Source organism: Strongylocentrotus purpuratus, unplaced genomic scaffold (assembly GCF_000002235.5).
Source record: "Strongylocentrotus purpuratus isolate Spur 01 unplaced genomic scaffold, Spur_5.0 spur5_scaffold_9, whole genome shotgun sequence".
NCBI lineage: Eukaryota > Metazoa > Echinodermata > Echinoidea > Camarodonta > Strongylocentrotidae > Strongylocentrotus > Strongylocentrotus purpuratus.
In genome coordinates, this window is record NW_022145615.1 from 15,519,128 (window position 1) to 15,576,965 (window position 57,838).

Below are 57,838 nucleotides of genomic sequence, written 5' to 3' on the forward strand. Positions count from 1 at the left end.
TAAGAGGTATCATTATGTTGCGCTTGAGCTTCTCTATCTGTTCTTGACATCGGTTTATCTCTCTCATCTTTATTTCTTGCGCAATCAAAAGAAAACGATTAAATCGCGTATATACTGTCATTTTGCGCTATAAAAGGGCCATTTTGAAGCATGTTTTACATTTGCAAATATCTTTCTTAAAAAGGAAGCCATGGACTTCTAAGAGGTATCATTATGTTGCGCTTGAGCTTCTCTATCTGTTCTTGACATCGGTTTATCTCTCTCATCTTTATTTCTTGCGCAATCAAAAGAAAACGATTAAATCGCGTATATACTGTCATTTTGCGCTATAAAAGGGCCATTTTGAAGCATGTTTTACATTTGCAAATATCTTTCTTAAAAAGGAAGCCATGGACTTCTAAGAGGTATCATTATGTTGCGCTTGAGCTTCTCTATCTGTTCTTGACATCGGTTTATCTCTCTCATCTTTATTTCTTGCGCAATCAAAAGAAAACGATTAAATCGCGTATATACTGTCATTTTGCGCTATAAAAGGGCCATTTTGAAGCATGTTTTACATTTGCAAATATCTTTCTTAAAAAGGAAGCCATGGACTTCTAAGAGGTATCATTATGTTGCGCTTGAGCTTCTCTATCTGTTCTTGACATCGGTTTATCTCTCTCATCTTTATTTCTTGCGCAATCAAAAGAAAACGATTAAATCGCGTATATACTGTCATTTTGCGCTATAAAAGGGCCATTTTGAAGCATGTTTTACATTTGCAAATATCTTTCTTAAAAAGGAAGCCATGGACTTCTAAGAGGTATCATTATGTTGCGCTTGAGCTTCTCTATCTGTTCTTGACATCGGTTTATCTCTCTCATCTTTATTTCTTGCGCAATCAAAAGAAAACGATTAAATCGCGTATATACTGTCATTTTGCGCTATAAAAGGGCCATTTTGAAGCATGTTTTACATTTGCAAATATCTTTCTTAAAAAGGAAGCCATGGACTTCTAAGAGGTATCATTATGTTGCGCTTGAGCTTCTCTATCTGTTCTTGACATCGGTTTATCTCTCTCATCTTTATTTCTTGCGCAATCAAAAGAAAACGATTAAATCGCGTATATACTGTCATTTTGCGCTATAAAAGGGCCATTTTGAAGCATGTTTTACATTTGCAAATATCTTTCTTAAAAAGGAAGCCATGGACTTCTAAGAGGTATCATTATGTTGCGCTTGAGCTTCTCTATCTGTTCTTGACATCGGTTTATCTCTTTCATCTTTATTTCTTGCGCAATCAAAAGAAAACGATTAAATCGCGTATATACTGTCATTTTGCGCTATAAAAGGGCCATTTTGAAGCATGTTTTACATTTGCAAATATCTTTCTTAAAAAGGAAGCCATGGACTTCTAAGAGGTATCATTATGTTGCGCTTGAGCTTCTCTATCTGTTCTTGACATCGGTTTATCTCTCTCATCTTTATTTCTTGCGCAATCAAAAGAAAACGATTAAATCGCGTATATACTGTCATTTTGCGCTATAAAAGGGCCATTTTGAAGCATGTTTTACATTTGCAAATATCTTTCTTAAAAAGGAAGCCATGGACTTCTAAGAGGTATCATTATGTTGCGCTTGAGCTTCTCTATCTGTTCTTGACATCGGTTTATCTCTCTCATCTTTATTTCTTGCGCAATCAAAAGAAAACGATTAAATCGCGTATATACTGTCATTTTGCGCTATAAAAGGGCCATTTTGAAGCATGTTTTACATTTGCAAATATCTTTCTTAAAAAGGAAGCCATGGACTTCTAAGAGGTATCATTATGTTGCGCTTGAGCTTCTCTATCTGTTCTTGACATCGGTTTATCTCTCTCATCTTTATTTCTTGCGCAATCAAAAGAAAACGATTAAATCGCGTATATACTGTCATTTTGCGCTATAAAAGGGCCATTTTGAAGCATGTTTTACATTTGCAAATATCTTTCTTAAAAAGGAAGCCATGGACTTCTAAGAGGTATCATTATGTTGCGCTTGAGCTTCTCTATCTGTTCTTGACATCGGTTTATCTCTCTCATCTTTATTTCTTGCGCAATCAAAAGAAAACGATTAAATCGCGTATATACTGTCATTTTGCGCTATAAAAGGGCCATTTTGAAGCATGTTTTACATTTGCAAATATCTTTCTTAAAAAGGAAGCCATGGACTTCTAAGAGGTATCATTATGTTGCGCTTGAGCTTCTCTATCTGTTCTTGACATCGGTTTATCTCTCTCATCTTTATTTCTTGCGCAATCAAAAGAAAACGATTAAATCGCGTATATACTGTCATTTTGCGCTATAAAAGGGCCATTTTGAAGCATGTTTTACATTTGCAAATATCTTTCTTAAAAAGGAAGCCATGGACTTCTAAGAGGTATCATTATGTTGCGCTTGAGCTTCTCTATCTGTTCTTGACATCGGTTTATCTCTCTCATCTTTATTTCTTGCGCAATCAAAAGAAAACGATTAAATCGCGTATATACTGTCATTTTGCGCTATAAAAGGGCCATTTTGAAGCATGTTTTACATTTGCAAATATCTTTCTTAAAAAGGAAGCCATGGACTTCTAAGAGGTATCATTATGTTGCGCTTGAGCTTCTCTATCTGTTCTTGACATCGGTTTATCTCTCTCATCTTTATTTCTTGCGCAATCAAAAGAAAACGATTAAATCGCGTATATACTGTCATTTTGCGCTATAAAAGGGCCATTTTGAAGCATGTTTTACATTTGCAAATATCTTTCTTAAAAAGGAAGCCATGGACTTCTAAGAGGTATCATTATGTTGCGCTTGAGCTTCTCTATCTGTTCTTGACATCGGTTTATCTCTCTCATCTTTATTTCTTGCGCAATCAAAAGAAAACGATTAAATCGCGTATATACTGTCATTTTGCGCTATAAAAGGGCCATTTTGAAGCATGTTTTACATTTGCAAATATCTTTCTTAAAAAGGAAGCCATGGACTTCTAAGAGGTATCATTATGTTGCGCTTGAGCTTCTCTATCTGTTCTTGACATCGGTTTATCTCTCTCATCTTTATTTCTTGCGCAATCAAAAGAAAACGATTAAATCGCGTATATACTGTCATTTTGCGCTATAAAAGGGCCATTTTGAAGCATGTTTTACATTTGCAAATATCTTTCTTAAAAAGGAAGCCATGGACTTCTAAGAGGTATCATTATGTTGCGCTTGAGCTTCTCTATCTGTTCTTGACATCGGTTTATCTCTCTCATCTTTATTTCTTGCGCAATCAAAAGAAAACGATTAAATCGCGTATATACTGTCATTTTGCGCTATAAAAGGGCCATTTTGAAGCATGTTTTACATTTGCAAATATCTTTCTTAAAAAGGAAGCCATGGACTTCTAAGAGGTATCATTATGTTGCGCTTGAGCTTCTCTATCTGTTCTTGACATCGGTTTATCTCTCTCATCTTTATTTCTTGCGCAATCAAAAGAAAACGATTAAATCGCGTATATACTGTCATTTTGCGCTATAAAAGGGCCATTTTGAAGCATGTTTTACATTTGCAAATATCTTTCTTAAAAAGGAAGCCATGGACTTCTAAGAGGTATCATTATGTTGCGCTTGAGCTTCTCTATCTGTTCTTGACATCGGTTTATCTCTCTCATCTTTATTTCTTGCGCAATCAAAAGAAAACGATTAAATCGCGTATATACTGTCATTTTGCGCTATAAAAGGGCCATTTTGAAGCATGTTTTACATTTGCAAATATCTTTCTTAAAAAGGAAGCCATGGACTTCTAAGAGGTATCATTATGTTGCGCTTGAGCTTCTCTATCTGTTCTTGACATCGGTTTATCTCTCTCATCTTTATTTCTTGCGCAATCAAAAGAAAACGATTAAATCGCGTATATACTGTCATTTTGCGCTATAAAAGGGCCATTTTGAAGCATGTTTTACATTTGCAAATATCTTTCTTAAAAAGGAAGCCATGGACTTCTAAGAGGTATCATTATGTTGCGCTTGAGCTTCTCTATCTGTTCTTGACATCGGTTTATCTCTCTCATCTTTATTTCTTGCGCAATCAAAAGAAAACGATTAAATCGCGTATATACTGTCATTTTGCGCTATAAAAGGGCCATTTTGAAGCATGTTTTACATTTGCAAATATCTTTCTTAAAAAGGAAGCCATGGACTTCTAAGAGGTATCATTATGTTGCGCTTGAGCTTCTCTATCTGTTCTTGACATCGGTTTATCTCTCTCATCTTTATTTCTTGCGCAATCAAAAGAAAACGATTAAATCGCGTATATACTGTCATTTTGCGCTATAAAAGGGCCATTTTGAAGCATGTTTTACATTTGCAAATATCTTTCTTAAAAAGGAAGCCATGGACTTCTAAGAGGTATCATTATGTTGCGCTTGAGCTTCTCTATCTGTTCTTGACATCGGTTTATCTCTCTCATCTTTATTTCTTGCGCAATCAAAAGAAAACGATTAAATCGCGTATATACTGTCATTTTGCGCTATAAAAGGGCCATTTTGAAGCATGTTTTACATTTGCAAATATCTTTCTTAAAAAGGAAGCCATGGACTTCTAAGAGGTATCATTATGTTGCGCTTGAGCTTCTCTATCTGTTCTTGACATCGGTTTATCTCTCTCATCTTTATTTCTTGCGCAATCAAAAGAAAACGATTAAATCGCGTATATACTGTCATTTTGCGCTATAAAAGGGCCATTTTGAAGCATGTTTTACATTTGCAAATATCTTTCTTAAAAAGGAAGCCATGGACTTCTAAGAGGTATCATTATGTTGCGCTTGAGCTTCTCTATCTGTTCTTGACATCGGTTTATCTCTCTCATCTTTATTTCTTGCGCAATCAAAAGAAAACGATTAAATCGCGTATATACTGTCATTTTGCGCTATAAAAGGGCCATTTTGAAGCATGTTTTACATTTGCAAATATCTTTCTTAAAAAGGAAGCCATGGACTTCTAAGAGGTATCATTATGTTGCGCTTGAGCTTCTCTATCTGTTCTTGACATCGGTTTATCTCTCTCATCTTTATTTCTTGCGCAATCAAAAGAAAACGATTAAATCGCGTATATACTGTCATTTTGCGCTATAAAAGGGCCATTTTGAAGCATGTTTTACATTTGCAAATATCTTTCTTAAAAAGGAAGCCATGGACTTCTAAGAGGTATCATTATGTTGCGCTTGAGCTTCTCTATCTGTTCTTGACATCGGTTTATCTCTCTCATCTTTATTTCTTGCGCAATCAAAAGAAAACGATTAAATCGCGTATATACTGTCATTTTGCGCTATAAAAGGGCCATTTTGAAGCATGTTTTACATTTGCAAATATCTTTCTTAAAAAGGAAGCCATGGACTTCTAAGAGGTATCATTATGTTGCGCTTGAGCTTCTCTATCTGTTCTTGACATCGGTTTATCTCTCTCATCTTTATTTCTTGCGCAATCAAAAGAAAACGATTAAATCGCGTATATACTGTCATTTTGCGCTATAAAAGGGCCATTTTGAAGCATGTTTTACATTTGCAAATATCTTTCTTAAAAAGGAAGCCATGGACTTCTAAGAGGTATCATTATGTTGCGCTTGAGCTTCTCTATCTGTTCTTGACATCGGTTTATCTCTCTCATCTTTATTTCTTGCGCAATCAAAAGAAAACGATTAAATCGCGTATATACTGTCATTTTGCGCTATAAAAGGGCCATTTTGAAGCATGTTTTACATTTGCAAATATCTTTCTTAAAAAGGAAGCCATGGACTTCTAAGAGGTATCATTATGTTGCGCTTGAGCTTCTCTATCTGTTCTTGACATCGGTTTATCTCTCTCATCTTTATTTCTTGCGCAATCAAAAGAAAACGATTAAATCGCGTATATACTGTCATTTTGCGCTATAAAAGGGCCATTTTGAAGCATGTTTTACATTTGCAAATATCTTTCTTAAAAAGGAAGCCATGGACTTCTAAGAGGTATCATTATGTTGCGCTTGAGCTTCTCTATCTGTTCTTGACATCGGTTTATCTCTCTCATCTTTATTTCTTGCGCAATCAAAAGAAAACGATTAAATCGCGTATATACTGTCATTTTGCGCTATAAAAGGGCCATTTTGAAGCATGTTTTACATTTGCAAATATCTTTCTTAAAAAGGAAGCCATGGACTTCTAAGAGGTATCATTATGTTGCGCTTGAGCTTCTCTATCTGTTCTTGACATCGGTTTATCTCTCTCATCTTTATTTCTTGCGCAATCAAAAGAAAACGATTAAATCGCGTATATACTGTCATTTTGCGCTATAAAAGGGCCATTTTGAAGCATGTTTTACATTTGCAAATATCTTTCTTAAAAAGGAAGCCATGGACTTCTAAGAGGTATCATTATGTTGCGCTTGAGCTTCTCTATCTGTTCTTGACATCGGTTTATCTCTCTCATCTTTATTTCTTGCGCAATCAAAAGAAAACGATTAAATCGCGTATATACTGTCATTTTGCGCTATAAAAGGGCCATTTTGAAGCATGTTTTACATTTGCAAATATCTTTCTTAAAAAGGAAGCCATGGACTTCTAAGAGGTATCATTATGTTGCGCTTGAGCTTCTCTATCTGTTCTTGACATCGGTTTATCTCTCTCATCTTTATTTCTTGCGCAATCAAAAGAAAACGATTAAATCGCGTATATACTGTCATTTTGCGCTATAAAAGGGCCATTTTGAAGCATGTTTTACATTTGCAAATATCTTTCTTAAAAAGGAAGCCATGGACTTCTAAGAGGTATCATTATGTTGCGCTTGAGCTTCTCTATCTGTTCTTGACATCGGTTTATCTCTCTCATCTTTATTTCTTGCGCAATCAAAAGAAAACGATTAAATCGCGTATATACTGTCATTTTGCGCTATAAAAGGGCCATTTTGAAGCATGTTTTACATTTGCAAATATCTTTCTTAAAAAGGAAGCCATGGACTTCTAAGAGGTATCATTATGTTGCGCTTGAGCTTCTCTATCTGTTCTTGACATCGGTTTATCTCTCTCATCTTTATTTCTTGCGCAATCAAAAGAAAACGATTAAATCGCGTATATACTGTCATTTTGCGCTATAAAAGGGCCATTTTGAAGCATGTTTTACATTTGCAAATATCTTTCTTAAAAAGGAAGCCATGGACTTCTAAGAGGTATCATTATGTTGCGCTTGAGCTTCTCTATCTGTTCTTGACATCGGTTTATCTCTCTCATCTTTATTTCTTGCGCAATCAAAAGAAAACGATTAAATCGCGTATATACTGTCATTTTGCGCTATAAAAGGGCCATTTTGAAGCATGTTTTACATTTGCAAATATCTTTCTTAAAAAGGAAGCCATGGACTTCTAAGAGGTATCATTATGTTGCGCTTGAGCTTCTCTATCTGTTCTTGACATCGGTTTATCTCTCTCATCTTTATTTCTTGCGCAATCAAAAGAAAACGATTAAATCGCGTATATACTGTCATTTTGCGCTATAAAAGGGCCATTTTGAAGCATGTTTTACATTTGCAAATATCTTTCTTAAAAAGGAAGCCATGGACTTCTAAGAGGTATCATTATGTTGCGCTTGAGCTTCTCTATCTGTTCTTGACATCGGTTTATCTCTCTCATCTTTATTTCTTGCGCAATCAAAAGAAAACGATTAAATCGCGTATATACTGTCATTTTGCGCTATAAAAGGGCCATTTTGAAGCATGTTTTACATTTGCAAATATCTTTCTTAAAAAGGAAGCCATGGACTTCTAAGAGGTATCATTATGTTGCGCTTGAGCTTCTCTATCTGTTCTTGACATCGGTTTATCTCTCTCATCTTTATTTCTTGCGCAATCAAAAGAAAACGATTAAATCGCGTATATACTGTCATTTTGCGCTATAAAAGGGCCATTTTGAAGCATGTTTTACATTTGCAAATATCTTTCTTAAAAAGGAAGCCATGGACTTCTAAGAGGTATCATTATGTTGCGCTTGAGCTTCTCTATCTGTTCTTGACATCGGTTTATCTCTCTCATCTTTATTTCTTGCGCAATCAAAAGAAAACGATTAAATCGCGTATATACTGTCATTTTGCGCTATAAAAGGGCCATTTTGAAGCATGTTTTACATTTGCAAATATCTTTCTTAAAAAGGAAGCCATGGACTTCTAAGAGGTATCATTATGTTGCGCTTGAGCTTCTCTATCTGTTCTTGACATCGGTTTATCTCTCTCATCTTTATTTCTTGCGCAATCAAAAGAAAACGATTAAATCGCGTATATACTGTCATTTTGCGCTATAAAAGGGCCATTTTGAAGCATGTTTTACATTTGCAAATATCTTTCTTAAAAAGGAAGCCATGGACTTCTAAGAGGTATCATTATGTTGCGCTTGAGCTTCTCTATCTGTTCTTGACATCGGTTTATCTCTCTCATCTTTATTTCTTGCGCAATCAAAAGAAAACGATTAAATCGCGTATATACTGTCATTTTGCGCTATAAAAGGGCCATTTTGAAGCATGTTTTACATTTGCAAATATCTTTCTTAAAAAGGAAGCCATGGACTTCTAAGAGGTATCATTATGTTGCGCTTGAGCTTCTCTATCTGTTCTTGACATCGGTTTATCTCTCTCATCTTTATTTCTTGCGCAATCAAAAGAAAACGATTAAATCGCGTATATACTGTCATTTTGCGCTATAAAAGGGCCATTTTGAAGCATGTTTTACATTTGCAAATATCTTTCTTAAAAAGGAAGCCATGGACTTCTAAGAGGTATCATTATGTTGCGCTTGAGCTTCTCTATCTGTTCTTGACATCGGTTTATCTCTCTCATCTTTATTTCTTGCGCAATCAAAAGAAAACGATTAAATCGCGTATATACTGTCATTTTGCGCTATAAAAGGGCCATTTTGAAGCATGTTTTACATTTGCAAATATCTTTCTTAAAAAGGAAGCCATGGACTTCTAAGAGGTATCATTATGTTGCGCTTGAGCTTCTCTATCTGTTCTTGACATCGGTTTATCTCTCTCATCTTTATTTCTTGCGCAATCAAAAGAAAACGATTAAATCGCGTATATACTGTCATTTTGCGCTATAAAAGGGCCATTTTGAAGCATGTTTTACATTTGCAAATATCTTTCTTAAAAAGGAAGCCATGGACTTCTAAGAGGTATCATTATGTTGCGCTTGAGCTTCTCTATCTGTTCTTGACATCGGTTTATCTCTCTCATCTTTATTTCTTGCGCAATCAAAAGAAAACGATTAAATCGCGTATATACTGTCATTTTGCGCTATAAAAGGGCCATTTTGAAGCATGTTTTACATTTGCAAATATCTTTCTTAAAAAGGAAGCCATGGACTTCTAAGAGGTATCATTATGTTGCGCTTGAGCTTCTCTATCTGTTCTTGACATCGGTTTATCTCTCTCATCTTTATTTCTTGCGCAATCAAAAGAAAACGATTAAATCGCGTATATACTGTCATTTTGCGCTATAAAAGGGCCATTTTGAAGCATGTTTTACATTTGCAAATATCTTTCTTAAAAAGGAAGCCATGGACTTCTAAGAGGTATCATTATGTTGCGCTTGAGCTTCTCTATCTGTTCTTGACATCGGTTTATCTCTCTCATCTTTATTTCTTGCGCAATCAAAAGAAAACGATTAAATCGCGTATATACTGTCATTTTGCGCTATAAAAGGGCCATTTTGAAGCATGTTTTACATTTGCAAATATCTTTCTTAAAAAGGAAGCCATGGACTTCTAAGAGGTATCATTATGTTGCGCTTGAGCTTCTCTATCTGTTCTTGACATCGGTTTATCTCTCTCATCTTTATTTCTTGCGCAATCAAAAGAAAACGATTAAATCGCGTATATACTGTCATTTTGCGCTATAAAAGGGCCATTTTGAAGCATGTTTTACATTTGCAAATATCTTTCTTAAAAAGGAAGCCATGGACTTCTAAGAGGTATCATTATGTTGCGCTTGAGCTTCTCTATCTGTTCTTGACATCGGTTTATCTCTCTCATCTTTATTTCTTGCGCAATCAAAAGAAAACGATTAAATCGCGTATATACTGTCATTTTGCGCTATAAAAGGGCCATTTTGAAGCATGTTTTACATTTGCAAATATCTTTCTTAAAAAGGAAGCCATGGACTTCTAAGAGGTATCATTATGTTGCGCTTGAGCTTCTCTATCTGTTCTTGACATCGGTTTATCTCTCTCATCTTTATTTCTTGCGCAATCAAAAGAAAACGATTAAATCGCGTATATACTGTCATTTTGCGCTATAAAAGGGCCATTTTGAAGCATGTTTTACATTTGCAAATATCTTTCTTAAAAAGGAAGCCATGGACTTCTAAGAGGTATCATTATGTTGCGCTTGAGCTTCTCTATCTGTTCTTGACATCGGTTTATCTCTCTCATCTTTATTTCTTGCGCAATCAAAAGAAAACGATTAAATCGCGTATATACTGTCATTTTGCGCTATAAAAGGGCCATTTTGAAGCATGTTTTACATTTGCAAATATCTTTCTTAAAAAGGAAGCCATGGACTTCTAAGAGGTATCATTATGTTGCGCTTGAGCTTCTCTATCTGTTCTTGACATCGGTTTATCTCTCTCATCTTTATTTCTTGCGCAATCAAAAGAAAACGATTAAATCGCGTATATACTGTCATTTTGCGCTATAAAAGGGCCATTTTGAAGCATGTTTTACATTTGCAAATATCTTTCTTAAAAAGGAAGCCATGGACTTCTAAGAGGTATCATTATGTTGCGCTTGAGCTTCTCTATCTGTTCTTGACATCGGTTTATCTCTCTCATCTTTATTTCTTGCGCAATCAAAAGAAAACGATTAAATCGCGTATATACTGTCATTTTGCGCTATAAAAGGGCCATTTTGAAGCATGTTTTACATTTGCAAATATCTTTCTTAAAAAGGAAGCCATGGACTTCTAAGAGGTATCATTATGTTGCGCTTGAGCTTCTCTATCTGTTCTTGACATCGGTTTATCTCTCTCATCTTTATTTCTTGCGCAATCAAAAGAAAACGATTAAATCGCGTATATACTGTCATTTTGCGCTATAAAAGGGCCATTTTGAAGCATGTTTTACATTTGCAAATATCTTTCTTAAAAAGGAAGCCATGGACTTCTAAGAGGTATCATTATGTTGCGCTTGAGCTTCTCTATCTGTTCTTGACATCGGTTTATCTCTCTCATCTTTATTTCTTGCGCAATCAAAAGAAAACGATTAAATCGCGTATATACTGTCATTTTGCGCTATAAAAGGGCCATTTTGAAGCATGTTTTACATTTGCAAATATCTTTCTTAAAAAGGAAGCCATGGACTTCTAAGAGGTATCATTATGTTGCGCTTGAGCTTCTCTATCTGTTCTTGACATCGGTTTATCTCTCTCATCTTTATTTCTTGCGCAATCAAAAGAAAACGATTAAATCGCGTATATACTGTCATTTTGCGCTATAAAAGGGCCATTTTGAAGCATGTTTTACATTTGCAAATATCTTTCTTAAAAAGGAAGCCATGGACTTCTAAGAGGTATCATTATGTTGCGCTTGAGCTTCTCTATCTGTTCTTGACATCGGTTTATCTCTCTCATCTTTATTTCTTGCGCAATCAAAAGAAAACGATTAAATCGCGTATATACTGTCATTTTGCGCTATAAAAGGGCCATTTTGAAGCATGTTTTACATTTGCAAATATCTTTCTTAAAAAGGAAGCCATGGACTTCTAAGAGGTATCATTATGTTGCGCTTGAGCTTCTCTATCTGTTCTTGACATCGGTTTATCTCTCTCATCTTTATTTCTTGCGCAATCAAAAGAAAACGATTAAATCGCGTATATACTGTCATTTTGCGCTATAAAAGGGCCATTTTGAAGCATGTTTTACATTTGCAAATATCTTTCTTAAAAAGGAAGCCATGGACTTCTAAGAGGTATCATTATGTTGCGCTTGAGCTTCTCTATCTGTTCTTGACATCGGTTTATCTCTCTCATCTTTATTTCTTGCGCAATCAAAAGAAAACGATTAAATCGCGTATATACTGTCATTTTGCGCTATAAAAGGGCCATTTTGAAGCATGTTTTACATTTGCAAATATCTTTCTTAAAAAGGAAGCCATGGACTTCTAAGAGGTATCATTATGTTGCGCTTGAGCTTCTCTATCTGTTCTTGACATCGGTTTATCTCTCTCATCTTTATTTCTTGCGCAATCAAAAGAAAACGATTAAATCGCGTATATACTGTCATTTTGCGCTATAAAAGGGCCATTTTGAAGCATGTTTTACATTTGCAAATATCTTTCTTAAAAAGGAAGCCATGGACTTCTAAGAGGTATCATTATGTTGCGCTTGAGCTTCTCTATCTGTTCTTGACATCGGTTTATCTCTCTCATCTTTATTTCTTGCGCAATCAAAAGAAAACGATTAAATCGCGTATATACTGTCATTTTGCGCTATAAAAGGGCCATTTTGAAGCATGTTTTACATTTGCAAATATCTTTCTTAAAAAGGAAGCCATGGACTTCTAAGAGGTATCATTATGTTGCGCTTGAGCTTCTCTATCTGTTCTTGACATCGGTTTATCTCTCTCATCTTTATTTCTTGCGCAATCAAAAGAAAACGATTAAATCGCGTATATACTGTCATTTTGCGCTATAAAAGGGCCATTTTGAAGCATGTTTTACATTTGCAAATATCTTTCTTAAAAAGGAAGCCATGGACTTCTAAGAGGTATCATTATGTTGCGCTTGAGCTTCTCTATCTGTTCTTGACATCGGTTTATCTCTCTCATCTTTATTTCTTGCGCAATCAAAAGAAAACGATTAAATCGCGTATATACTGTCATTTTGCGCTATAAAAGGGCCATTTTGAAGCATGTTTTACATTTGCAAATATCTTTCTTAAAAAGGAAGCCATGGACTTCTAAGAGGTATCATTATGTTGCGCTTGAGCTTCTCTATCTGTTCTTGACATCGGTTTATCTCTCTCATCTTTATTTCTTGCGCAATCAAAAGAAAACGATTAAATCGCGTATATACTGTCATTTTGCGCTATAAAAGGGCCATTTTGAAGCATGTTTTACATTTGCAAATATCTTTCTTAAAAAGGAAGCCATGGACTTCTAAGAGGTATCATTATGTTGCGCTTGAGCTTCTCTATCTGTTCTTGACATCGGTTTATCTCTCTCATCTTTATTTCTTGCGCAATCAAAAGAAAACGATTAAATCGCGTATATACTGTCATTTTGCGCTATAAAAGGGCCATTTTGAAGCATGTTTTACATTTGCAAATATCTTTCTTAAAAAGGAAGCCATGGACTTCTAAGAGGTATCATTATGTTGCGCTTGAGCTTCTCTATCTGTTCTTGACATCGGTTTATCTCTCTCATCTTTATTTCTTGCGCAATCAAAAGAAAACGATTAAATCGCGTATATACTGTCATTTTGCGCTATAAAAGGGCCATTTTGAAGCATGTTTTACATTTGCAAATATCTTTCTTAAAAAGGAAGCCATGGACTTCTAAGAGGTATCATTATGTTGCGCTTGAGCTTCTCTATCTGTTCTTGACATCGGTTTATCTCTCTCATCTTTATTTCTTGCGCAATCAAAAGAAAACGATTAAATCGCGTATATACTGTCATTTTGCGCTATAAAAGGGCCATTTTGAAGCATGTTTTACATTTGCAAATATCTTTCTTAAAAAGGAAGCCATGGACTTCTAAGAGGTATCATTATGTTGCGCTTGAGCTTCTCTATCTGTTCTTGACATCGGTTTATCTCTCTCATCTTTATTTCTTGCGCAATCAAAAGAAAACGATTAAATCGCGTATATACTGTCATTTTGCGCTATAAAAGGGCCATTTTGAAGCATGTTTTACATTTGCAAATATCTTTCTTAAAAAGGAAGCCATGGACTTCTAAGAGGTATCATTATGTTGCGCTTGAGCTTCTCTATCTGTTCTTGACATCGGTTTATCTCTCTCATCTTTATTTCTTGCGCAATCAAAAGAAAACGATTAAATCGCGTATATACTGTCATTTTGCGCTATAAAAGGGCCATTTTGAAGCATGTTTTACATTTGCAAATATCTTTCTTAAAAAGGAAGCCATGGACTTCTAAGAGGTATCATTATGTTGCGCTTGAGCTTCTCTATCTGTTCTTGACATCGGTTTATCTCTCTCATCTTTATTTCTTGCGCAATCAAAAGAAAACGATTAAATCGCGTATATACTGTCATTTTGCGCTATAAAAGGGCCATTTTGAAGCATGTTTTACATTTGCAAATATCTTTCTTAAAAAGGAAGCCATGGACTTCTAAGAGGTATCATTATGTTGCGCTTGAGCTTCTCTATCTGTTCTTGACATCGGTTTATCTCTCTCATCTTTATTTCTTGCGCAATCAAAAGAAAACGATTAAATCGCGTATATACTGTCATTTTGCGCTATAAAAGGGCCATTTTGAAGCATGTTTTACATTTGCAAATATCTTTCTTAAAAAGGAAGCCATGGACTTCTAAGAGGTATCATTATGTTGCGCTTGAGCTTCTCTATCTGTTCTTGACATCGGTTTATCTCTCTCATCTTTATTTCTTGCGCAATCAAAAGAAAACGATTAAATCGCGTATATACTGTCATTTTGCGCTATAAAAGGGCCATTTTGAAGCATGTTTTACATTTGCAAATATCTTTCTTAAAAAGGAAGCCATGGACTTCTAAGAGGTATCATTATGTTGCGCTTGAGCTTCTCTATCTGTTCTTGACATCGGTTTATCTCTCTCATCTTTATTTCTTGCGCAATCAAAAGAAAACGATTAAATCGCGTATATACTGTCATTTTGCGCTATAAAAGGGCCATTTTGAAGCATGTTTTACATTTGCAAATATCTTTCTTAAAAAGGAAGCCATGGACTTCTAAGAGGTATCATTATGTTGCGCTTGAGCTTCTCTATCTGTTCTTGACATCGGTTTATCTCTCTCATCTTTATTTCTTGCGCAATCAAAAGAAAACGATTAAATCGCGTATATACTGTCATTTTGCGCTATAAAAGGGCCATTTTGAAGCATGTTTTACATTTGCAAATATCTTTCTTAAAAAGGAAGCCATGGACTTCTAAGAGGTATCATTATGTTGCGCTTGAGCTTCTCTATCTGTTCTTGACATCGGTTTATCTCTCTCATCTTTATTTCTTGCGCAATCAAAAGAAAACGATTAAATCGCGTATATACTGTCATTTTGCGCTATAAAAGGGCCATTTTGAAGCATGTTTTACATTTGCAAATATCTTTCTTAAAAAGGAAGCCATGGACTTCTAAGAGGTATCATTATGTTGCGCTTGAGCTTCTCTATCTGTTCTTGACATCGGTTTATCTCTCTCATCTTTATTTCTTGCGCAATCAAAAGAAAACGATTAAATCGCGTATATACTGTCATTTTGCGCTATAAAAGGGCCATTTTGAAGCATGTTTTACATTTGCAAATATCTTTCTTAAAAAGGAAGCCATGGACTTCTAAGAGGTATCATTATGTTGCGCTTGAGCTTCTCTATCTGTTCTTGACATCGGTTTATCTCTCTCATCTTTATTTCTTGCGCAATCAAAAGAAAACGATTAAATCGCGTATATACTGTCATTTTGCGCTATAAAAGGGCCATTTTGAAGCATGTTTTACATTTGCAAATATCTTTCTTAAAAAGGAAGCCATGGACTTCTAAGAGGTATCATTATGTTGCGCTTGAGCTTCTCTATCTGTTCTTGACATCGGTTTATCTCTCTCATCTTTATTTCTTGCGCAATCAAAAGAAAACGATTAAATCGCGTATATACTGTCATTTTGCGCTATAAAAGGGCCATTTTGAAGCATGTTTTACATTTGCAAATATCTTTCTTAAAAAGGAAGCCATGGACTTCTAAGAGGTATCATTATGTTGCGCTTGAGCTTCTCTATCTGTTCTTGACATCGGTTTATCTCTCTCATCTTTATTTCTTGCGCAATCAAAAGAAAACGATTAAATCGCGTATATACTGTCATTTTGCGCTATAAAAGGGCCATTTTGAAGCATGTTTTACATTTGCAAATATCTTTCTTAAAAAGGAAGCCATGGACTTCTAAGAGGTATCATTATGTTGCGCTTGAGCTTCTCTATCTGTTCTTGACATCGGTTTATCTCTCTCATCTTTATTTCTTGCGCAATCAAAAGAAAACGATTAAATCGCGTATATACTGTCATTTTGCGCTATAAAAGGGCCATTTTGAAGCATGTTTTACATTTGCAAATATCTTTCTTAAAAAGGAAGCCATGGACTTCTAAGAGGTATCATTATGTTGCGCTTGAGCTTCTCTATCTGTTCTTGACATCGGTTTATCTCTCTCATCTTTATTTCTTGCGCAATCAAAAGAAAACGATTAAATCGCGTATATACTGTCATTTTGCGCTATAAAAGGGCCATTTTGAAGCATGTTTTACATTTGCAAATATCTTTCTTAAAAAGGAAGCCATGGACTTCTAAGAGGTATCATTATGTTGCGCTTGAGCTTCTCTATCTGTTCTTGACATCGGTTTATCTCTCTCATCTTTATTTCTTGCGCAATCAAAAGAAAACGATTAAATCGCGTATATACTGTCATTTTGCGCTATAAAAGGGCCATTTTGAAGCATGTTTTACATTTGCAAATATCTTTCTTAAAAAGGAAGCCATGGACTTCTAAGAGGTATCATTATGTTGCGCTTGAGCTTCTCTATCTGTTCTTGACATCGGTTTATCTCTCTCATCTTTATTTCTTGCGCAATCAAAAGAAAACGATTAAATCGCGTATATACTGTCATTTTGCGCTATAAAAGGGCCATTTTGAAGCATGTTTTACATTTGCAAATATCTTTCTTAAAAAGGAAGCCATGGACTTCTAAGAGGTATCATTATGTTGCGCTTGAGCTTCTCTATCTGTTCTTGACATCGGTTTATCTCTCTCATCTTTATTTCTTGCGCAATCAAAAGAAAACGATTAAATCGCGTATATACTGTCATTTTGCGCTATAAAAGGGCCATTTTGAAGCATGTTTTACATTTGCAAATATCTTTCTTAAAAAGGAAGCCATGGACTTCTAAGAGGTATCATTATGTTGCGCTTGAGCTTCTCTATCTGTTCTTGACATCGGTTTATCTCTCTCATCTTTATTTCTTGCGCAATCAAAAGAAAACGATTAAATCGCGTATATACTGTCATTTTGCGCTATAAAAGGGCCATTTTGAAGCATGTTTTACATTTGCAAATATCTTTCTTAAAAAGGAAGCCATGGACTTCTAAGAGGTATCATTATGTTGCGCTTGAGCTTCTCTATCTGTTCTTGACATCGGTTTATCTCTCTCATCTTTATTTCTTGCGCAATCAAAAGAAAACGATTAAATCGCGTATATACTGTCATTTTGCGCTATAAAAGGGCCATTTTGAAGCATGTTTTACATTTGCAAATATCTTTCTTAAAAAGGAAGCCATGGACTTCTAAGAGGTATCATTATGTTGCGCTTGAGCTTCTCTATCTGTTCTTGACATCGGTTTATCTCTCTCATCTTTATTTCTTGCGCAATCAAAAGAAAACGATTAAATCGCGTATATACTGTCATTTTGCGCTATAAAAGGGCCATTTTGAAGCATGTTTTACATTTGCAAATATCTTTCTTAAAAAGGAAGCCATGGACTTCTAAGAGGTATCATTATGTTGCGCTTGAGCTTCTCTATCTGTTCTTGACATCGGTTTATCTCTCTCATCTTTATTTCTTGCGCAATCAAAAGAAAACGATTAAATCGCGTATATACTGTCATTTTGCGCTATAAAAGGGCCATTTTGAAGCATGTTTTACATTTGCAAATATCTTTCTTAAAAAGGAAGCCATGGACTTCTAAGAGGTATCATTATGTTGCGCTTGAGCTTCTCTATCTGTTCTTGACATCGGTTTATCTCTCTCATCTTTATTTCTTGCGCAATCAAAAGAAAACGATTAAATCGCGTATATACTGTCATTTTGCGCTATAAAAGGGCCATTTTGAAGCATGTTTTACATTTGCAAATATCTTTCTTAAAAAGGAAGCCATGGACTTCTAAGAGGTATCATTATGTTGCGCTTGAGCTTCTCTATCTGTTCTTGACATCGGTTTATCTCTCTCATCTTTATTTCTTGCGCAATCAAAAGAAAACGATTAAATCGCGTATATACTGTCATTTTGCGCTATAAAAGGGCCATTTTGAAGCATGTTTTACATTTGCAAATATCTTTCTTAAAAAGGAAGCCATGGACTTCTAAGAGGTATCATTATGTTGCGCTTGAGCTTCTCTATCTGTTCTTGACATCGGTTTATCTCTCTCATCTTTATTTCTTGCGCAATCAAAAGAAAACGATTAAATCGCGTATATACTGTCATTTTGCGCTATAAAAGGGCCATTTTGAAGCATGTTTTACATTTGCAAATATCTTTCTTAAAAAGGAAGCCATGGACTTCTAAGAGGTATCATTATGTTGCGCTTGAGCTTCTCTATCTGTTCTTGACATCGGTTTATCTCTCTCATCTTTATTTCTTGCGCAATCAAAAGAAAACGATTAAATCGCGTATATACTGTCATTTTGCGCTATAAAAGGGCCATTTTGAAGCATGTTTTACATTTGCAAATATCTTTCTTAAAAAGGAAGCCATGGACTTCTAAGAGGTATCATTATGTTGCGCTTGAGCTTCTCTATCTGTTCTTGACATCGGTTTATCTCTCTCATCTTTATTTCTTGCGCAATCAAAAGAAAACGATTAAATCGCGTATATACTGTCATTTTGCGCTATAAAAGGGCCATTTTGAAGCATGTTTTACATTTGCAAATATCTTTCTTAAAAAGGAAGCCATGGACTTCTAAGAGGTATCATTATGTTGCGCTTGAGCTTCTCTATCTGTTCTTGACATCGGTTTATCTCTCTCATCTTTATTTCTTGCGCAATCAAAAGAAAACGATTAAATCGCGTATATACTGTCATTTTGCGCTATAAAAGGGCCATTTTGAAGCATGTTTTACATTTGCAAATATCTTTCTTAAAAAGGAAGCCATGGACTTCTAAGAGGTATCATTATGTTGCGCTTGAGCTTCTCTATCTGTTCTTGACATCGGTTTATCTCTCTCATCTTTATTTCTTGCGCAATCAAAAGAAAACGATTAAATCGCGTATATACTGTCATTTTGCGCTATAAAAGGGCCATTTTGAAGCATGTTTTACATTTGCAAATATCTTTCTTAAAAAGGAAGCCATGGACTTCTAAGAGGTATCATTATGTTGCGCTTGAGCTTCTCTATCTGTTCTTGACATCGGTTTATCTCTCTCATCTTTATTTCTTGCGCAATCAAAAGAAAACGATTAAATCGCGTATATACTGTCATTTTGCGCTATAAAAGGGCCATTTTGAAGCATGTTTTACATTTGCAAATATCTTTCTTAAAAAGGAAGCCATGGACTTCTAAGAGGTATCATTATGTTGCGCTTGAGCTTCTCTATCTGTTCTTGACATCGGTTTATCTCTCTCATCTTTATTTCTTGCGCAATCAAAAGAAAACGATTAAATCGCGTATATACTGTCATTTTGCGCTATAAAAGGGCCATTTTGAAGCATGTTTTACATTTGCAAATATCTTTCTTAAAAAGGAAGCCATGGACTTCTAAGAGGTATCATTATGTTGCGCTTGAGCTTCTCTATCTGTTCTTGACATCGGTTTATCTCTCTCATCTTTATTTCTTGCGCAATCAAAAGAAAACGATTAAATCGCGTATATACTGTCATTTTGCGCTATAAAAGGGCCATTTTGAAGCATGTTTTACATTTGCAAATATCTTTCTTAAAAAGGAAGCCATGGACTTCTAAGAGGTATCATTATGTTGCGCTTGAGCTTCTCTATCTGTTCTTGACATCGGTTTATCTCTCTCATCTTTATTTCTTGCGCAATCAAAAGAAAACGATTAAATCGCGTATATACTGTCATTTTGCGCTATAAAAGGGCCATTTTGAAGCATGTTTTACATTTGCAAATATCTTTCTTAAAAAGGAAGCCATGGACTTCTAAGAGGTATCATTATGTTGCGCTTGAGCTTCTCTATCTGTTCTTGACATCGGTTTATCTCTCTCATCTTTATTTCTTGCGCAATCAAAAGAAAACGATTAAATCGCGTATATACTGTCATTTTGCGCTATAAAAGGGCCATTTTGAAGCATGTTTTACATTTGCAAATATCTTTCTTAAAAAGGAAGCCATGGACTTCTAAGAGGTATCATTATGTTGCGCTTGAGCTTCTCTATCTGTTCTTGACATCGGTTTATCTCTCTCATCTTTATTTCTTGCGCAATCAAAAGAAAACGATTAAATCGCGTATATACTGTCATTTTGCGCTATAAAAGGGCCATTTTGAAGCATGTTTTACATTTGCAAATATCTTTCTTAAAAAGGAAGCCATGGACTTCTAAGAGGTATCATTATGTTGCGCTTGAGCTTCTCTATCTGTTCTTGACATCGGTTTATCTCTCTCATCTTTATTTCTTGCGCAATCAAAAGAAAACGATTAAATCGCGTATATACTGTCATTTTGCGCTATAAAAGGGCCATTTTGAAGCATGTTTTACATTTGCAAATATCTTTCTTAAAAAGGAAGCCATGGACTTCTAAGAGGTATCATTATGTTGCGCTTGAGCTTCTCTATCTGTTCTTGACATCGGTTTATCTCTCTCATCTTTATTTCTTGCGCAATCAAAAGAAAACGATTAAATCGCGTATATACTGTCATTTTGCGCTATAAAAGGGCCATTTTGAAGCATGTTTTACATTTGCAAATATCTTTCTTAAAAAGGAAGCCATGGACTTCTAAGAGGTATCATTATGTTGCGCTTGAGCTTCTCTATCTGTTCTTGACATCGGTTTATCTCTCTCATCTTTATTTCTTGCGCAATCAAAAGAAAACGATTAAATCGCGTATATACTGTCATTTTGCGCTATAAAAGGGCCATTTTGAAGCATGTTTTACATTTGCAAATATCTTTCTTAAAAAGGAAGCCATGGACTTCTAAGAGGTATCATTATGTTGCGCTTGAGCTTCTCTATCTGTTCTTGACATCGGTTTATCTCTCTCATCTTTATTTCTTGCGCAATCAAAAGAAAACGATTAAATCGCGTATATACTGTCATTTTGCGCTATAAAAGGGCCATTTTGAAGCATGTTTTACATTTGCAAATATCTTTCTTAAAAAGGAAGCCATGGACTTCTAAGAGGTATCATTATGTTGCGCTTGAGCTTCTCTATCTGTTCTTGACATCGGTTTATCTCTCTCATCTTTATTTCTTGCGCAATCAAAAGAAAACGATTAAATCGCGTATATACTGTCATTTTGCGCTATAAAAGGGCCATTTTGAAGCATGTTTTACATTTGCAAATATCTTTCTTAAAAAGGAAGCCATGGACTTCTAAGAGGTATCATTATGTTGCGCTTGAGCTTCTCTATCTGTTCTTGACATCGGTTTATCTCTCTCATCTTTATTTCTTGCGCAATCAAAAGAAAACGATTAAATCGCGTATATACTGTCATTTTGCGCTATAAAAGGGCCATTTTGAAGCATGTTTTACATTTGCAAATATCTTTCTTAAAAAGGAAGCCATGGACTTCTAAGAGGTATCATTATGTTGCGCTTGAGCTTCTCTATCTGTTCTTGACATCGGTTTATCTCTCTCATCTTTATTTCTTGCGCAATCAAAAGAAAACGATTAAATCGCGTATATACTGTCATTTTGCGCTATAAAAGGGCCATTTTGAAGCATGTTTTACATTTGCAAATATCTTTCTTAAAAAGGAAGCCATGGACTTCTAAGAGGTATCATTATGTTGCGCTTGAGCTTCTCTATCTGTTCTTGACATCGGTTTATCTCTCTCATCTTTATTTCTTGCGCAATCAAAAGAAAACGATTAAATCGCGTATATACTGTCATTTTGCGCTATAAAAGGGCCATTTTGAAGCATGTTTTACATTTGCAAATATCTTTCTTAAAAAGGAAGCCATGGACTTCTAAGAGGTATCATTATGTTGCGCTTGAGCTTCTCTATCTGTTCTTGACATCGGTTTATCTCTCTCATCTTTATTTCTTGCGCAATCAAAAGAAAACGATTAAATCGCGTATATACTGTCATTTTGCGCTATAAAAGGGCCATTTTGAAGCATGTTTTACATTTGCAAATATCTTTCTTAAAAAGGAAGCCATGGACTTCTAAGAGGTATCATTATGTTGCGCTTGAGCTTCTCTATCTGTTCTTGACATCGGTTTATCTCTCTCATCTTTATTTCTTGCGCAATCAAAAGAAAACGATTAAATCGCGTATATACTGTCATTTTGCGCTATAAAAGGGCCATTTTGAAGCATGTTTTACATTTGCAAATATCTTTCTTAAAAAGGAAGCCATGGACTTCTAAGAGGTATCATTATGTTGCGCTTGAGCTTCTCTATCTGTTCTTGACATCGGTTTATCTCTCTCATCTTTATTTCTTGCGCAATCAAAAGAAAACGATTAAATCGCGTATATACTGTCATTTTGCGCTATAAAAGGGCCATTTTGAAGCATGTTTTACATTTGCAAATATCTTTCTTAAAAAGGAAGCCATGGACTTCTAAGAGGTATCATTATGTTGCGCTTGAGCTTCTCTATCTGTTCTTGACATCGGTTTATCTCTCTCATCTTTATTTCTTGCGCAATCAAAAGAAAACGATTAAATCGCGTATATACTGTCATTTTGCGCTATAAAAGGGCCATTTTGAAGCATGTTTTACATTTGCAAATATCTTTCTTAAAAAGGAAGCCATGGACTTCTAAGAGGTATCATTATGTTGCGCTTGAGCTTCTCTATCTGTTCTTGACATCGGTTTATCTCTCTCATCTTTATTTCTTGCGCAATCAAAAGAAAACGATTAAATCGCGTATATACTGTCATTTTGCGCTATAAAAGGGCCATTTTGAAGCATGTTTTACATTTGCAAATATCTTTCTTAAAAAGGAAGCCATGGACTTCTAAGAGGTATCATTATGTTGCGCTTGAGCTTCTCTATCTGTTCTTGACATCGGTTTATCTCTCTCATCTTTATTTCTTGCGCAATCAAAAGAAAACGATTAAATCGCGTATATACTGTCATTTTGCGCTATAAAAGGGCCATTTTGAAGCATGTTTTACATTTGCAAATATCTTTCTTAAAAAGGAAGCCATGGACTTCTAAGAGGTATCATTATGTTGCGCTTGAGCTTCTCTATCTGTTCTTGACATCGGTTTATCTCTCTCATCTTTATTTCTTGCGCAATCAAAAGAAAACGATTAAATCGCGTATATACTGTCATTTTGCGCTATAAAAGGGCCATTTTGAAGCATGTTTTACATTTGCAAATATCTTTCTTAAAAAGGAAGCCATGGACTTCTAAGAGGTATCATTATGTTGCGCTTGAGCTTCTCTATCTGTTCTTGACATCGGTTTATCTCTCTCATCTTTATTTCTTGCGCAATCAAAAGAAAACGATTAAATCGCGTATATACTGTCATTTTGCGCTATAAAAGGGCCATTTTGAAGCATGTTTTACATTTGCAAATATCTTTCTTAAAAAGGAAGCCATGGACTTCTAAGAGGTATCATTATGTTGCGCTTGAGCTTCTCTATCTGTTCTTGACATCGGTTTATCTCTCTCATCTTTATTTCTTGCGCAATCAAAAGAAAACGATTAAATCGCGTATATACTGTCATTTTGCGCTATAAAAGGGCCATTTTGAAGCATGTTTTACATTTGCAAATATCTTTCTTAAAAAGGAAGCCATGGACTTCTAAGAGGTATCATTATGTTGCGCTTGAGCTTCTCTATCTGTTCTTGACATCGGTTTATCTCTCTCATCTTTATTTCTTGCGCAATCAAAAGAAAACGATTAAATCGCGTATATACTGTCATTTTGCGCTATAAAAGGGCCATTTTGAAGCATGTTTTACATTTGCAAATATCTTTCTTAAAAAGGAAGCCATGGACTTCTAAGAGGTATCATTATGTTGCGCTTGAGCTTCTCTATCTGTTCTTGACATCGGTTTATCTCTCTCATCTTTATTTCTTGCGCAATCAAAAGAAAACGATTAAATCGCGTATATACTGTCATTTTGCGCTATAAAAGGGCCATTTTGAAGCATGTTTTACATTTGCAAATATCTTTCTTAAAAAGGAAGCCATGGACTTCTAAGAGGTATCATTATGTTGCGCTTGAGCTTCTCTATCTGTTCTTGACATCGGTTTATCTCTCTCATCTTTATTTCTTGCGCAATCAAAAGAAAACGATTAAATCGCGTATATACTGTCATTTTGCGCTATAAAAGGGCCATTTTGAAGCATGTTTTACATTTGCAAATATCTTTCTTAAAAAGGAAGCCATGGACTTCTAAGAGGTATCATTATGTTGCGCTTGAGCTTCTCTATCTGTTCTTGACATCGGTTTATCTCTCTCATCTTTATTTCTTGCGCAATCAAAAGAAAACGATTAAATCGCGTATATACTGTCATTTTGCGCTATAAAAGGGCCATTTTGAAGCATGTTTTACATTTGCAAATATCTTTCTTAAAAAGGAAGCCATGGACTTCTAAGAGGTATCATTATGTTGCGCTTGAGCTTCTCTATCTGTTCTTGACATCGGTTTATCTCTCTCATCTTTATTTCTTGCGCAATCAAAAGAAAACGATTAAATCGCGTATATACTGTCATTTTGCGCTATAAAAGGGCCATTTTGAAGCATGTTTTACATTTGCAAATATCTTTCTTAAAAAGGAAGCCATGGACTTCTAAGAGGTATCATTATGTTGCGCTTGAGCTTCTCTATCTGTTCTTGACATCGGTTTATCTCTCTCATCTTTATTTCTTGCGCAATCAAAAGAAAACGATTAAATCGCGTATATACTGTCATTTTGCGCTATAAAAGGGCCATTTTGAAGCATGTTTTACATTTGCAAATATCTTTCTTAAAAAGGAAGCCATGGACTTCTAAGAGGTATCATTATGTTGCGCTTGAGCTTCTCTATCTGTTCTTGACATCGGTTTATCTCTCTCATCTTTATTTCTTGCGCAATCAAAAGAAAACGATTAAATCGCGTATATACTGTCATTTTGCGCTATAAAAGGGCCATTTTGAAGCATGTTTTACATTTGCAAATATCTTTCTTAAAAAGGAAGCCATGGACTTCTAAGAGGTATCATTATGTTGCGCTTGAGCTTCTCTATCTGTTCTTGACATCGGTTTATCTCTCTCATCTTTATTTCTTGCGCAATCAAAAGAAAACGATTAAATCGCGTATATACTGTCATTTTGCGCTATAAAAGGGCCATTTTGAAGCATGTTTTACATTTGCAAATATCTTTCTTAAAAAGGAAGCCATGGACTTCTAAGAGGTATCATTATGTTGCGCTTGAGCTTCTCTATCTGTTCTTGACATCGGTTTATCTCTCTCATCTTTATTTCTTGCGCAATCAAAAGAAAACGATTAAATCGCGTATATACTGTCATTTTGCGCTATAAAAGGGCCATTTTGAAGCATGTTTTACATTTGCAAATATCTTTCTTAAAAAGGAAGCCATGGACTTCTAAGAGGTATCATTATGTTGCGCTTGAGCTTCTCTATCTGTTCTTGACATCGGTTTATCTCTCTCATCTTTATTTCTTGCGCAATCAAAAGAAAACGATTAAATCGCGTATATACTGTCATTTTGCGCTATAAAAGGGCCATTTTGAAGCATGTTTTACATTTGCAAATATCTTTCTTAAAAAGGAAGCCATGGACTTCTAAGAGGTATCATTATGTTGCGCTTGAGCTTCTCTATCTGTTCTTGACATCGGTTTATCTCTCTCATCTTTATTTCTTGCGCAATCAAAAGAAAACGATTAAATCGCGTATATACTGTCATTTTGCGCTATAAAAGGGCCATTTTGAAGCATGTTTTACATTTGCAAATATCTTTCTTAAAAAGGAAGCCATGGACTTCTAAGAGGTATCATTATGTTGCGCTTGAGCTTCTCTATCTGTTCTTGACATCGGTTTATCTCTCTCATCTTTATTTCTTGCGCAATCAAAAGAAAACGATTAAATCGCGTATATACTGTCATTTTGCGCTATAAAAGGGCCATTTTGAAGCATGTTTTACATTTGCAAATATCTTTCTTAAAAAGGAAGCCATGGACTTCTAAGAGGTATCATTATGTTGCGCTTGAGCTTCTCTATCTGTTCTTGACATCGGTTTATCTCTCTCATCTTTATTTCTTGCGCAATCAAAAGAAAACGATTAAATCGCGTATATACTGTCATTTTGCGCTATAAAAGGGCCATTTTGAAGCATGTTTTACATTTGCAAATATCTTTCTTAAAAAGGAAGCCATGGACTTCTAAGAGGTATCATTATGTTGCGCTTGAGCTTCTCTATCTGTTCTTGACATCGGTTTATCTCTTTCATCTTTATTTCTTGCGCAATCAAAAGAAAACGATTAAATCGCGTATATACTGTCATTTTGCGCTATAAAAGGGCCATTTTGAAGCATGTTTTACATTTGCAAATATCTTTCTTAAAAAGGAAGCCATGGACTTCTAAGAGGTATCATTATGTTGCGCTTGAGCTTCTCTATCTGTTCTTGACATCGGTTTATCTCTCTCATCTTTATTTCTTGCGCAATCAAAAGAAAACGATTAAATCGCGTATATACTGTCATTTTGCGCTATAAAAGGGCCATTTTGAAGCATGTTTTACATTTGCAAATATCTTTCTTAAAAAGGAAGCCATGGACTTCTAAGAGGTATCATTATGTTGCGCTTGAGCTTCTCTATCTGTTCTTGACATCGGTTTATCTCTCTCATCTTTATTTCTTGCGCAATCAAAAGAAAACGATTAAATCGCGTATATACTGTCATTTTGCGCTATAAAAGGGCCATTTTGAAGCATGTTTTACATTTGCAAATATCTTTCTTAAAAAGGAAGCCATGGACTTCTAAGAGGTATCATTATGTTGCGCTTGAGCTTCTCTATCTGTTCTTGACATCGGTTTATCTCTCTCATCTTTATTTCTTGCGCAATCAAAAGAAAACGATTAAATCGCGTATATACTGTCATTTTGCGCTATAAAAGGGCCATTTTGAAGCATGTTTTACATTTGCAAATATCTTTCTTAAAAAGGAAGCCATGGACTTCTAAGAGGTATCATTATGTTGCGCTTGAGCTTCTCTATCTGTTCTTGACATCGGTTTATCTCTCTCATCTTTATTTCTTGCGCAATCAAAAGAAAACGATTAAATCGCGTATATACTGTCATTTTGCGCTATAAAAGGGCCATTTTGAAGCATGTTTTACATTTGCAAATATCTTTCTTAAAAAGGAAGCCATGGACTTCTAAGAGGTATCATTATGTTGCGCTTGAGCTTCTCTATCTGTTCTTGACATCGGTTTATCTCTTTCATCTTTATTTCTTGCGCAATCAAAAGAAAACGATTAAATCGCGTATATACTGTCATTTTGCGCTATAAAAGGGCCATTTTGAAGCATGTTTTACATTTGCAAATATCTTTCTTAAAAAGGAAGCCATGGTCAGCGATCACAAGCTATTTTTGCATACATAATGAACCGCATGACCTTTGACCTTGACCTCATGACCCCAAAATCTAATCAGCTCATCGGCTCTGCAAGTAACATACATGACCAAAGTTTGGCAGGAATCCATCAATCGGTTCTTCGGATAACGCGATCACGAGCTGTTTTTGCATACATAATGTGACCTTTGACCTTTGACCTTTGACCTTTGACCTCGTGACCCCAAAATCTAATCAGTTCATCGGCTCTGCAAGATACATACATGACCAAAGTTTGGCAGGAATCCATCAATCGGTTCTTCAGATAACGCGATCACGAGAACTGGACGTACAGACGGACGGACGGACAACCCGAAAACATAATGCCTCCGGCTACTTCGTAACGGAGGCATAAAAACATATTTATGAAGAAAAAACGTAATACCGTAATTTGGAGGAAAAAACAGTAATTCCGGCAAAAACGGAATGGTTGGCAGCTCTGGCATATGGCATGTTGGTCCGGATCAAAAACTTGAAGCAATGCAGAACAAACGTATAAATCTTCAATACATCTTTACATCTCAATTTACCTTTAATTCCTGGATGGTATTGTGGAGTTTTCTCCTAATCGTTTCATCTTCTCTGATCCTGCCTTCTTTCTCCTCCACAGTAGCCTTGAGCGCCGCCACCTCTGCTTCCAGATCGGAGATCCTGCTACCTTTCTGTCTGCAAGAATCCACAGACTGCTCTAGCTGGTGCTAAATGTATAACAAGAGCAAGCAAACACAAAGAATACTTGTCAAAATGTACACAATGAGATCCATGTAACACTGTAAATTGTCTCAAATAACTACCAAGGAAGACTGAACTGAAGCTTTGCTGTGGGGTAAAAGTACAGCTTTTTGCATCAATGACCCCTGCACTTGCTGATCTGTATGTCTAGGCTTGAAGTGTCATTGATTTTCTAAATGGCTCTGGGTTTGTTGACATATACTATAATGTACATGTGTCCCCAAGACAGTGAAAAATGAAATTATGTTTATAAAATTCAAACATGTAATTTTAGTATCAGGACCATTTATATTTTTCAGAAATGCCAATTTTTGGACCTTAATCCTATATTCATATTTAGTAATCAGATAGGAATACTATGATGAGTTTTTACAATTTTACTGTAAACTACCGTATTTGCCGGCGTAAAGGCCGCAGTATTTTCGGAAGAGAAAATTCAAAAAGTCTGGGTGCGGCCTTTGCGCAACAGCTAAAAATTCAGCGGTCAAAACAGCACGTCCATTCCTACATATGGGACTAAAATGACTATACAATGGTACAGGACATTTCTAGAATAACTCCACACATCTAACCGACAATTCTTTGTTGCATTGTTGACATAAAGACGAAAATAAACTTCATTTCTTATTTTTCTGACAAAATCTACCGGTAGATCTAGATTTAAGTATGTGCCATTGCATGGTTAAAAAGTAAAAGGGACCGTAACGGAGCTAGCTGCCGTGCAACGCAACTGCGCATCCTGGTATTCTATGTAGGATACCAAATCTGCCTGTGATGCAGTACTAATTTAAAAATCGATGAAGATTTGCTAGATTACAATCATTTTTGAGGTAAACTTCCTGTAAATTTATAAGAATATTGATAAATTTGGGTATCAGTTTGTAGAAAAAATAGTGTTCTAACAAGAAAATTAAGATTATTTTGTTTGGTCCGTTTGGTTTTTGTTTTTTTTGTCCTCTACGAAATGTCATAGTTGGGGGTGCGGCCTACAGTGTATGCAGCGCTGCGGCAAATACGGTATAGCAAATCAAATAACTGTGATATCAAACTCATTTGCTACAACTAGTCTTTCAGAATGTGTTTCAGAAATATTATTCATGCAAATTTTTGAGTTTCTTTTTTGAAGGCAATCACCGGATAGCATCTCACTTACCTGTGACCAAATTTAGTCAAAATACAATTAACAATTTCACAGTAATTAGAAATAAAGACATTTTTGAAGTTACAATCATTCAAACACAAATTGGCCACTCTATGACCTACATGAATCTTGCAAGATTCCCTTCCATTTGCTCTGTACTAAAACAGAATCAGAAATTTCTATTTACCATAAATTAGATATTCATTGAATTTAAAAACTAATTTTATGTTCATTATTGCAAAGTTGAAACGTTGATTCGACAAGGTTATCAAAATGTAATGCTTGGAAGCATTTGAAGTAAAGATTATTATAAATTAAAAAACGCTTAAATACAGCCCCGGCATAGCACATGGAGAGCTCTCCGAACGCTGCTGAGATGTGTGAGATCACAGTATGGACATGATTTGCACAAGCAGACGATGTCCCATGACATCTCACACATTTTCAGTGCCTGTGTTTTCATCTTTTCTTGAGTTCTTTCTCTTACTTCACTACCGTCAGGCTAAATGTATAATCTATTGCCTCACTCTAAACCCCGCGCATGGTTGTGTTTTGATGACAATTAAATGCAGCGATACAAAACTAAAGGAGTCTGTCGCTTGTAAACAGAATAAGACGCCATTGTATATTCAGCTGCACACACCGCGGTATGTTCTGCGTTCCAAGAGGGAACAAATGCCGTCCTTACTATCATTCGGGGGTTTTTCAATTTGAAAGTCTGGTTTCTTCGACTGTTAATTAACCCCTATCCTGTGTATTTACAAGCAAAAGATTTTAGTTATCAGAATCGGGTCATATCCCCTTTTGAATGGTTTGACATGCCATTACATTTATATACACTAAACTAATAATTAGACAAATAATAGCTTTGCAATTATGTTTATTCTTTATGGGATGTCGTCTGCCTTGGCAGTATTGGTCCATATAGTGACGTCATTAAAACATCGTTATTTTTCCGGCGAATCTCTCGTATATCCCAGCTGCTATCGAGTCGCTATGGAGGTAGTTGTATTTGTAGTTTTATAAATCACCCGATATGTAGTTGACCTAAAACTTGTAAGATGGCCATCTGTTAGCTTACCAGTTTCTAGTGATACATGAGTTGACATATTTGTGATTTTCTTTGAATTTCACCTTTAAAGAAAATGTTCAATCATACATGTATCCTAAATAAAATTATTTCAAATATGTTCCTATACAACCCCTGTATCAAACAAAACTTTTCAATTATCACTAAGAGAATGAAAGTTTATGAAATTTCTGTACAGAGCAAACTGGAGAGGAACTTGCTCGATATGTCAAAGTGTTGCCAATTTGTGTTTCACCGATGACAACTTTAAATATTCATGACTTTCCTGCTTTTAATCTGATATTGCTCAAATTTTTCATCAATTTGTTTCTTTTATTTTTCTGCTTTTATTTATACCAACTGATTATTAGGGTGGACTTCCTCTTTAATTGTAGGAGGTACATGTAGATAATAGACCAATATTTACCTTAGTGGCATCCAACTGCGCTATATGACCAGCTTGTGCTGCTGTCATGGAAGCTATAGAGCTTTTTAGACCCGAACACTCCTAACGTGATGCTGTAAGATCGCCCTCTACAGTCTCAATTTGTTGTTTCAGACTTCTCATCGTCATCTCCAAGTCTTCTTTCTGTTGATTAAGACGTCGCTCCACTATGGAATGCTCGTCCTCCGCATTCCTACAATCAGAAAACAAAGTTTGAAGAAGAAAATGATGGGGTAATCCCGGGTTTCGTTATCATTGACATTCTGGGCCACAAGACAGTCCACATCGTCATCATTCATACATTACAGAGATGAATCTATATTTTGAAAATAGTTGATACAAAGCAGTAAGCTTAACTCAGATCAAATACAGCTGCAAATAAAATTCACTAGGTTCTACTCTTAAACTATGATCCGTGTTGGGGGTACAATAATCATGAGGAATGATATCATATCCAGAATAAATTTGTATCAAACTTTCATCTCTGCATTGGCCACTATGCGGACATGGTAATGCAAGAAAGTAAAATACAAACAATTTGGAATTACTCACATGCTCTACAACCAATTAATCAAATACTCGTACACACAAACATACCCACTGACTACATGCCATATCCTGCCTTAATGCAGGCCTGCAGCTGTGTCAGATCTATGTTTAGATTTTTTAGATCTTGATGCATAGCTATTGACACTATGAAGTCAGAAGGTTCTCTATGAGATACACCATTGATATCTGGGCCCCGTTCATAGAAGCCAACGTTACTAGTTACTATCTCGTAAAATAGGCGAGTAAAAAGAACCAAGCCATAGCCTTAGTCGCAATACCACCGGAATATTTAAAAAAGTAATATTAGGAAAAATGCAATTATTTAAATGAATTAGTAACAAAAAGATTGAAAATGATACCAGGAAATAAGAGATGAAATATACTTCTAAATTTTTTGTGTAGATTATACAATATAATTGTGAGTATTTCATTACATGACCAGGGCATCGGTTATGTTCTTGAGTTGGGTACCCCCCAGATATTTTCATTTAACAGTATAGTATTAATGACTGCTTTGAGAGACGCCTCGGGCAATAGCACAATTCTAACCTTCCCTTGAGCGTATAAAAACAACTATTTCTCGAATATCAAAGCAGTCATTCATACTTTTATATGCCGAAAACAAAAGAGTCAACTAATGACACCACCTTGGCCTTTCTCTAGTTTATCTGCACGGTTGTTTTTCATGAGTGTATCTTTGAGAGTAGACTAGGTCGCGCAATGCACGTAGACTGCATAGAGAGTAGCTCAAAATACACGGGGGCGGTGGGCGATTCGCCCCCGTGAGCTACATAATCGTCCCCGTCAGGTTGCTCACGGGGGCGATTGCAAAATTAAAAATCGCCCCGGTGGAATTATAATAAAGATTATCTTTTCTGTTATAACTTTATTACAATATTGAGTTTCAATTTTCAAACCTTAAACCAATGAAATGGAACTAAGATTAGCGTGCAAGATTTCTCGTTTTACGAGTAGGCCTATTATTACCGATTCAGCTTGCAGTGCAGTGCCGCCGTCAGCAGTGGTTATAGGCCTATCGCGCAAGGGCAGAAACATGGTCGGAGAAGTTTTTCGTTGTCAGCAAATAATGAACCTCGACCAGTAAATCAATATTAGGGACTTTTAGAATTGCACGTTGAGAACGTGGACTGCAACGTGTGACCTCCTTTTAAGGCACTGCCAGTGCTTAAAAGGACGCCACATGTGACTGTCAGTGCCTTAAAAGGAAGTAACACGTCCACGCAAATCTAAAAGTCACTATTGAGAACATGAACATGGTAACATGGGCAGATCTACGGGGGGGGGGGGGGGGTTAGGGGTTTAACCCTCTCCTCCCACCCCCACCCCGGACCCCTTCGGCTGCCAAGTGAAAATGTGATATTAAAGCGGGGGGAGGGGGATGCTGGAGAGGAGGACTACTAATCTATTTTATTTTTTTCAGGGGGCGAGGGGAAGTGAAGCGCCGTTTTAGCATGACTTTCTTTTTAACTCTTACTTTCACCTATCTCAGATAACCCTAAGTTTTTGGTTGCTGCTTTATATGTAGTTGATAATGCATGATTAAAGTAAAGAGAGAGAACCACCATCATTTTGCAATGGTTCAGGGTTCGTGTAATGTACATTTGAAACCATTTCTTAGCGTCTCAACCCTAAAAAAATAGCAAAACTATTTTTGAGGAAAAGCATTATACTGAATTATCTAAAGAATAATAGCTTTATATTGGATCATACTAATACTGATACGGGATAAAGACAATGTGGTATTTGTATAGAGGTATTCCAAAATGACATTCTGATAATCAACATTAATTTGTTCTGGTATCATCAATGTATATACGCATAATACAACTGATCAACGGTGTCGATTTGTATTCGTGGTTGGGGGGGGGGGGGGATAATAGGTGCCAAAATATTTTCGGCAATGGATCAAAGCAACCAAGAGGTAGGAGCGTGTGGCAGGTTGCACCCCTCCCTTACAAGTTATTAACCTTTTCAAGTCACCCTCAATAAAGATAACATTTCAGAGAATATGGGGCCTGTTAGGGTCCCACATGGGCTTGCAACTTGGGTTATTATCCTCTCAAGCGCGTAGCAAGAATTTCATTTTAGGGGGGCGGAAGTGAGCACGCGAAGCGTGCAAATCACTTACAGAGCGCGCAAAGTGCGCTCCCTAGGGGGTAGGTGCAGGGATTCGCGCGGAAGCTTTGATGTTTCATTAAATTATTAGAGAAAGAAGACGATTTGTTTTACCGTTCTCGACTCTTAATCCTTGTTTGAATAAAGTTCCCCTTCCTCCGCGCATAGCGCGGAAGCTCTGACATTTCATTAAATTATTAAAGAAAGGAGACGATTCGTTGTACCGGCATTCTTGACTCTTAATCCTTGTCTAAATTCAGTCCACCCCTCCCTCCCTCGCGAAGCGCGGAAGCTTTGACGTTTCATTAAATTATTAGGGAAAGAAGACGATGCGTTGAACCGTTCTCGACTCTTAATCTTTGTTCTTCCTACGTCCCCTTCCTTTCTTCTTTCTCTCTCTCTCTCTCTTTTTGGCCGGCGTTTTTTTTTTTTTTTTTTTTTTTTTTTTGGGGGGGGGGGGGCGACAGCCCCTACCTCCTCCCACCTGGCTATGCGCCTATATCCTCTCTTTCTCTCATGATCTCTCTCTCTCCCACTCTCTACTTCTTTTTTGCACTTTTGCGCTTCGCGCTTAACATTTGGCGCACTGCATTTCTATGATGCTGTTGATTGAATAAATTGAATAAATTCATCAATTCCTGATAAAGCCGTATGACCGAGAATTGAATTTATTCTTGTCTCATATACGGTTGTCTCATTTATTTATGTATTATGCAAATTAGATAGTAAAATGTGTATATTTATTGATGGTCATCTTGCGAGTAATAACCATTAACTACTCTCATCGGGCTCTCATTAATTTTTCTCTTAATTTTTTTTTTTGATGATGAATTATTGGGGGGGGGGGGGAATGATTGTACAGGCCATCCTCCCCACCTGAAATATTGGGGGGATATATCCCACCCATCCCCCCCGGGCTAAATAGGGTTAATAATACATGTACTTAAAAAAGAATAATGAAAAGAATAAAACTAGAAATTTAATTCGCCATGGGGACGAATTAGGTGGTCTGTCTTCAAGTCTTATGATAGATTATAATATTTACTATATTGAGAAAGGGAGAAGTTATATAGACATGTAAACAATGATGATCATCATGATGATCATGATGATCATGATCTTGATAGTAATGGGGATTACAATGATGATGATGATGATGATCATGATGATGTTGATGATTATCATCAACAGACCACGATGACATCAGACTGAAAAAAATGAGAAAACATTTAGATAGTATATAGTCTCAGCTACAACATACTCAAAAATCAACAAAAATCAAGCCGAAATAACGGCGATATTGCTCGCAAAAGACAAGAATGTAGAATCCAGATCTGAGAAAAAGTCATCTCCCTTAAGGATTACACGCCAAAAGTAATGGATCAAGTGATAATAGGGTAATATTAAAGTAAATATGGTTGTTTATTACATTATTTGCGATTGTACGTGTTTTAATATTCAAAGGAGATGGTACAGTGAAAGGTCAAAAAGAAAAAAAAGTGAAGAAAAAAAATTGTTGGAAACGCCCGGACTCGAACCAGGGACCTCGAGGTCGGAAGTCAAGTGCGTTACCGATATACCAAAACATTTCCAATAGAGATTACACGTAAACTGAAAATTGAATTCTCAAATCCCACTTTGTAAGTGAAATATGAGCATGATCCCGGCATCTGATCGAAAAATAAAGGGCACACTTGTGATAGCTTATTGTCTCAGCTACAACATACTCAAAGCTCAGCGTTAACGAAGATAAAAACGACGGAGATATTGCTCGTGAAAGACGGGAATGTAGAATCCAGTTTTCAGAAAAAGTCATGTCCCATAGAGAATACACGCAAAATGTGAAAAATTGACATGCCTCCATTAATTGCAAAAATATGCCATGATACCTTTGTCAAAATGATATATCGTGGTAACTACATTTGTAGAGAATATTCTCAGGTAGAACATATCAAAATTTGAAAGAAAATTGATCAATATTTACAGAGATACAATCAATTTTGCAAAAATCTGCTGACGTCATAATATGCAAATTGAAATTTTGAGTTCGGAGGCCATTATGATGACGTCATGAGTTAATTGAGGGTCAAATGAGACATGAAATCATATCTCCAACTCATGCTTTTTCCAATCATGATATAAAAGTTGGGGGTCAATTGACTATCTGAAGAGCTATTTCGATTTTTAAAATGGCATGTTTTTGATCAAATTTGCATTATATTGCCCATAGCAGCACGCGCAGATTCTAAACTTTGACGCGCGCTCAAGGCCTTATGAAAGGTCAAGAGTGACTGAAATTAATGCAAATTGTCATTTACGGTAAGAGGAATCTAAATCATGTACACAAAATTTGAATTTGACCTTTAACGCGCGTTGTGAGCGCGCGCAACGCGCGCGGGGACACGTACGGACGGAAAATTTCGAAATGCTTAAAATGACCTGATTCGTACTCTCCTTTAATATTTAAGTGATTTTGAGCATTTTTAAATTTTGACGCGCACGTACGCGCGCATCATGACCTTTATGTGACCTTTGATGACATGACCTATTGACCCTTGACCTGAAATATATGTAATATGAATATGAATGACCTTTGCTTATGCATCATGAAGATATGATGGGTAACGTGATTTCACAAAATGGCGCCTGGATGACGTCACGATGACCCGATGACCTTGAAAATATTCCTGTCACGTTTCATGACAATGACCTATGACTGTGTCAAAATTGACAGAAATTAACACAACCGATCTTGAGTTAACCGATAAACAAAAAACGGGAATAAATAAATAAGAACTAGATTTGTAATACTTGTTTGGAACAAGTATAGGTGGGCTCAGTGGCGGATCCAGGGGGGGGGGGGGGGGCCGGGGGGCCCGGGCCCCCCCCCCTTGAGAAAAAAATCATGTAAAATCACGTGATTTTTACCTTTTTTGGGGGTTGGGGCCCCCCCCCCCCCCCCTGGCGCTCAAGGGGGGGGGGGGTGCAAATTAATTTTTTTTTGAGGATCAAAAAAAAAAAAAAAAAAATTAAGAAATTAAGACAAGCGATCTTGAGTTAACCGATAAACAAAAAACGGGAAGAAATAAAAATAAATAATAATAATAATAAATAAATAAAGAAAGAAAATTCTGACGAAAACAATTGGTGATCTGTTTTCAACAGACCACCTAATAAATAAATAAATAAAGGCAATTCTTACGAAATTATAAGGTGGTCTGTACGATATACAGCCCACCTGAAAATAAACTAGATTTGTAATACTTGTTTAGAACAAGTATAGGTGGGCTGATCCAACCAAAAATTGAGACAAAATGAAGGATACATTTGAGAGAGCTTTTTGTATTCAAATTTGGAAGAAAAACGATTTATATCTACAGAGAATATGCTGACATCATAACATGCAAATTGAAATTTTGAGTTCGGAGGTCATTATGATGATGTCATGAGTTAATAGAGGGTCAAATGAGACATCAACAAATATTTCCGAATCATACTCTATTAAAATATGAAAACAAATTTGGGGTCACCGTGCATCCTAAAGAGCTACAATGGATTTTGTATAGGCATGTTTTTGCCACTATATGCTATGTATTACAAGATCTCGCGCGCACGGAATTTTTTGTTAAACGGTCGATCATTCCGTTATTAATAGTCATAAAGAGACAAACATGGTATCAATTTGTTTGTAAAAATATGTGGAATATTATGAGAGGAAAAAAAAATGGCGATTCTATGTTGTGTTATAGTTTTACGGGCGAAAACGCGCGCGCATTCGCGTGTGCGCGATTTTTTTTATAAATGCTTAAAATGGCCTAAAATGGTGGTCACTATATTTGTAGAAAATTGTCTCAGCTAGAACATATTCAAATTTGGAAGCAAAATGTTAAAAATTGACATGCCTCCTTTAATCGCAAAAATACGCCATGATGCCTTTGTCAAAATGAAAAATTGTGGAGACTGGATTTGTAGAAAATTGGCTCAGCTAGAACATATCAAAATTTTGAAGAAAATCGATGAATTTTTATAAAGATACAATCAATTTTCCAAAAATATCGTCATATTATGCAAATTGAAATTTTGAGTTCGGAGGCCATTATGATGACGTCATGAGTTAGTTGAGGTTTAAATGAGACATGAAATCAAATCTCCGATTCATACGCTATCAAAATATGATAAAAAAATTGGGGTCAGCTTACATCCTAAAGAGCTACAATGGATTTTGTATAGGCATGTTTTTGCCCATATATGCTATGTAATACAAGAGCTCGCACGCACGGACATGTATCTTAAACGGACGCTCACTCCGTTATTAATGGTCAGAAAAAGGTGAACAAGGTATCAAAATGCTTGGAAAAATGTGCCAAATATGATGAAAAAGAAAATTTGGCTAATTTATGTTGCAAAAATTCAGTACGCGCGAAAACGCGCGCGCATGCGCGTGTGCGAGATTTTTTATAAATTTTTTATAAAATGCTTAGAATGGCCTAAAACGTATGCAAAATGATTTTGAGACGTTTTTAAGCAATTTAAAATTTTGCGCGCGTACTGACGCGCGGACGTACGCGCATTCGCGCGTTATTTTACCTGCAATTGACCGGACGGATATTGACCTTAATCGTGATAAATATGAATGAGAAATAACTTTTGGTTATGAAGATATGATCATGTGTTGATTTTCGTAAAATTTTACAAAATGGCGCCTAGATGACGTCATCAGTGAATGTTAATTTTAAAAACGTTATTGTGCTTTGTACATATGCCTATACATATGTGTGCCAAATTTGAAGGCATTTGATTGAGCCATTTTCAAGTAATCGTGCTTACAAAAAAGTGGTTCGAAATAAGAAAAATAAAGAATAACTAGATTTGTAATACTTGTTTGGAACAAGTATAGGTGGGCTGATCCAACAAAAAATTGAGACAAAATGAAGGGTACATTTGAGATAGCTTTTTGTCTCAGCTACAACATATCAAAATTTGGAAGAAAATCGATTAATATTTACAGAGCTACAATCAATTTTCCATAAATATGCTGACGTCATAATATGCAAATTGGAATTTTGGGTTCGGAGGCCATTATGATGATGTCATGAGTTAATTGAGGGTCAAATGAAACATGAAATCATATCTCCAATTTAATCTCTATCAAAATATGAAAACAAAATTGGGGTCACCTTGCATCCTAAAGAGCTACAATGGATTTTGTATAGGCATGTTTTTGCCCATATATGCTATGTATTACAAGAGCTCGCGCGCACTGGAATTTATGTTAAACGGTCGATCATTCCGTTATTAAGAGTCATAAAGAGACAAACACGGTATTAATTTGTTTGTAAAAATATGTGGAATATTATAAAAGAAAAAAAATGGCGATTCTGTATTGTGTAATAGTTTTACGCGCGAAAACGCGCGCGCATTCGCGTGTGCGCGATTTTTTATAAATGCTTAAAATGGCCTAAAACGTATGCAAAATGATTTTGAGACGATTTTGAGCATTTAAAAATTTTGCGCGCGCATTGACGCGCGGACGTACGCGCACGCGCGCGTTGTTTCATCTGAAATTGACCGGACGGATATTGACCTTGATCATGATAAATATGAATGAGAAATAATCTTTGGGTATGAAGATATGATCATGTGTTGATTTTCGTAAAATTTTACAAAATGGCGCCTAGATGACGTCATCAGTGAAGGTCAATGTTGAAAACATTATTGTGCTTTGTACATATGCCTATACATATATGTGCCAAATTTAAAGGCATTTGATTGAGCCATTTTCAAGTAATCGTGCTTACAAAAAAGTGGTTCGAAATAAGAAAAATAAAGAAAAATAAATAAATAAAGGCAATTCTTACGAAATTATAAGGTGGTCTGTACGATATACAGCCCACCTGATAAATAAAGGCAATTCTAACGAAATTATAAGGTGGTCTGTACGTTATACAGCCCACCTGATAATAAAGGCAATTCTAACGAAATTATAAGGTGGTCTGTACGTTATACAGCCCACCTGATAAAGAATAAATAATAAAGAAAATTCTGACGAAAACAATAGGTGATCTGTCGAAACGACAGACCACCTAATAAATAAAGAAAGAAAATTCTGACGAAAACAAAAGGTGATCTGTCGAAAACGACAGACCACCTAAAAATTGTAATAACATAGTACAACTACTACTACTAATGATAATATATTAGTAACATCTATATACATGTAGCACTTAAAGCTACTTGCGCCCTCCATACAGCCAAAATGCCTAAACGGTACCCATTGGTCCCCCCCCCCCCCCCCCCCCCCATGGTCCCCTTTTTCTTATGTTAATTGAGAGCTGGGGTTGTAAAGGAACATATTTGCAATAATTTTATTAAGGAACATTTTCTTTAGGGTAAATACTAAATAGAAATTTCTGATTCTGTTTTTAGTACAGAGCAAATGGGAGGGAACCGTGCAAGATTCCACTACCAGCTATACAAACAATAACAAAACTAGAATTTAATTCGTCACGAGGACGAATAAGGTGGTCTGTCTTCAAGTCTTATAATAGATTAAAATATATTTACTATATTGAAAAAGGGAGAAGTTATATAGACATGTAAACAATGATGATCATGATGATGATCATGATCTTGATAGTAATGGGGATATCGATGTTGATGATGATGATGATGATGATCATGATGATGTTGATGATAATCATCAACAGACCATGATGACATCTGATTGAAAAAAATGAGGGGACCTTTATATACATGTAGCATAGTCTCAGCTACAACATACTCCAAAATCAACAAAAACCAAGCGGAAATAACGGCGATATTGCTCGCAAAAGACAGGAATGTAGAATCCAGATTTGAGAAAAAGTCATCTCCCATAGGGACTACACGCAAAAAGTAATGGATCAAGTGATAATAGGGGAATAAAAAGGTAAATATGGTTGTTTATTACATTATTTGCGATTGTACGTGTTTTAATATTCAAAGGAGATGGTACAGTGAAAGGTTAAAAAGAAAAAAATTGTTGGAGACGCCCGGACTCGAACCAGGGACCTCGAGGTCGGAAGTCAAGTGCGTCACCAATATACCAAAACATTTCCCATAGAGATTACACGTAAACGAAAAATTGAATTCTCAAATCCCACTTTGTAAGTAAGAATCTGATCGAAAAATAGAGGGCACACTTACGATAGCATATTGTCTCAGCTACAACATACTCAAAGCTCAGCGTAAACGAAGATAAAACGACGGAGATATTGCTCGCGAAAGACAAGAATGTAGAATCCAGTTTTGAGAAAAAGTCATGTCCCGTAGAGAATACACGCAAAATGTGAAAAATTGACATGCCTCCTTTAATCGCAAAAATACGCCATAATGCCATTGTCAAAATGAAATATCGTGATTACTGCATTTGTAGAGAATATTCTCAGCTAAAACATATCAAAATTTGAAAGAAAATTGCTTAATATTAAGAGAGATACAATCAATTTTCCATAAATATACTGACGTCATAATATGCAAATTGAAATTTTGAGTTTGGAGGCCATTATGATGACGTCATGAGTTAATTGAGGGTCAAATGAGACATGAAATCATATTTCCAACTCATAATCTATCCAAATATGAAAAATTATTGGGAGTTCCTATCTATTCGGAAGAGTTACAATGAATTTTGTATAGGCATGTTTTTGCCCATGTATTGTGGATAAAGATAATGCAGATCCGCACGTGCTGTCAACTTTGACGGACGCTCATTGCGTTATCACTGGTCAGAAAAAGGTGAACAAGGTATCAAAATGCTTGGAAAAATGTGGTTGATATGATAGAGAAAATTTGGCGTTTCTATGTTGTAAAATGTCAGTACGCGTGATTACGCGCGGAAACGTGTAAAAAATAAGTGCTCTCGCGCAAAATTTTGAAAATGCTAACAATGGCCTGAAACGTGTGCAAAAAAATTTAAGAACGAATTTGAGCATTTTAAAATTTTGATGCGCGCGTACGTGCGCGTCGAGTTGCGCGCGCGGAATTTGTTGACATTTTAAGCTAACCTTTGACCTCAAGTTGATTTATCCTAAATATGGTTTATTTTTGATGACTCATTATTGAGATATGATAATGACCTGATTTTTACAAAATGGCGCCTGGATGACGTCACGATGACCTAATGACCTTGAAAAAGTAAATTAAACTTGAAACCATAGGGCTTGATGACTGACAGAAATTCAAAGGAAATTGAATATGTCAATTTCGAGTAAACGTGTGCACAAAAGAGTGTATGGAAGAAATAAAAATAAACTAGAATTTAAATCGTCACGAGGACGATTAAGGTGGTCTGTCTTCAAGTCTTATGATAGATTATAATATTTACTTTATTGAGAAAGGGAGAAATTATATAGACATGTAAACAATGATGATCATCATGATGATGATGATGATGATCTTGATAGTAATGGTGATGACGATGATGATGATCATGATCATGATGATGTTGATGATTATCATCAACAGACCATGATGACATCAGACTGACAAAAATGAGAGAACATTTAGATAGTATATAGTCACAGCTACAACATACTCAAAAATCAACAAAAATCAAGCCGAAATAACGGCGATATTGCTCGCAAAAGACAAGATTTTGTAGAATCCAGATTTGAGAAAAAGTCATCTCCCATAAGGATTGCACGCAAAAAGTAATGGATCAAGTGATAATAGGGTGATAATAGGGTAATAATAAAGTAAATATGGTTGTTTATTACATTATTTACGATTGTACGTGTTTTAATATTGAAAGGAGATGGTACAGTGAAAGGTCAAAAAGAAAAAAAAAGTGAAGAAAACAAATTGTTGGAGACGCCCGGACTCGAACCAGGGACCTCGAGGTCGGAAGTCAAGTGCGTTACGGATATACCAAAACATTTCCCATAGAGATTACACGTAAACGGGAAATGGAATTCTCAAATCCCACTTTGGAAGTGAAATATGAGCATGATCCCGGCATCTGAATGAAAAATAAAGGGCACACTTATGATAGCTTATTGTCTCAGCTACAACATACTTAAAGCTCAGCGTAAATAAAGATAAAACGACGGAGATATTGCTCGCGAAAGACGAGAATGTAGAATCCAGTTTTGAGAAAAAGTCATGTCCCATAGAGAATACACGCAAAATGTGAAAAATTGACATGCCACCTTTAATCGCAAAAATACGCCATGATACCTTTGTCAAAATGAAATATTGTGTCGACTGCATTTGTAGAGAATTGTCTAAGCTAGATCATATCAAAATTTGGAAGAAAATTGATCATTGTTTACAGAGATACAGTCAATTTTCCAGAAATCTGCTGACGTCATAATATGCAAATTGAAATTTTGAGTTTGGAGGCCATTATGATGACGTCATGAGTTAATTGAGGGTCAAATGAGACATGAAATCATACCTCCAACTCATAATCTATTTAAATATGAAAGAAATTGTGGGTTATCTATCAATTCTGAAGAGTTAAAATGAATTTTGTATAGGCATGTTTTTGCCCATGTATTGTGGATACAGATAGCGCAGGTCGGCGCGTGCGTTCAACTTTGACAGCCGCTAATTGCAGTATTACTGGTCGGAAAAAGGTAAACAAGGTATCAAAATGCTTGGAAAAATGTAATAAATATGATAACAGAAAAAATTTGGCGATTCTATGTTGCAAAATGCCAGTACGCGCGGATACGCGCGGAAACGCGCGCGCATAATTACGCGCGCGCAAATTTTGAAAATGCTTAAAATGGCCTGAAACGTATGCAAAATTAATTTAGAACGAATTTGACCATTTTAAAATTTTAATGCGCGCGTACGTGTGCGTCGAGGTGCACGCGCGGAATTTTTTGACATTTTTCGTTGACCTTCGACCTGAAGTTGATGTATACCAAATATGGTTGATTTTTGATGACTTGTTATCGAGATATGATAATGACCTGATTTTTACAAAATGGCGCCTGGATGACGTAACGATGACCCCATGAACTTGAAAAAGTTAATTAGACTTGAAATCATAGGGCTTGATGACTGACAGAAATTCAAAGGAAATTGACCATGTCGATTTCGAGTAAACGTGTGCACAAAAAAGTGTACGGAAGAAATAAAAATAAAGAAATAAAGAAAGAATAAAGAAAGAAAATTCTAGCGAAATCAATAGGTGATCTGTCATCGACAGACCACCTAATAAAGAAATAAAGAAAGAATAAAGAAAGAAAATTCTAGCGAAATCAATAGGTGATCTGTCATCGACAGACCACCTAACTAGATTTGTAATACTTGTTTGGAACAAGTATAGGTGGGCTGATCCAACTAAAATTGAGACAAAACCAAAGCACATTTAAGATAACTTATTGTCTCAGCTACAACATACTCGAAGCTCAGCGAAAACAAAGCTAAAACGTTGGAGATACTGCTCTCGAAAGATGGGAATGTAGAATCCAGTTTTGAGAAAAAAATCATGTCCCGTAGAGAATACACGCTAAATGTGAAAAATTGACATGCGTCCTTTAATCGCAAAAATACGCCATGATGCCTTTATCAAAATGAAAAATTGTGGTGGCTGCTTTTGTAGAAAATTGTCTCAGCTAAAACATTTTAAAATTTGGAAGAAAATCGATCAATATCTTCAGAGATACAATCAATTTTCCAAAAATATGCTGATGTCATAATATGCAAAATAAAATGTTGAGTTCGGAGGCCATTATGATGACGTCATGAGTAAATTGAGGGTCAAATGAGACATGAAATCAAATCGACAGTTCATACTCTATCAGAATAAGAAAAAAAAATTGGGTACACCTTACATCCTAAAGAGCTACAATGGATTTTGTATAGGCATGTTTTTGCCCATATATGCTATGTATTATAAGAGCTCGCGCGTACGGAAATTTATGTTAAACGGTCGATCATTCCGTTATTAATAGTCATAAAGATATAAACATGGTATCAATTTGTTTGTAAACATATGTGGAATATTATAAAAGAAAAAAAGGCAATTCTATGTTTCGTAATAGTTTTACGCGCGAAAACGCGCGCACATGCGTGTGTGCGCGATTTTTATAAAATGCTTAAAATGGCCTAAATCTTATGCAAAAAAATTTTGAGAAGATTTTGAGCATTTCAAAAATTTTGCGCGCGCTGTCGGACGTACGCGCGCGCGCGCCTTTTTTGACCCGAAATTGACCGGACGGATATTGACCTTGATCATGATAAATATGAATGAGAAATAGCTTTTGGTTATGAAGATATGATCATGAGTTGTTTTTCCGAAAATTTTACAAAATGGCGCCTAGATGACGTCATCAGTAAAGGTCAAGGTTGAAAACATTTTTGTGCCTTGTACATATGCCTATACATATGTGTGCCAAATTTCAAGGCATTTGATTGAGCCATTTTCACGTAATCTTGTCCACAAAAAGTGGTTAGAAATAAGAAAAATAAAGAATAAACTAGATTTGTAATACTTGTTTTGAACAAGTATAGGTGGGCTGTTTCAATTAAAATTTAAAGGGCACATTTGTGATAGCTTATTGTCTCAGCTTCAACATACTCGAAGCTCAGTAAAAACGACAGATATATTGCTCGCGCGAGACGGGAATGAAGAATCCAGTTTTGAGAAAAAGTCATGTCCCATAAAGAATACACGCAAAATGTGAAAAATTGACATGCCTCCTTTAATCGCAAAAATACGCCATGATGCCTTTGTCAAAATGAAGGATAATAGTAACTGCATTTGTAGAAAATATCAAAATTTGGAAGAAAATCGATCAATATTTACAGAGATACAATCAATTTTCCATAAATATGCTGACGTCATAATATGCAAATTGGAATTTTGAGTTCGGAGGCCATCATGATGACGTCATGAGTTCATTGAGGGTCAAATGAGACATGAAACAATATCTCCAATTCATACTCTATCAAAATATAAACAAAAAATTGCGGTCACCTTGCATCCCAAAGAGCTACAATGGATTTTGTATAGGCATGTTTTTGCCCATATATGCTATGTATTACAAGAGCTCGCGCGCACGGAAATTATGTTAAATGGTCGGTCATTCCGTTATTAATAGTCATAAAGAGACAAACAGGGCATCAATTTGTTTGTAAAAATATCTGGAATATCATGAAAGCAAAAAAATGGCGATTCTATGCTGTGTAATAGTTTTACGCGCGAAAACGCGCGCGCATGCGCGTGTGCGCCATTTTTTAAATATTTTTTTATAAAATGCTTAAAATGGCCTAAAACGTATGCAAAATGATTTTAAGACGATTTTGAGCTTTTTAAAATTTTGCGCGCGCATTGACGCGCGGACGTACGCGCACGCGCGCGCGTTCTTTGACCTGAAATTGACCGGACGGATATTGTCCTTGATCATGAGAAATATGAATGAGAAATACTTTTCGGTTATGAAGATATGATCATGAGTTGATTTTCGTAAAATTTTACAAAATGGCGCCTAGATGACGTCATCAGTAAAGGTCAATGTTGAAAACGTTATTGTACTTTGTACATATGCCTATACATATGTGTGCCAAATTTGAAGTCATTTGATTGAGCCATTTTCATGTTATCTTGTCCACAATAAAGTGGTTAGAAATAAGAAAAATAAACTAGACATAATACTTGTTTGGAACAAGTATAGGTGGGCTGGTCAACTAAAATTTAAAACAAAATAGAGCAAAAATAAGCGACAAACGGCTTAAAAATTCTTAATAAACAATATCATGTAGATTCATTACGTGAACGAAATTCACCTTCTATAGTCATAACACGCAAATTGTGAAATTTCTGACATGAGGCCTTTAATCGAAATTTTTACTCTGATGACGTCATCAAAATGAAAAAAGATTACCATTGAACTTGTAGAAAATTATCTTAGCTACAACATATCGAAATTTTGAAGAAAATCGATCATTATATACAGAGATACAATCAATGTTACATAAATATGCTGACGTCATTATATGCAAATTCATATTTTGAGTTCCAAGGCCATTATGATGGTGTCACGATACACTTAATGGCAAAATGAGACATGGAATCATATCTCTGACTCATGCTTTATCTAAATATGAAAAACAAATTGAAGGTCACGGTTCATTCCAAAGAGCTATAATGGATTTTGTATAGGCATGTTTTTGCCCATATATACTATGTAATAAAAGAGCTCGCGCGCACGGACATTTATCTTGAATTGACGCTCATCTTGTTATTAATGGTCAAAAAGAGATAAACATGGTATCAAATTCCTTGAAAAAATTTAAGAAATATCATGAAAAAAAAAAATGGCGATTTTATGTTTTGTAATGGCGTTACGCGCGAAAACGCGCGCGCATGCGCTTACGCGCGATTTTTTATAAAATGCTTAAAATTACCTGAAACGTATGCAAAAAAAATTTAAGACGATTTTGAGTATTTAAAATGTTTGCGCGCGTAATGACGCGCGGACGTACGCGCACGCGTGCGTTTTCTTACCTGAATTTGACCGGACTGATATTGACCTTAATCATGATAAATATGAATGAGAAATGACGTACCGTTATGAAAATATGATCATGAGTATTTTTCAGAAAATTTCACAAAATGGCGCCTAGATGACGTCATCAGTCAAGGTCAAGGTTGAAAAGTTTGCTGTGTTTTGTTCATATGCCTATATATGTGTGTCAAATTTCAAGGTATTTGATTTGAATGCAAATTCGTAATTTAAGTTCCAAGGCCATTGTGATGATGTCACGATACACTTAATTGCCAGATGAGACATGGAATCATATCTTCGACTCATACTCTATCTAAATATGAACAAAAATTGAAGGTCACGCTTCATTCCAAAGAGCTATAATGGATTTTGTATAGGCATGTTTTTGCCCATATATGCTATGTATTAAAAGAGCTCGCGCGCACGGGCATTTTTCTTGAATTGACGCTCATCTTGTTATTAATGGACATAAAGAGATAAACATGGTATCAAATTCCTCGAAAAAATGAGAAATATCATGAAAGAAAAAATGGCGATACTATGTTATAAAATGGTGTTACGTGCGAAAACGCGCGCGCATGCGCGTGTGCGCGATTTTTTATAAAATGCTTAAAATGACCTGAAACGTATGCAAAATAAATTTGAGACGATTTTGAGCATTTTGAAATTTTGCGCGCGCATTGACGCGCGGATGTACGTGCACGCGTGCGTTTTTTGACCTGAAATTGACCGGACGGATATTGACCTTGATCATGATTAATATGAATGAGAATAGGTTTTTGCTTATGAAGATATGATCATGTGTTGATATTCACAAAATGGCACCTAGATGACGTCATCAGTCAAGGTCAAGGTTGAAAACGTTATTTTGATTTCTCTATATGCCTATACATGTGTGTGCCAAATTTCAAAGCATTTGATTTAACCAATTTCAAGTTATCTTGCTCACAAAAAAGTGGTTCGAAATAAGAAAAATAAACTAGATTTGTAATACTTGTTTGGTACAAGTATAGGTGGGCTGGTCCAGCTAAAATTTTAGACAAAATAAAGGGCACATTTGAGATAGCTAATTGTCTCAGCTACATCATACTCAAAGTTAGGCGTAAACGAAGCTAAAACGACGGAGATATTGCTCGCGAAAGACGGGAATGTAGAATCCAGTTGTGAGAAAAAGTCATGTCCCATAGAGAATACACGCAAAATGTGAAAAATTGACATGCCTCCTTTAATCGCAAAAATACGCCATGATGCCTATGCCAAAATAAAGGATCGTAGTCACTTTATTTGTAGAGAATTGTCTCAGCTAAAACATATACAAATTTTAAAGAAAATCGATCAATATCTACAGAGAAACAATCAATTTTCCGTAAATATGCTGACGTCATAATATGCAAATTGGAATGTTGAGTTCGGAGGCCATTATGATGACGTCATGAGTTAATTGAGGGTCAAATGAGACATGAAAAAATATCTCCGAATCATACTCTATCAAAATATGAAAAAAAATTGGGTCACCTTGCATCCTAAAGAGCTACAATGGATTTTGTATGGGCATGTTTTTGCCCATATATGCTATGTATTAGAAGAGCTCGCGCGCACGGAAATTTATGTTAAACGGTCGATCATTCCGTTATTAATAGTCATAAAGAGACGAACATGGTATCAATTTGTTCTTAAAAATATGTGGAATATTATGAAAGAAAAAAAAGGAGATTCTATGTTGTGTAATAGTGTAACGCGCGAAAACGCGCGCGCGCGCCGCGCGCATGCGCGTCTGCCCGATTTTTTATCAAATGCTTAGAATGGCCTAAAACGTATGCAAAATGATTTTAAGACGATTTTGAGCATTTTAAAATTTTGCGCGCGCATTGACGCGCGGACGTACGCGCACGCGCGCGTTCTTTGACCTGAAATTGACCGGACGGATATTGACCTTGATCATGATAAATATGAATGAGAAATAGCTTTCGGTTATGAAGATATGATCATGAGCTGATTTTCGTAAAATTTTACAAAATGGCGCCTAGATGACGTCATCAGCGAAAGTCAATGTTGAAAACGTTATTGTGCTTTGTACATATGCCTATACATATGTGTGCCAAATTTGAAGTCATTTGATTGAGCCATTTTCATGTTATCTTGTCCACAAAAAAGTGGTTAGAAATAAGTAAAATAAATAATAATAATAAATAAACTAGAAATTTAATTCGTCATGGGGACGATTTAGGTGGTCTGTCTTCAAGTCTTATGATAGATTATAATATTTTCTATATTGAGAAAGGGAGAAGTTATATAGACGTGTAAACAATGATGATCATCATGATGATCATGATGATGATGATCTTGATAGTAATGGTGATGACGATGATGATGATCATCATCATCATCATGATGTTGATGATTATCATCAACAGACTACGATGACAGACTGAAAAAAATGAGAGAAACATTTAGATAGTATTTAGTCTCAGCTTTAACATACTCAAAAATCAACAAAAACCAAGCCGAAATAACGGCGATATTGCTCGCAAAAGACAAGAATGTAAAATCCAGATTTGAGAAAAAGTCATCTTCCATAAGGATTACACATTCAAAAAGTAATGGATCTAGTGATAATAGGGTAATGATAAAGTAAATATGGTTGTTTATTACATTATTTGCGATTCTACGTGTTTAATATTCAAAGGAGATGGTAGAGTGAAAGGTCAAAAAGGAAAAAAAAGTGAAGAAAAAAAATTGTTGGAGACGCCCGGACTCGAACCAGGGACCTCGAGGTCGGAAGTCAAGTGCGTTACCGATATACCAAAAGATTTCCCATAGAGATTACACGTAAACGGAAATGGAATTATCAAATCCCACTTTGTAAGTGAAATATGAGCATGATCTCGGCATCTGATCGAAAAATAAAGGGCACACTTGTGATAGCTTATTGTCTCAGCTACAACATACTCAAAGCTCAGCGTAAACAAAGATAAAACGACGGAGATATTGCTCGCAAAAGACGAGAATGTAGAATCCAGTTTTGAGAAAAAGTCATGTCCCATAGAGAATACACGCAAAATGTGAAAAATTGACATGCCTCCTTTAATCTTAAAAATACGCCATGATGCTTTTGTCAAAATGAAATATCGTGGAGACTGCATTTGTAGAGAAGATTCTCAGGTAGAACATATCAAAATTTGAAAGAAAATTGATCAACATTTACAGAGATACAATCAATTTTCCAAAAATCTGCTGACGTCATAATATGAAAATTAAAATTTTGAGTTTGGAGGCCATTATGATGACGTCATGAGTTAATTGAGGGTCAAATGAGACATGAAATCATATTTCCAACTCATGCTTTTTCCAACCATGATATAAAAGTTGGGGTCAATTGACTCTCTGAAGAGCTATTTTGATTTTTAAAATGGGATGTTTTTGATCAAATTTGCATTATATTGCCCATAGCAGCCCGCGCGGATTTTGAACTTTGACGCGCGCTCACGGCCTTATAAAAGGTCAAGAGTGACTGAAATTAATGTAAATTGTCATTTACGGTAAGAGGAATCTAAATCATGTAAACAATTTGAATTTGACCTTTTCCGCGCGTTATGAGCGCGCGCAACGCGCGCGGTGACACTTACGGACGGAAAATTTTGAAATGCTTAAAATGACCTGATTCGTACTCTCCTCTAATAGTTAAGTGATTTTGAGCATTTTTAAATTTTGACGCGCGCGTACGTGCGCGTCATGACCTTTATGTGACCTTTGATGACATGACCTGTTGACCCTTGACCTGAAATATATGTGATATGAATATGAATGACCTTTGCTTATGCATCATGAAGATATGATGGATAACGTGATTTCACAAAATGGCGCCTGGATGACGTCACGATGACGTGATGACCTTGAAAAGGTTCCTGTCACGTCTCATCACAATGACCTATGACTGTGCCAAAATTGAATGAAATTGACGAAACCGAACTTGAGTTATCCTAGGCACAAAAAAGTGTAGGAAATAAATAAAAATAAAGAATAATAATAAAGAAAGAAAATTCTGACGAAAACAATAGGTGATCTGTCGTTGACAGACCACCTAATAAATAAATAAAGGCAATTCTAACGAAATTATAAGGTGGTCTGTACGTTATACAGCCCACCTGATAATAATAAAAAGGCAATTTTAACAAAATTATAAGGTGGTCTGTATTAGATACAGCCACCTAATAATAAAGGCAATTTTAACAAAATTATAAGGTGGTCTGTATTAGATACAGCCCACCTAATAATAAAGGCAATTTTAACAAAATTATAAGGTGGTCTGTATTAGATACAGCCCACCTAATAAATAAATAATAAATAAAGGCGATTTTAACAAAAAATATAAGGTGGTCTGTATTAGATACAGCCCACCTGACTAGATATGTAATACTTGTTTGGAACAAGTATAGGTGGGCTGATGCAACAAAATATTGAGACAAAATGAAGAATACATTTGAGATATCTTTTTGTCTCAGCTACAACATACTTGAAGTTCAGCGTAAACGAAGCTACAACAACGTAGATATTGCTCGCGAAGGACGGGACTGTAGAATCGAGTTTTGAGAAAAAGTCATGTCCCATAGAGAATACACGCAAAATGTGAAAAATTGACATGCCTCCTTTAATCGCAAAAATACGCCATGATGCCTTTGTCAAAATGAATGATAATAGTGATTGCATTTGTAGAAATTGTCTCAGCTAGAACATATCAACATTTTGAAGAAAATCGATCAATTTTACAAAGATACAATCAATTTTCGAAAAAATATGCTGACGTCATAATATGCAAATTGAAATTTTGAGTTCAGAGGCGATTATGATGACGTCATGAGTAATTGAAGGTCAAATGAGACATGAAATTATATCTCCGATTCATACTCCATCAAAATATGAAACAAAATTGGGGTCACCTTGCACCCTAAAGAGCTACAATGGATTTTGCATAGGCATGTTTTTCCCATATATGCTTTATATTACAAGAGCTCGCGCGCACGGAAATTATCTTTAACGGTCGATCATTCCGTCATTAATAGTCATAAAGAGATAAACATGGTATCAATTTGTTTGTAAAAATATGTGGAATATTATGAAAGAAAAAAATGGCGATTCTATGTGTGCAATAATTTTACGCGCAAAAACGCGCACGCATGCGCGTGTGCGCGATTTTTATAAAATGCTTAAAATGGCCTTAAACGTATGCAAAATGATTTTAAAACGATTTTGAGCATTTCAAAATTTTGCGCGCGCATTGACGCGCGGACGTACGCGCACGCGCGCGTTATTTGACTTGAAATTGACCGGACGGATATTGACCTTGATCATGATGAATATGAATGAGAAATAGCTTTTGGTTATGAAGATATGATCATGAGTTGATTTCCGAAAATTTTACAAAATGGCTCCTAAATGACGTCATCAGTCAAGGTCAATGTTGAAAACGTTATTGTGCTTTGTACATATGCCTATACATATGTGTGCTAAATTTGAAGGCATTTGATTGAGCCATTTTCAAGTAATCGTGCTTACAAAAAAGTGGTTAGAAATAAGAAAAAGATATAAATAAATAAAGGCAATTCTAACGAAATTATAAGGTGGTCTGTACGTTATACAGCCCACCTGATAAAGAAATAAAATTCTAGCGAAATCAATAGGTGATCTGTCATCGACAGACCACCTAATAAAATAAAGAAAGAAAATTCTAACGAAATCAATAGGTGATCTGTCATCGACAGACCACCTAATAAGGTTTCAAGAAGCTGGTACATGAAGGAACAAATGGATAGTCTTACCCCTACATGTACATCTAGCTTTGCTCTATTAGGGCTTCAATTGATTAAAACATCAAGGAAAATCTGAGAAGCTGTCTGTTTATCACCAACGAAAAATGACTGAAATTTTCGATCAGTTGGGAATCGCAGACACAACACACTGTATGGTGTCCGCGCTAGCTCAAAGAACATTTTAAAACGTAAACTAATGGGTATTGCAGCAAGATTTTATTATTTTCCTGGTAACTGGAATTTTGCCGTGATTTTACTCTTGGGACTATTGATTGGTTTTGGCATTTTTCGTTTCTTTACGGGAATGGCTAAAATCACAAGTGCAATTTTGACCAATCAGATGGCTGGATTTCTTAAGTAAGGTATATACATACACCATACCACAGACACTGATAACACGTAGGGTCGTGCATCTCAGATTTAACATTGTCAAACAGTGCCTTTAAGGAAATTTCCTGCAGACATATATCCAAGCTTCTTTTGTTTTCATTTATATTTGAACTTGTCGTCTCGAACATTAACTGGCCCACCACATTTTCACCAACACACAATATTCCAACACTTAGTCTTACACAACAATTATTTCAAAAAATCTAAGACATCAATCCAAAAATATCAAGATTCAAAGGACGTTTCAATTTATCAGTTCAATTCGGTTCTCACTGTAGACTACAGGGTACATACATTTTTCAACTTCTGCCAACATCTTTGTTTTCAAAACATACCTCAGCTCAACTTGACTCCCGCCGAAGGTTGCTCCCTGCGAATTTGGCTTTGCAGACCAAAAAAACAAACAAGTTCAGCTCAACAATCGAAGCATCAGAACATAAGACCTTCTTGAGGATCGTGACGAGGCATCGGCGTTACTTTCCTACCCGAGAGCTTCCCGATACTAGTTCTTCGGGTGCCAGGCCAGCTGGCAAACCAGCTCCAGAGAATTCAGCCAGACTTTGAGCAGCTCCTAGCTGTACGGGGGAACCTCCTAAAGGTAATACGTATCAGATCACCCAAGTAGGCCTAGAAATGGTTTGCAAAAATTTAAACGAGGGGCAGTCGACTAAACTTTTTTTCGTAAATATAGGCCTATATCTATACCAAAACGTTCAATTTCTCGGCATTTTCTCCCTTCGCGACCGTGTTGGTAACAGGTAAGAGGGGGGTCTCGGAAACCTCTCTCTCCGTGGTTATCCTAATCACATTCACCGAGAAGAATGTGCAATGTGTTCCAAGAAAGGCCTCCAATTGCCCATTGGCCCTTTTCGTACTGGACTACTCCGCTGATAACATGCCTTCAATAAACGCCACGATAATATGTCGCTAATCTGTCGCAACTCCACCGGTGAGAAACAGTTCAGCAGCAGCAACTAAAATACTTCTGTGTGCTCCGAGCAAATGATATCGAGTTCGAGTGGTGGGTCGGGACGACGAACCAGTGGTAATCGCTAGCATGCCAACTGCAAACTTTGCCGTGAACGAAAGAAAGTTGACCCCATCCGTACTACAAATGTGGTGTGCCATTTAATGAGTTGGGTCGAGACGACAAGTTCAAATATAAATGAAAACAAAAAGCTCGGATATACTGTTGAAGTCCACTTTATAATTTAAAGTCAACCGAAAGCTCCAATCGTTACAAACGAAGAGTAATTATGTTATAAACATTTTAAATATAAAGCTGCTTCTCTCAGAGGCTGGACGGCCATATCGACAGTAAACTAGCAGCACATCCTAAACGGAATGAAATAAACTCTCAAATAAGATGACCACAACCCCGCACATGCACATGGCATTTAATTATCACCAGCCAACCAGGAGGACCCTTACGAAGACACCCTTAGGTCATCGACCAATCAAGAGAGGAGTAATACCTTTAATTCATTATAACCAATGACAACGAATCTCTTTGATTTGCCAAACAACCGTGTCAGTCACACGATTCGTATATGATGGGCTTATTAAACTGTAACAAATACATGGGCTTGTCGTTCACATGTGTTAACGTTTGGGCGTGGCTTCTCCGCGCCACGGCTGACCGATCTTCATATTGGTCCTCAGTGGTGCTCTATCTCAGAAATACTCGACGCATGGGTGCGATGGGTCCATTGTTTGACCAGCCTAACTTTCTTTTCAAAACCGCATTAAATGTGTAAGGCATTTGAATCTTGAGAGAATTGTATTGTTGTCACTAATCTCAAATTGTCATGACCTTTCGGGGGTCATGCAGCTCCAGTTTGTATCATGCAGGAATGCATAGCTTACCCTCCACTGGCCTAGGGGTCGTAGACAAATTTGTATTAACCTTTGATCTTGATTACTGGGATTGTCAAGAACGAATTCCTCACCCTTTATCAATAATCATCTGTATATAGCGTTCAACTGTTTTAGATCCATCTGTTTTATTGTGGTTGACTGAAATTGTTTTGATGACCGGGAATTCATGTCAAAACCCTCTTTGCCACTTAATAATTGTACTCCGAATTATCATGCTATCAAACATTATGTCATAGTCTGCTTTAGCATGCATGAATATTTCTCATCTGCACAACGAATCTCTTTGATTTGCAAAACACCCGTGTCAGTCACACGATTCGTATATGATGGGCTTATTAAACTGTAACAAATACATGGGCTTGTCGTTCACATGTGTCTAACGTTTGGGCGTGGCTTCTCCGCGCCACGGCTGACCGATCTTCATATTGGTCCTCAGTGGTGCTCTATCTCAGAAATACTCGACGCATGGTGCGTGATGGGTCCATTGTTTGACCAGCCTAACTTTCTTTTCAAAAACCGCATCAAATGTGTAAGGCATTTGAATCTTGAGAGAATTGTATTGTTGTCACTAATCTCAAATTGTCATGACCTTCGGGGGTCATGCAGCTCCAGTTTGTATCATGCAGGAATGTATAGCTACCCTCCACTGGCCTAGGGGTCGTAGACAAATTTGTATTAACCTTTGATCTTGATTACTGGGATTGTCAAGAACGAATTCCTCACCCTTATCAATAATTATCTGTATAGCGTTCAACTGTTTTGGATCCATCTGTTTTATTGTGGTGACTGAAATTGTTTTGATGACCGGGAATTCATGTCAAAACCCTCTTTGCCACTTAATAATTGTACTCCGAATTATCAGGCTATCAAACATATGTCATAGTCTGCTTTAGCATGCATGAATATTTCTCATCTGCACAACGAATCTCTTTGATTTGCAAAACACCCGTGTCAGTCACACGATTCGTATATGATGGGCTTATTAAACTGTAACAAATACATGGGCTTGTCGTTCACATGTGTCTACGTTTGGGCGTGGCTTCTCCGTGCCACGGCTGACCGATCTTCATATTGGTCCTCAGTGGTGCTCTATCTCAGAAATACTCGACGCATGGGTGCGATGGGTCCATTGTTTGACCAGCCTAACTTTCTTTTCAAAACCGCATCAAATGTGTAAGGCATTTGAATCTTGAGAGAATTGTATTGTTGTCACTAATCTCAAATTGTCATGACCTTTCGGGGGATGCAGCTCCAGTTTGTATCAGCAGGAATGTATAGCTTACCCTCCACTGGCCTAGGGGTCGTAGACAAATTTGTATTAACCTTTGATCTTGATTACTGGGATTGTCAAGAACGAATTCCTCACCCTTTATCAATAATTATCTGTATAGCGTTCAACTGTTTTAGATCCATCTGTTTTATTGTGGTTGACTGAAATTGTTTTGATGACCGGGAATTCATGTCAAAACCCTCTTTGCCACTTAATAATTGTACTCCGAATTATCATGCTATCAAACATTATGTCATAGTCTGCTTTAGCATGCATGAATATTTCTCACCTGCACAACGAATCTCTTTGATTTGCAAAACACCCGTGTCAGTCACACGATTCGTAATGATGGGCTTATTAAACTGTAACAAATACATGGGCTTGTCGTTCACATGTGTCTAACGTTTGCGGCGTGGCTTCCGCGCCACCGGCTGACCGATCTTCATATTGGTCCTCAGTGGTGCTCTATCTCAGAAATACTCGACGCATGGGTGCGATGGGTCCATTGTTTGACCAGCCTAACTTCTCACAAACTTTATTTATTTATTTGTTTATTTTTTTTTCGGTTTTTGTATGTGACAATTATCATGATGGAAAATTCGATTGTCCAAATGGGTAAAGCATTTGAATCTTGAAAGAATGTACGGTTGTCACTAATCCTAATTGTCATGATTGTATTCCTTCCAGGGACATGCAGTTAGAACTTTGTATCATGCAGGAATGTATTCTTTACCCTCAAAGGGCTTGAGACAAGTATCGTTATCCTTTGATCTTGACGACTGGAGGAATATCAAGACCGAAGTCCTCACTCTTCTATCAATCATATTATCTGTATAGCATTCAATTGTTTTGAGTCTATCTGTTATATTGTAATTGACGAAACTTTTTTCTTTTTATGATGAGCGGAAATGTCAAACCCTCTTTGCCATTAATATTATGTACTCCGAATTGTCATAACAGTTATCAAGTATGTACATACGAGCCTGTCTTAGCATGCATGTATCTTTCTAATCACCTGTGTCAATCAAAAATACATTCGCAATTTCGTGTGCTTATAACCTAACAAAATACATGGACTTATCGCTTACGCGTGTCTGACGTATAGGAAAAGGGCGTGGCTTCTCGCACCACGGTTAACCGATCTTCGGCCCGCTGTGGCGCTCTATCACAAAACATACTCGACGCATAGAGCGATGGGTCCATTGTTTGAGCAGTCTTACTT

General features: G+C 36.2%; 1 protein-coding gene across 2 annotated transcripts; it reads right to left on the reverse strand.

Annotated features, from left to right (window-relative positions):
* Positions 1 to 28,081: 28,081 nt before the first annotated feature.
* On the reverse strand, positions 28,082 to 54,128 carry LOC115920503 (kinesin-like protein KIN-14M). 2 transcript variants are annotated; one of them, XR_004062384.1, is made up of 3 exons: positions 53,804 to 54,128; positions 31,067 to 31,277; positions 28,082 to 28,395 (listed from the first exon to the last, which is right to left on the reverse strand). XR_004062384.1 is itself a non-coding variant. In XM_030976311.1 (2 exons), the coding sequence occupies exons 1-2, from the start codon at positions 31,112 to 31,114 to the stop codon at positions 28,219 to 28,221; spliced, it is 225 nt and encodes a 74-aa protein (XP_030832171.1). In that variant the 5' UTR covers positions 31,115 to 31,672; the 3' UTR covers positions 28,082 to 28,218. The 2 variants fall into 2 exon arrangements, 1 of the variants encoding a protein (XP_030832171.1); XM_030976311.1 differs by lacking the exon at positions 53,804 to 54,128 and having other exon boundaries at positions 31,067 to 31,672.
* Between the last annotated feature and the right edge of the window lie 3,710 nt (positions 54,129 to 57,838).

What these genes read in the sequence shown, in the direction of transcription:
- LOC115920503 (XM_030976311.1), bottom strand. Translation starts at nt 31,114, where the DNA reads ATGACAGCAGCACAAGCTGGTCATATAGCGCAGTTGGATGCCACTAAG. An exon ending in CGCAGTTGGATGCCACTAAG is followed by an intron (nt 28,396 to 31,066) that starts GTAAATATTGGT and finishes TTATACATTTAG; the next exon opens with CACCAGCTAGAGCAGTCTGT.